Source organism: Mauremys mutica, unplaced genomic scaffold (assembly GCF_020497125.1).
Source record: "Mauremys mutica isolate MM-2020 ecotype Southern unplaced genomic scaffold, ASM2049712v1 000383F_np12_subseq_1:169594_obj, whole genome shotgun sequence".
NCBI lineage: Eukaryota > Metazoa > Chordata > Testudines > Geoemydidae > Mauremys > Mauremys mutica.
The window spans coordinates 32853-102996 of NW_025422932.1; the positions used below are offsets into that span (position 1 = coordinate 32853).

General features: G+C 53.5%; 1 protein-coding gene, 2 non-coding genes and 1 pseudogene across 8 annotated transcripts; 1 reads left to right on the forward strand and 3 right to left on the reverse strand.

The window, feature by feature from the left end:
* Window positions 1-10048: 10048 nt before the first annotated feature.
* On the reverse strand, window positions 10049-17526 carry LOC123357206 (collagenase 3-like). 6 transcript variants are annotated; one of them, XR_006575519.1, is made up of 6 exons: window positions 17068-17526; window positions 16814-16951; window positions 16505-16616; window positions 13838-14096; window positions 10723-10996; window positions 10049-10228 (listed from the first exon to the last, which is right to left on the reverse strand). XR_006575519.1 is itself a non-coding variant. In XM_045000550.1 (3 exons), the coding sequence occupies exons 1-3, from the start codon at window positions 15377-15379 to the stop codon at window positions 10203-10205; spliced, it is 444 nt and encodes a 147-aa protein (XP_044856485.1). In that variant the 5' UTR covers window positions 15380-15607; the 3' UTR covers window positions 10049-10202. The 6 variants fall into 6 exon arrangements, 1 of the variants encoding a protein (XP_044856485.1); XR_006575518.1 differs by lacking the exon at window positions 10049-10228 and having other exon boundaries at window positions 10273-10996; window positions 17068-17517; XR_006575521.1 differs by lacking the exons at window positions 10049-10228; window positions 13838-14096 and having other exon boundaries at window positions 10265-10996; window positions 17068-17525.
* Window positions 17527-30712: 13186 nt separating this feature from the next.
* Window positions 30713-35123, reverse strand: LOC123357205 (annotated as a pseudogene).
* A 29512-nt stretch (window positions 35124-64635) lies between these two features.
* On the reverse strand, window positions 64636-64707 carry TRNAC-GCA. Its single transcript has one exon. It is a non-coding gene; the product is annotated as a tRNA-Cys (tRNA).
* Window positions 64708-66718: 2011 nt separating this feature from the next.
* On the forward strand, window positions 66719-66800 carry TRNAA-AGC. Its single transcript has one exon. It is a non-coding gene; the product is annotated as a tRNA-Ala (tRNA).
* Window positions 66801-70144: the final 3344 nt, after the last annotated feature.

Consider the following 70144-nt stretch of genomic DNA (forward strand, 5'->3'; position numbering starts at 1 on the left):
CCCTCATCCCCCAGATCCAGGACAAGGACTGGACAATCTAGGACAATGGAACTGGAAGTTCCTGCAGTTTTCAAGAGGGGAGAAGAGCAAAAATCTGTGATTTCACCTCACAGTGTCTGATAAGTGGCTAGAAAGTTATCACAGTGTCTGGGCCTGGCCGGGGAATGTCGGGCAGTGCTTGGAGCCAGGATTCTGGCATAAGCTAATCAGGGAGAAGAAGCGAGGTCAGGAGCATCCCGCAGAGCCCCAGCCCCCCCCCCCAGATATTCCCTGGGACCCAGCCCCCAGAGTCTCTGGCCAGGGACCTCAGATACCCCTCAGAGCCCCACCGGTCAGAGAACCCGCACCAGATCTTCATTGCCAGGTTGGGAATCCCAAAGGGTTTTCCCCCTCCCCACAAGAGACCCCAACAGCCAGAGACCCTCCAAAAGGGACCCCCACTGGGAACGCAGTCCCTCACTGCCTGCCTAGGACCCCCCCCCACCCTCCAGCAGGATCTGCCCTGCCCTTTGCCTGGCACCCCCTCCTCCCCCCTGCGGGACCCCCTGATGCTTTACAGGGGCACCCCCTGGCCTAGCGCCGGGGATTCTCCCACAGACACTCTGTGCACTGGGCACGGCAGCGATCCCAGGAGTCTGCGGGGGAAGCCCAGACAGAGCCCCTGGCACAGCACCAGGCTCCCTCTAACCCCCTGCCCCACCTCCCCAAGAGACGCCCACCCCGGCTGTTCTGCAGCCAACAGGCCCCCAGCGATACCCACCTCCAGGACCCACAGCCTCAGGGCTGGGCACATCACACCCACCCCCTGAAACCCCAAATCTCCCTGCTCCCTTGGCACCCAGGGGACACTCAGCGAGCCACACGTGGTCACAAACCCCACGAGGTGGGAGGGAGGCTCCAGGCCTGTGAGCTGTGCTGTGCTAAGGACCAAACCCACCTTACCCAGGTCCTGGGAGGTTTTGGTGATACACAGAGTCACTGAGTGGCTCTTGTTGCCTGTGCCAGGCCAGCGCGTGCAGGTAGCTGGGGAGGGTGGGGGCTGGAGGGCACTGACTTGGCCATGCAGCCATGGATTGGGGCCTGGGCTCAGCCAGGTTTGGCGCAGGGATGGGCTGGCTGGGCGCGCCCTGTTTGTGATCATCTGGGCCAGGTCTAGGCCACGTTAGGCTGGCAGCCCTTCAAGCCCAGTGCCCCTGGCTGGTTCACGGGAGGGAGGGCAGGCGGCTGCTTCCAAGCCCAGCTGGGGGCTGCCCTGGCTGGGAGAGAGGCAGAGGGAGAAAAATGACATAGAATCATAGAATCTCAGGGTTGGAAGGGACCTCAGGAGGTATCTAGTCCCACCCCCTGCTCAAAGCAGGACCCAACCCAACTAAATCATCCCAGTCAGGGCTTTGTCAAGCCTGACCTTAAAAACCTCTAAGGAAGGAGATTCCACCACCTCCCTAGGTAACCCATTCCAGTGCTTCACCACCCTACTAGTGAATCTCAATAACAGGCACCCAGAGTGGGAGTGACTCACATGGATTTGGGGACAGAACTGGGCATGGAACCCAGGGGTCCTGCCTCCCAGCCCCTGATCTAGCCCCTAGACCCTACTCCCCTCGCAGAGCTCAACACAGAACCTAGGAGTCCTGCCTCCCAGCCTGCTCTGCTCTGCCCATCCTTCTCTCCCCTCATACTCCTGCTAATAATTGCACACGCAGCCTGCTGGGGAATGTGCCCCGGACAGGTCAGTCCCTTCAAGCCCAGCAGGCCCTGTTTCCCCTGCCCCCTGGGCCAGCTCCTCTCTCCCTGCTGGGCAAATGAGCACTGCCAGCGCTGTGTGCCTGCTGTGGATGGGGTGAGAGACCCAGGCACCTCCGATCTGCTGCTTGGGCCCAGCCCAATCTGCTCAGCTGCGGAGCTTTCCGTCCCTGATCCCCATGGGGAATTATCAGCCACAGTTAACAGCCATTTGGATAATTGCTGTGCGGCTGCCAGGCAGGTGGGCAGCGGATTGGGGGTGCAGAATTAAAATGCTCCAGCAGAGACACCTGCCCAACTGTGGGCTTGCCAGCTTCCACCATTGCTGCCCTTACAACTGGGCTGCCACTGGGACTCAGTGTGCACCCCCAGCCTGCACCTTGAGCCAGGGGGACCCCAGCCACACATGTTGTACCCCTCAGCCTGCCCCCAGAAGCATGAGGGGGTTGCAGGCCTGAGACAGCCAGGCATGGGCTTGGTCAATGCCAGTCGGAAGGGTGGGTCCGGCAGACAGGCCCAGCCTCCAGTCCCTCCCTGGGCAGAGGGCAGGATGCTGCCCTGGCTCTGCCATGCTCTGCTCCAGGTGCTGGTGAGGACAGCAGGAGAGGGTTGCACATGTCAGCCCAAGCTGTGGGCCTGGGGGAGCCGATCACTATGCTGGCCCCAGCCGTGGGGGCTGGTGGGAATGGGGTGCTGTGATGGTGCACTCTATATGATTTTATTAAAATATGCTAATGAGTGAATATAATGTAACTGGAATATGCTTCATGCAAACATTAGCACATTCCTGCTTTTTGAGCCAAGGTCATAAATAAAAATATTGAATAAGAATGGTACCAAGACTGATCCTTGAGGAATTCCACTAGTAACCTCTCGCCAGTCTAGTAATTTACCTTTCAGCACAACCTGTGGCCTTCCTCTCTCTACTGCACTTCCCTTATCTAAAAAATCAGGTATTTTCTCAAAGAAGCAGGGCCGCCCAGAGGGGGGGGCAAAGGGGGCAATTTGCCCCGGGCCCCGGGCTCTGCAGGGGCCCCCAAGAGAAGAGCGGAGGCTCCTGCCTCCGCCCCTCTCTTGGAGCCTCGGCGCATCAAGCGCCGAGTCTCCGGCCGAGCCCCTGAGCCCCGCCCCGATCCGAGTGGTGAGGGGGCGGGGCTGGGAGCTCCAACGGGGCCTGAGCCCCGCCCCGCTCAGAGCGGCGTGGGGAGGGGGCGGGGCAGCTGCCTCCGCTGGGCGTGGAGCTCACAGCCCCGCCCCCTCACCGCGCGGCTCTGAGCGGGACAGAGCTCGGTAAGGGGCCGGGGCGGGAGGGGGAGGGGGAGGTAAGAGGCTGAGGCCGGGGCGGGGCGGGGGGGAAGCGGGACCTGCCGCCGCCGCCGCCCCTGAAGCGCAGCCCGGTCTTCGGCGGCGGGGGGCCCCTTCTGTTCCGGGACCCGCCGCTGAAGTGCCCCGAAGGCCCGCGGCGGGGCCCCCCCCCCACCGAATTACCGCCGAAGACCGGGCTGCGCTTTGGCAGTAATTCGGCGGCGGGGGGCTCCCGCCGCGGGTCTTCGGGGCACTTTGGCGGTGGGTCCCGGAACGGAAGGGCCCCCCGCCGCCGAAGACCCCGGGCCCCCGGAATCCTCTGGGCGGCCCTGCAAAGAAGGAAATCAGATTAGGGTATGTGGCATGATCTACCTTTGATAAACCCATGTTGAATTACATCCCCTTCACCATGTACCTCTATCAGTTATTCTTTCCTTCACAATTGGTTCTAAAACCTTGCATGCTACTGAGGTCACACTAAAAGGTCTGTAACTGCTCAAATCACATTTCCCCCTTTTCTTAAATATAGCTGTGTCCCATTCTATATTCTGGGAGAGCATCCTGGAACCCCCATATTCCTCATTTGTATATGATCGTGGTCTTACATATAAAGCACACCTTGTAAGGTAACGGGGGAGAGGTTACGATCTGCTGAAAGTCATTTCTCTATCCATATATGTGTATCATTAATGCATATGAAGTTATGAGAATTGTGTAGTATAGTTTTCACTAAAACATGCTGTAAGTTGAGGAATCAGCCAGATATTAGCTCCCCAGAGGCAACAGCAAGGAAAGTAACCAACACCTGGGCGGGGTGTCAGCTCATCAACAACCATTGTCCAGCAAGGGAGCTACGATGCAATGACTCACCAACATAAGGCCACATCAAGGAAATTGCCCAACCTTGCCTGGAGACTCAGCAATGCTCCCTGACATGCCTGGACTTGTGTTTTCCAAACACATGGACTGAGGGTATAAAACCGAACACATGGGGCCCATGCTTGCCCTTTCTCCTTCACCCACCTATGCTGCAAGCAACAAGGACACTCTGAAGACTCCAACTGAGGGGACAAACCTGTATATTAAGGACTGCAGTATCCAGTGGGGTGAGAAAAACTGCTTAATCTAGATGTTGCCCCGTCTAATAGGATTGAGAGTTTAGACTCTGTGCTTATATTTTGTTTTATTTTGGTAACTAACTCTGACTTTTTGCTTATCACTTAAAATCTATCTTTTGTGGTCAACACATTTGTTTTACTGTTTATCTTTACCAGTGTGTTTGTATGAAGTGTGTGGCAAATCTGCTCAGGTTTTGCAAAGGCTGGTGTATGTCCACTTTCCATTGATGAAGTGATGAACCAATTAATAAATCTGCATTGCTCATCTGGAGCAGTGCAAGACGGTATATTCCTGAGGTACAGTGCTGGGAGCTGGGGTGATTTGGCTCTGGTGCCTTTCTCTGTGTGATTCAGGAGTGGCTTTGGGAGCATTCATGCAATCTAGCTAGGTGTGGGGCTCCACATACGGTTGTGCTGAATGATAACAGCACCTGGAGGGGTTTGCTGCTGGTCACTAGCAAGACATTGTGAGAGACAGTCCATGTTAGAGAGAGTTAAGGGGGCACCGTGGTCCCACAGTCCCAGGCTGCACCCTGGGGATCCTGTCACAATTTGATGTTAGCTATTCTCCAGGCATATAGTACTACTGCCAAAAAGACAGATTTATTAAAAAATCTTCGCTCATGGACTAGCAATTTTATGCTCCAGTTCTTTCAACATTCTGAGGTAAAAGTTAATCTGGTACCCCCAATTTTGAGCACATTAGACTCTTTAAGTTTTTTCCATGTGGTAATTTCCATTCCATCAGCCATACTGCCAACATGCACATGTTTCATAGTATCATTGTCACTGAAAACCAAGGCAAACTATTCATTTAGTTTTAGGGACATATCTACATTAGGTTTAACCTCCTTCCCATCCACACTGTATACTGGCCCAACCTTATCCTTCTGTGTTCTTTTTTTTGTTTATATAACTAAAAAACCCTCATTATTATTTCATGTTCGTTGAACAAGAGTTCAGCTTGACTTTTAATTTTTCTCACTTTATTCCAACATTTTCTAACCTCCACAATGTAGCTGTCTTTGCTGATCAACTCCTAATAACCTTTTTGAGGTGGTTATTCATCCACATGGGTCTGAAGCCTTTCCCTGCTTGTTTGTTCCCTTTTCTTAGTATGCACATTTCAGATCATTTTTGTATAGCTGATCTGAAAAAACTCCAAGCCTCGTCTGCATTGAAGTTCTTGAGCTTGTCAAGACACATGCTTCACTGCATCAGCTGGTCACCCCTGGAAAGAGTATTTCATGGTGCTAGTGTCAACTCACCTGGAGCTGATATTACTTAGTGCAACTAGTTTAACTGGATCCATTCAGGCTAGTTAGCCGGAGCCATGTTCATAGTACTATTATGTAACCCACACACTTTCTGGGTGTGGTGCCCTATCCCATGTAGTGGCACTGAAACCACTTACAGTAGTGATTCTCAAACTTTTGTATTGGTGACCCCTTTCACATAGCAAGCCTCTAAGTGTGACCCCTCTAATAAATTAAAAAAACACTTTAATATATTTTATACCATTATAAATCCTGGAGGTAAAGGGGGTTTGGGGTAGAGGCTGACAGCTCATGACCCCCCACATAATAACCTTATGACCCTCTGAGGGGTCTCCACCCCCAGTTTGAGAACCCCTGACTTAGAGATTAATGAGTGTGGTACAGCCTCAGCCAAGTGCCATGTCACTTTTTGTTCATGCAGTAGAGGCTCATGCATTTAGCTCCAGAGGTCCCAGGTTAAATCCCATCCACTGATGACTGGAGTCTGTCGGTGTCACAGTTAGATGCTGAGTCTGGCCAGTGAATTGGTTGTCACAGTCATGTCTATAACTTCCTGCCTACTGAGCTACACATTAATTTTAAAGAGAAAGACTGAGAACAGTCTGGTTCATTTTTCTTTTTATTAGATACAAATTCAGTTAGTGAGTGAGAGCAAAGGCTTTCTTGGTTCAAGCTGTGGTTTCAGCAGCTGATAGCACTCAGCATTCCAGCATCAGGTGGGCAGTTCTTGAGAGACCACCCAGGGCTGCTGAGGTGATGAAGAGACAAGGGAGAGAGCTAAGATCAAGGTATTAATCTGTGAAGAAAGGAGCTTCCAACCAAGGTGCAGCCTGCGTGGTGAGCTTGTGGCTAAAGTGCTCACCCCACCTTGCCTAGCCTGTGAAAGCAGCAAACTCAGCCTTATATTGCTAGTTCTGCACCTGCTTGGTTTTGTCTCTGAAGAACAAGATTACTTTTCAGATGAACCATTCTTTTGTGTAGTGAAACTCAGACAACAAAATGGGATGAATACAAAAAGCCAACATTAGCCAAAATTTAAGGGTTAGATATGTCTTGCCAAAAGGATCCCCAGGAAGACCAATTATGCCCAGGAATGATGTATACATGGAACAGTGAGACACCACAACCACAGCATCATAGGAGCCGGAAAAAACTCTGTTGTCCTATCTAATCCATCCCCAGGTGCATGGTTGTCACACTTTCAGGGTAACTGCACCTGTTTCTGTCTGCCCCCTTTATGGTACACTCCAGCAATGCTCAGTCAGGTTTCAGCTCTCCTGCAGTCACTTGCCTCTTGGCAGGGACCCTTGTCCAACTTCCCTTTCACCAGGGAATTTAGGGCTGCACAGCTTCCTACCCTACACTGTGATACTCCCAGCAAGCCAGTCTGCCTAACGGCCCGTGCTTTGCTTTCTCTCCAAGGGCTAGGAACTGTGTACTGCCAGCAGTTACACATAATCACAAAGCTCCTTCTAAACAAGCACATTTATTTTTAAGATAAAAGTATTACAGAGAAACCATCATAAAAACAACAAACAGATTTAAACACTCGAAACACACCAGAAATCACCAATTAGTCTTATGGAGCCCTAATAGGCCAAAGTCTTTCCAAACTTTCCACAAGGGCTGAGGCCCGTCTTGGGCAGAAGACAGCCCTGAGTCAGTTTAAACCCAGCTTTTTTTTATATAAAAACCTTTTTCTTTGTCTGTTGGTTTCTGGGAAACTCAGTTCAAGCCAGTATATACAACCGCCCCAGGGATGGCACCTCTTTGGAGATGTTGACAACCTGAGTGATTCACCTTAAATACCCCCACTATTTTTGCTTCTTGGAGGAGCTGTGATAATCTTCCCCTTGGAGTTGCATGCAGTTTCTGGCCCAGAGTGAAAGATACGCTTAATACAAGGAAAAGTAAAATATCTCTAGGTTTTTCCAGAAAGAAGCACCTGGGCTAAATTGGACAAACAATGAACTGTCTGAAGGCAAAAAACAAGAGAAGGACTGAATCCATCCCCTGTATCAGCCCAGTGAGGTGTGAGCTCTCCCCTCACAGGGTCTCGGTTTGCCTCCCTGAGGTTGTAAATATGACAAAGAGGGAATTTTGGTAATATGTTTATGATTCTTACGCATCCCTCATTTTCCCTCTGTGCTTTGAATTGCTATGCATGGAACATAAAGGGTTAAAAATGTGCTCCTGAGGCAGGAGGGGACATGAGACATTGTGTCACACATCTGTCTGGGGTGGTAGAGGTAGTTAAGCATTGGCTGAGACTGCCCCCTATCGATGGAGCATCTGGAAAGACAATGGGAACCACAGTGGGTGGGACGTTGCCATCTAGCAACCAACAACAAGGAGATTTCCCCCACCTTCCTACAGGTACTCAGAACAAAGGCTCCAGCTAGAGAACAAGAGGAAAGGTGGGGGGGTTAAGAGCTGGCCTTTGGAGAGACACTCACACACTTAGGACTAGGGAGCCGAGGCCTAGGGTTGACCAGGCTGAACTCTATCTTAACCTTGGCTTTTCTTTGTTAACCTAAAGACTTTCAGATTCTTTAGGCCAATAAACTAATAAATTGTTACCTTGTTTTGGAAAGACTGCCTGTGTCACTGCAAATACTCTCTGAGAGCATTGCGCCCTCCCTGAAGGGCTGTAGAACAAACCTGCCACAGGAGTCTGACTGGCTGTGTTCACTGCAGGGAGCAATGGAAAGAGACAGGGTTTACTGGGGCCTGAAGGCCCAGTTTCAGAGTCTTGGAGGCTGTGGACCTGCCTTTGTGGAACTGTGAGGGTCTTTGGGGACTGTCACACTGAAGGGATCACTCCCAAGGGACTGCTGGGGCATAGACCAAACCCTGTGGATCCGTGACAGTACTCGGAGGATAAAAACAAACGGTATACTTCTATGCATATTCTGAACCTGCTGGTCTGCCTAGGGTATTTACAAGCTTTTACCAGGCTCTGTTGCTATCACCACAATACCCCGTGACATACACTTATCGGAATCTGCCAACTCCACCTGTTCTAGTTTTAGGTTTGTCTAGATTGGGAAACAAGGTTAGTATTAGCATGGGACCTCAATTTCTTTCTTAATCTAGGCAAACATTAGACAACCTTAGGTTGAAAGGATGCTGATAACTGAGGAACACACTCTGCAAGGGCAAAGAATGAGTGGTTGGCAGCGTGTGAGCCACAATTTCTGTTTATTTAATCTGCCTGTCTGGGGTTTACACTGCATGTATCATCATGGTGTCTGAGCACCTGTCTGGACAATGGCAGTGGTCCTTGTTATCCATAATCCCTTCCAGCCAGCACAGACTCTAGGAGATGGTATCACTGGCCCCAGAAAGAGCTCTCCCCAGCCAGGGCTATCACTGGAATCCATGTATTTCCCAGGTAGATCCCTTCACTCCTTTGCATTTCTATTTATAGCTCTGCGTTCATGCTGGCTAAGCAGGAAAGAGATTAACTGAATACTCACTCTCCCAGGAAAAAACCTCCAATCACACTGTTTATCAACATGGGTCTGATTTCCCAGACAGGACTGATTCACTTTCTGGACTGTACCAGCTCCTTCCCACCTGACTAGCTGACCTGACACAGCTCACAATTCCTCCTTTGTTGGCGAGGAAAATGATCCTAAGGAAACTTCATGTGGATTCCCACTGCACTGCAGCAAGTGGGGGCTCTCTTCACCAAATGCAGCCCTAGATGCACATTCTACCCAGTGAGTTGGCCAGTTCCAACCTGACATCTCTGACCCAGGGATACTATTTTCAGGGTCAAGACGGACACATGACTAGAAGTAAAGGGTGTCATGTGACCCCTCTAAGAACTCCTCCGACCACCCTCTACCAATCAGGATCTCACACCCCCCTGAGAGGAGACTTGACCAATCTGGGGGTGTTCTGGGGTGGAGTGATCAGGCAGGAAGAGGGTCATATGACTCCTCTAAGAACGCCTCCATAGCCCCCTGCCAATCAGGATGGGTTTCAGCGACAGAGGACTTTCCCAAGAGTGGATTTGACCAATCGGGGGGAAGGGAGCTCTGGGCAAGATGACCCATACAGAAGAGGGTCATGTGACCCCTCTAAGAGCTCCCCCATCACCCTCTACACATCGAAATGCAGCATCACCCCCCAGAAGTCCCAGCACCACATGGAAGAGGCCATTTTGTTCCAAGAATGCATGTTTTAGAAATCATGGAAACAGAGGAAAAATGGAGTCCTTCACCACCTCTGTGAGAATTTAGGATTGAAAAAGTTCTAATGGAGACAGGGCCGGCTCCAGACCCCAGAGCGGCAAGCACGCGCGTGGGGCGGCCCTTTCCCGGGGGGGCGGCAGGCTGGGCCGGCGGACCTGCCGCAGTCATGCCTGCAGGAGGTCTACCGGAGCCCCGGGACGACCGGACCTGCCGCAGGCATGACTGCGGAGGGGGTGCTCGTCCCGCGGCTCCAGTGGACCTCCCGCAGGCACGCCTGCGGCAGCTCAAGCGGAGCCGCCGGACCTGCGAACCGTCCGCAGCTGCGGGAGGTCCAGCCGAGCCGCCCGACCAGCGGACCCTCCGTAGTCATGCCCGCGGGAGGTCCGCTGCTCCCGGGGCTCCAGGGCGTCTCCCACGCATGACTGCTTGGGGCGGCCGAATATGTAGAGCCGCCCCTGAACGGAGAAAGGAAAAGGGAGAAAAAAGCAGCTACTGGTGAAATGGTCGGGGTAGGCCAATAAGTTTAAACAGGTCAAAGCTTCTCAACTCTGTGACATTTAGAGGCAAACGAAAATGATTCCTCCTGCAAAGAGAGAGAGGAAGAGAGAGAGAAATGAGCGACAGCAGGTTTTACATTACTTTGCCCAACAACGCCAGCTCTGGGTTTCCCCCCTCCAAAACCTCAGCTCAAACTTTACAATACAGATAATTAGCCCCTTGCATCTCCCGGGTGCCTGGGAGATGGGGTTAGTGAAAATACAATACCCGCACAGCTGCAACATAGAAAAGTTAGACTTAGACTAAAGTCATTCTCCAAAAATGGGTATAGTGCAAGGATAATTGAAAGCAGCCTGTTTGCTGGAGCTTGCTACTCTTTCTATATAGCAAAACTGCGTCATACTCCCAGTGGACTTTGCCCAATATTGTTTTTAAAAATGAGTACCTATTGGGAATTTCTTAGCACTCAGTGCTAGTACAAGTCAAGCCATTTATTTGGGGACCTAGATATGAACACAACCGCCTAACCCGAGGCAATTTTTTTTTTTAAATCAAACTTGGCTTGTATTCATGTGTTACCTATTGCCATGGTGGCATCAGCAAGCGGGACATATGCAATGAAATTCACTGTACATAAAGTTGCCGCAAGAGTCTGAAGCTAATGCTTGTTGCTTCACTGCACTTTCGGGGGAGAGCTGATCAGTGAAACAGAACACCTGCCTTTCCAGACATAATCCATTGTCCAAAATTCCTCTTCATCCAAATGAATGCCACCTCCTCTTTCTTCTCCAGGTCCATATACATGACCCAGCTCACCACAAGACCCATCAAATGGGGAAAAAGTCTCCAGGCTCTGGCAAAGTACACAAAGGTTTTAGCTGACAGTTGAGGGACCCAAATAATCAACTCAACTTCAAACGACCATAATTTGAGCAAAGATAAAAACATGGTCCTCAAACTTTCCATCTCATTTAACTTCTCTTTGTTGCTAATGTTTCAAACCACACAGGCATGTGTTAGGTCAACAACTCAGAGCCAAACCCCCAGATTTTCCAGAGCTCTGCTTCATGTTCTGGGGAAACAGAGGCTCACAGGTAGGTTCAAGCCACCTTTCTATTGACCCAGCCAATCTCTTAAACTGTCTGGGGCCAAGTTTTAACTTTCTGTGCCAGGTAGCTACTCCCAAGATGCTGCTGGCCAAGATTGCAAGAGCACATCATGCTCCAGTCCCACCTCTCATACCTTTGCCATGCCCCCGTCCTGGTCCTTAGCCTGCCCCAGGATACCTCCTAGTACTTACAGGGGAATCTTCAGCTGCCACTTTAAAGCAACATTTAGTTCCCTTTTTGCCCTCTGAGCCAATGCAGTGGCTCAAAGGGGACATACAAGGAAGTAAGGATCTGGGCCATCCAATTTCAACATTGTGAATATTTCTTTCACATCTGTCCTGCACACATGTATTTCTAAATATTAAACACTGTTTCTGTGTGAGTTCCCAGATTTTTCTTAACAAATTTAAATGATTCCTATTAAAGTAATCAATTTTATAAAGAGACTGGTATCTTCCTTACAGGGTAGATTTACACTATGGCCCCAATCCTGAAATCTTTTGAGTAGTAATTCCTTTTAAAGCCTAAATTCTGCCCTCAGTTACAACCATGGTATTCCCATTGCATTCAATGGAAGTTTAATGTGTATCTGATACTCAGTCTCCAATCTGTGTTTTCTGCTCAGCTGCACTCTGTGCAGGACGTGACAGGAAAGGAGAAAAGTATCTGTACACCACCTTTATATTCTCCCCATCCCCTGGGCTGCCATAAAGTAGAGCAACCTTAAGGCAGCTCAGCTTACACTGGCTTGTAATAGTCACCAGATAGGAAGGATGGGGGCCAGATACTGCACATCAATAGGAGGAGTAGCCTGACTTGATATGAGAAGATCGGCAGCACTGAAATTCATGTTGTTTACTTTCCTCAAAAGGAAACCTTAGCACTTCAAAATGTCTTTTGGAAATACTCTTTAAGGAAGCACCAAAGAAACCAGGCAGCTTTTAGAAGCAAATGTAATCATGGTATTAGCATTGCCATTGTCTACTGTCACAAAATTTAGTGGTGTGATATCACTTAAGACATTTACAGTCATCTACTGCTTGGTCCACTTCCTCATGCCTCAGTTTGTTGGTATAATTCACCATCCTACATGCAAGAAAAGTGCAGGACATACATGTTAATATGCAGTGTTGTCATAGCCAAGTTGGTCCCAGGAGATTAGAAAGATAAGGTGTGTAAGGAAATTTTTTTTATTTGACTAATTTTCAAGTTGCTTCCAACTTCCCACTTCCAAGTTGGTCCAATAAAAGCGATGATCTCACCCACCTTGTCTTTTTAATAAATGTTAATAGACAGCTACTCAGAGGGCTGTATTCTCTGGCTCACCAAGTTCATTTTGCACAATGTAACTAGCACTCAGTGAACTTAAACCAGCTTCAGCTTGATGTTAGAGAATTCCTCCTATCTAAGGGAATCAGTGCAGGTATATGGCTGCCGATGGCAGTATAGCTGCCTCCCATGCCAGTGTAGCTCCTGGAGCACTGCTGTAATCTACATTGTTTTATATGTAAATTGCAGCTAGTTACACCCACGTTCAAACAAACTGTCTCTCTCTTTGGATTAATTGCTCACTCTCATTATTGTTGTGTTGTAAATCAGCCGTTCTCAACTGCGGGCCCACGGCCCACTGGACCCCAATCTCCCTGCTCTGCGGGGCAAGTCTTGAGTCCCCCCCCACATCCTGTGGAGCTCCTGAGCCCCCCAGTCCCAGCCCCATAGGGCAGAATCCTGCCCGTGGCTGAAGCCCAGAGGGCCCCCCACACACACATCTGAATCCTGGAGGGCCCTCCCTCGCTGGGTCATGTAGTTTCTATAGCACGTTGGGGGCGGGAGGCTTCAAAAGAAAAAGATTGAGACCCCTCATTGTAAACACTCTAAAACGTCCATCTGGGCACCACAAAATAGTTATTAGCCCTTCTGTGATGTGCAGCAGCCAATCTCTATCTGTAACATCAGTCAACATCTTGCCCCAGTGAGGTTAGATTTGGGATTTAAATTAATAGCTTCTCTGACGAAATATGGCATTTCATGATCACGTCAGTAGACATTGTCCAGTGCATGCCACCCCCAACACAAGACCAGCCCTCAGAGATTTATTACTACTGTGACTCACTCGCCTTTTTCTTCACAAAGCCACATACTGCAGCTCTCTCTCTGGGCTCAGGCTGTGTTCTGACAACAAAATGCCAACTGCAGCCAGAGCAAGTTTTGAGGATACCAAGGGGTGCATGGAATGCAGGACAGACCCTTCAATCCTCATTCAGGTAAATTCCTCCTGACTTCTATTCTGCTTAACTAAGGGCTGCAGACATTAGTTCATAGGACTGGGTCCCTCTGCCCTTACACTGAACAGTTCTCCTGGAAGTTTTAAACAAGTTCCAGTCAGAACCAGTTTTCCTAAGGGGTTTCCGAAGCAGGGGCGCTTCCCGCCTTTTCTAAGGGGTTTCCTGGGCAAGCGTATAAAAAGGTGCCCTGGACACAGCCTCAGGGCTGTCCATCTGAGTGGCAGCCAGGGATGGTCATGGGTCACAGATCTTACTTGCAGCATGATCTGTAAAGAGAGAAGGAGAAGAAACACCACTTACCTTTGTCACCATCCATCACGGTTCTCCTGTGCATTCAGACAGCGTGTACTGAGCAGAAAGAACACTCAGTGCAGGAGATGAAGGGACTGAGTTAAACTGCAGATGTCAAGTTCACATACTTCCATTTTCAGTGACTAATCTCTTAAGCCAGTGGAGAGGCCAGGGTACAAAAGTATTTCTGTAGATCAGCATGTGATTATTTCTATTGCGTACTGCCTCATAGTCCCAGTCACAGACCAGATTCCCATTGTGCTAGGACCTGTACAAACACAGAACAAGATGGTCCTTAACTGTCATTAATTAACACATTAACAGCACAACAAACAGACAAGAGAATAATAAAGCAAGCAAAAAAGCCCCCTTTGACCAGGTACCAGCATATAACTAATATAAGGCTACATATTTAAGGAACTTTCTCCCTGATTCAGGGTCTGATGTAACTAAGCCCCTGTTCCATACCATTGTGTAAACTGGGGACTTGTATACTTTCCATCTTGCGCAATTATACAGCAGCACACAGTTACTTAGTTTTTAGTACATTAACAGGAGGCCACTCTACAAGAAGCCTAGGGCTTGGTCAGCACAGAGAGTTTGCCTGTCTCTGTGCTGGTGTTATGCACCCCTCAGTGTCTACACCTGGCTCCATAAAATTGGCCTTTCAAAAATGCAGCATTGTGTAGGAGCACAGGTAATTGTAATAACACTTGCTCATTGCAGCTGTTAACATCAGGGCAAGGCATCCACATATAGGTCCACTACGGATGGACCAGTGATAGGAAGAGTGTTTGTGCATGTGACAAGTAACACCACAAACTATGTAATGCCACAGAACAAATTAAGATCAACAACAGAACAACATTATGTGTGGCAAAGCCATGACAAACACTGTGCAGGCATCAAGCAGCTCATAAATTAGCACATCATCACGCAAACACTGCCTCAGCTTGACTTAGATCTTGGGCAATAGCAGACCCTCAAAAAGAGGCCACAGCTTTACACCCATGGTCACTGTGGTGTTAATTGGCTGCATTTTACAAGAGCTGCATCATAGGTTGACTTTGAGTGTATTTACAAGGGGCAAGGTTTTCACCACACAGGCACAGACACACAGAGTGTTCTGCAGCAGTGTTAGCTGAGCTACAGCAATGAGAAGTGGGATCCTAGAGCCAACCCTGAACTTTATTATTCCACACAAATGAGAAATGTCTTAAAAACATGGAGCTTTCCTTTTGGGCACTATAATAGGGATCCACTCACCTTTTGAGAGCCTCTTAGTGGCTGGATATGGTACCACAGTCCTTTTCTCACCCCTGGGGAACCCTGCCAGCTGTGAGTCTTCTGTGGCTCAGGCCTCTGGCTAAGTCCCGAAGTCCAAATGAACCCCTCTGGGAAAGTCAAGAACAGTCCCATTGCCCTCACTAGGGTCTCCAGCCCCAACTCTGGGTCCTTGAAATTCTGCCCTTTGTTCAAGCTCTCCATAAGCATTTTCCCCTTCCTGGGGCTTATGCCACTGTAGATGGTAGGGGAACTGGGCCTGCCCATAACTCTGGCTTCCAAACCATGGACCCTGTGAACAGTAGCTAAGCACTGCTTTTTTTCAGTTCATTGTTGCTTCTTCCTACCGGCCACTTTCAGCTTCACTCTCACCTCAGGGTTAAAGTTCTTAGGGACTCTCTTCCTGCAAACACAGCTTAAACAAATGCTTCCAGAATCAAACTCTAGCTATCCCCTGAAGTTCTGTGGCCAGAGAACAGCACCCTTTCTTGCTCTTCCAGTTCCTGCCAGGAACTGACCTGCTAAGGCCCTGCAGCTCCTTTCAGCTGAGCCTGATGGGCTCTGATTGGCTGCTTTCCTGAGGCCTCTCTAGACAGATCCAGATTTGTGGCTCTTTTCCTGGGGCAGGGTGTAGTAGGACCACAGGGCCTCTTCTAAAAAGCCTCAAAGCCCAGGTACAGCCCGTCACAGGCACAGATCCATTGGTTTTCTTAGAACCAGATGAGCCCCTAAGATAGTTACTTAGCGTAAGTGGGAAATATGATGCAGATGTTAGAGGAAGGAGGTGGAAAGGGCGGGTGGTCCAGCAGTTATCGCACTAGCCTAGGATTTCATGTGTGACCTTGGGCAAAGCACTTAGCTCTTCTGTGCATCAGTTCTCTGCCTGTAAAATAGAAATAATAGTGCTTCCCTACCTCCCAGGAGTGTTGTGGGGATACATACATACATTACAGAGTTTTGAGGTACTCAGATACTACAGTAATGAGAACCTATGATAGATGTGAATGTATTTGTATGTTGCTTGTTTTATAGTATTAGGACACTAGGTTCATTCTGAAGATCTGCTGAGCTAAATCCAGATCAGGAGCTGTTGGTTAGTATCCGCACTAGGACTTGGCAGAAGAGGTCCAGGAATTCAAACTCTGTCTGTATCTCTCTCAGCCAGCGCCTGTGGTTGTGTAGCTAGTATAGGCAATGGCAGCAATAAAAATATCAGAGAGAGAATGACTCCGAAAGGTAGAATGAAGTTCCTGGCTAGCTTTCCATATAAAGGAGGATCCATTCTACTATCTAAAATGACAATTACTCCTATGAACTGAACTGTACAACTCCCGAAAGAAAGGCAGACAACAGTCTAATGATTAAACTGCTCTTCAGAGCCCTGTGTTTCACCTGGGCAAGGAAAGCTGTGCCGGTGACTCAGCAGTTCTCCATTGGGGAATTCACCCAGGGGAGGAGGCGCTGTATGATCTCAGGTGTTATTAGTCCAGATCTTAGCGGAACACTGGAAGACAAAAGAAACCGCTTATGGGGTCGATTGCACACTTCAAAAACTCAGCTGCTCTGAGCAGACAGCTCTGATATCTATGGGTGGGAGCTGTGTGTTTCCACCCAGGGCACCCCCCACAAAGCTATAAACTCTCAGCCACTCTATTTGCTACTGATTCCCAAGGATAAAATGATGCCTCCTAGATCTCTTACCTCACCAGCAGACACACTCCCTCATGGTGAGTCTAGGGGTTTTCAAGCAGACTCCATGTTCTCTGCTCCCTGAGTGCTCTCACCAGTCTCTCATTCCCAACTTTGAAAAGCACGGACTCTAATGCTTGGATAGAAAGCCTGGGGAAAGAGAGGCAGAGAACTGCAGCAATCAGTCCGGTTGAGAACTGCTGGTGTAGAAGACCCTACAGACCTTCCAACAATCCCACCAGGCAGAAAAAACAGCCTTTGCTTACCTGATAGGTTTAACAGCAAAAGAGCCTTCAGGAATTTATATGGGAGCAAGCCCAGGTCTGGCAACAACTCCCCCAAAGTTTGCCAAGTCCTGTGACAGGAAATGGAAACCAGGCATGGGAGATCAGACTCTGTAAAATGGGACATGCAAACAACCCTGATGTGTTTTTGGTTACTCTTAAAGGAGCAGCAGTGAGACCTCATAGGGACAGAACAATGTGGGCCCTTCGACTGACACCCTATTTAACCGGGGAAGCACATATATGGCTCTTAGTGATTAGCGGGCAAGAGATTATGACATAATTAAGGCAGCCATGCTGGATGAGGTGGGGCCTCTCCACAGAAAAGTACTGCCAGAAATGGAGAGTTGAAAAATGGATTGAGGGATTAGGCCTCTGTGCATTTGGACAGAAATTAAAAGATTGCGCCACTCATTGGTAAAGCCAGATAGTGAAACTGGGGGAGATCATGGACTGCATGATTCTGGAAGTTTCTTCAGAGTCTCCCTGAGCATACCCAAGTATGGGTTACGTGGCGTCAGCCAGTTAATCTGGACCCCGCAGTTAAAGTTACAAAGGAATTGCAGAGGCGGACATTCCCAGAGTAAGTCAGTGGTTTAAGGGACTAGATTTGAGAAGGACCAGAGTGCCTCCAGCTGGGAAGGGCAGCAAGAAGCAGAGGAAGGCGCCTCAAGGAACTGTAGTGGGAGCTTGACCTACAGTGTGCTTCCGACATGGACGTGAAGGACAGCTAAAAAAAGACTGTTCTAAAATGGGCTGTGGGTTTGCACAGTTTTGTGGCTGGGACAAGACTCCCAGGCAGGGAAGAAAAAAGAAAGTAGCTACCATATTGGTCTGGGTAGGGAGGAGCCACCAAAGGGACTAATGGACACAGTTTCATCCTGTTTGCTAATCAGGCAGGAGTTAGTGAAACCCCACTGGATACTTCCCAGAGGTAGGATCAAAACTGAATATGTACATGGGGACAATACATTCTGCCCAATGGTAGAGGCGACTCTGGAAATCAAGGGGAAGTTTAGGCAGAAACATGTAGGGGTAGTGGATGGATTGCCCCACTGCCTTCTCCTGGGCATGGACTGGGATCCCTTTCTAACAGAGACACCAAGGCATGTATGGAGGCCCAGGAGGGTGGAAGTAAAACCTGCAGGGCCAGGTAAAGAGGAAATATATGTAAAGGGGCTGGAGGAAACTAGACATGAAAGTACAAGCCACAGAGAAGGTGAGGATGGAGAAGTCCCCTGAGAGACAAGAGGGAGGAGAAAGAAAACAAAGGTCAAGAGTAAAGGTGACTTAAGATCATCCATTGGGGTCAAACAGTCATCAGAGTCCTTACCACCAGGATCTCGGGAGCAGGCATCCCTAGAACACTTTGGAGGGACTCAGAGCTGTCTGTGTTCATGGAAGAGGCCGGGGCACAGCATACCACCCCATCACATAGAGGTACCTAAAATGGGCCTGCACATAGGCCAACAGCATGAGCAGAATATACACTTGTGTCTGCAGAGCCAGCAATCACATAGCTAGGTACCCATCCATGGGAACAAATTCAAGTTTTGTGGACAAAACTTAGGCACCCATCTTGAAAACCTGACTCTCTGTGGCCACTACATAAGATCAGCCAGTCCAATGGTCCATCTAGTCCAGTATACTCTCAATGCCAGCTTCTTCAGAAGAAATGAACAGAACAGGGCAACCATGAAGTGATCCAATCCCTGTTGTCCAGTCTCAGCTTCTGGCAGTCAGAGGCCTAGGGACACTCAGAGCGTGGGGTTGCATCTCTGATCATCTTGCCTAATAGCCATTGATGGACCTGTCCTCCATGAACTTATCTAATTCTTTTTTTAACCCAGTTATACTTTTGGCCTTCACAACATCCCTTGGCAATGAGTTCCACAGGTTGACCATGTGTTGTATGAAGTCTTACTTCCTTATGTTTATTTGATACCTGCTGCCCATCCGTGAACAAAGTTTAGATCCTGGTTTCCTAGGAAAACTCAGAGACATTATAAAACCATGAAGTCTGTAATTTGAGCACCTTGTTGGCACAGAATAAAGAAACACAACAATAATAGAAACTAATAAGGTTGTGAGATTGATGGGAAATGTACATTAATGGGCTACCAGAGCTGAAGTCAACTGATGAAACTCAGGAATCACTCAGTGTTAACTGGTGAGGGTCACAGAGTGGGTGCCGAGGGGTCTGGTATGTACATTCTAGTTCACTGAAAGATTGCCATATGAGTCTCAAAGAAAAGCCCATGTCACCAAGATCATTGTGAAATGTACATATGCTGTGTAAAGAATCATGTCTATGCATTGAAAATTACATTCTTATGATCTGTGTCTAGGGACTAGTCACCAGGAAAGATGAAAAAATGGTTTTCTTTCAGGCAAGAAATGTTTATCCATCTGTTTGTTTACATGTAAATTAAGCATGTAGGGTTCACATTCAGTTCAGAAGGCGTGTGAGAACTTCAAAGAAAGAAAAGGAACAGAAAGTAGACAGGGGGTGGGGACCCAAATTTGGGGTAGATGAACAGTGAGTTTGCTTCATGAAACAGGAGGTTAACCTGTTGGTTAAGTTTAGTCTCTAGGAGCATGTTATGATTTCATTTTACACGTCACCATTTTTGGCTTGCATTCTTACTCACTATCACTGGAATCTCTGTTCTTTGATCATCTCTGTTCTTGTTGTCAGTATAAATATATCTAAGTGCTGTGTGTTTTGCAGTATAGAGTCTAAGTAATAAAGTAGAAAATCTAAGTAATAAACTGGTGTGTACTGCTGCATTGGGAACAGCAGGCCTGGTAATTCTGTGGGTGTTCAGTGGTTAAAGGTCTGGACACTATACAGAACGGTCAGAAGACTCGGGGGTTGGTGTGTGCCTATCACTAACCTGTACAAAGAGACTGGGGTCTGAGGAGGCCTGGATGGCAGTGTTTGTTTGGCCAGAGCCTGGTAGTTTCAGGGAATTGACCCACAGCACCACAGACAAGACTGCCTCGCTCTAAGGGCACGTGATGATAAGGTGCCTCGTAACCCTGGGAACTCCTGGAGCGTGACGGTGTCACACAACTCTATTGGAATACTCTTTGATTCTCTCTCTTCCTTCTAATTACCGGCAAGGGTTGCCCTCAGTAAGTTGTAGTTCTTTTCGGAATAGCATCCAGCTGCTTATCCTTGGCAAAGGCATCGTTTGTCCTAGGGTTCGGCTGACCTGCTGCAGGAGAACAGGAAACAACTCTGGGAGCAGCTCCTGCACAGCTTTACTCGACTGCAGTGCTGACACCACCTGTAGCGGGCCGGTGTGGCTCCCCTCCTCCCCGGAGAGGGTTGAGCCCTGGACACAGGAAGGGGCGGGGCTACAGCATGGTGAGCCCGCCCCTCAGAGGGTCAGGCGGCGACCCGGAAGAATAAAAGCCGGGCCTCCCAGCTCAGTCAGCTCTCAGCCACCGGGGAGAGCAGACCTGCCTGAGGGAGCTCCTACCGGAGGAACCACTGGAGCCCCGAGCGACTGCCTGGACTGGACGGAGAGCACCCTACCTCGCTCCTGGGAAGACCAGCCGGAACTCCCCCGCGCCACCTACGACGAGGAGCCCGGGGGAACGCCCCTGCTGCCATGCTGTTACCCCGAGGAGCCCCCGGGGCAGGATTGGCTGGACTTCCCTAAGGACCTACCAGACCTACCCCCCAGCCCGGGTTGGGACGAGCCCATGCAGTGGGACTTCCCGGGGCGAGTAGGACAAGAGGGGGATAGTGGAAGTGGCCCGGGGGCAGCTGACCTCAGTCAGGCTGCTGACCAGACTGAACCCATGTCAGTGTGTTGCGGTCAGGATCCCCACTGACCGGCAGCGGTGAGGACCGCTGCCTAGGGCCCCGGGACGGGACACAGTGGAGTGGGTGGGCCTGTGTCCCCCCCTGCCACCCCACTCACGGGTGGCAGTCGTCCCCCTCTACCTACTGGCTCAGCCTGCCGCAAAAGGCCTGAGCCCCTGTACTGTTTGCTACTGGCTCAGCCTGCCGCAAGAGGCCTGAGCCCCTGTACTGTTTGCTACTGGCTCAGCCTGCCACAAGAGGCCTGAGCCCCTGTACTGTTTGTTACTGGCTCAGCCTGCCACAAGAGGCCTGAGCCCCTGTACTGTTTGTTACTGGCTCAGCCTGCCACAAGAGGCCTGAGCCCCTGTACTGCTTGCTACTGGCTCAGCCTGCCACAAGAGGCCTGAGCCCCTGTACTGCTTGCTACTGGCTCAGCCTGCCACAAGAGGCCTGAGCCCCTGTACTGTTTGTTACTGGCTCAGCCTGCCACAAGAGGCCTGAGCCCCTGTACTGTTGTTACTGGCTCAGCCTGCTACCAAAGGCCTGAGCCCCTGTACTGTTTGTTACTGGCTCAGCCTGCTACCAAAGGCCTGAGACCTATCTAGACTGTTTGTCGCCCAGCCCCTGCACCAGGGGGCCTGGGCCTGTCCTAGCCTTAAAGAGACAGGACAGAACCCCCGTGAGACAAGCAGGCCGGTCTGGCTCCCCTCCTCCCCTCAGAGGGTTGAGCCCCGGACCCGCCTGTTACACCACCTCAAAGATGGCACATGTTTTGAAAGGAGAGCATGGTAAAAAAGGAGATCTCTTCCCAACACCATCACACCCTCTCTCCCCTTCTGATATCTGCTGTACTGTACTAAATCTCATTTCTGCCAGTAACTTGAATGACTGCAAGCAACTCGCTTAACTCGTGGCTCAGTTTCCCACATCTGTAAAAATGTGTATGACCTACCAAGGCATGTTGTGAGTCCTAAGGAATATTTGCAAAGCACTGTGAGAAACCTGGTTCAAAGACTTTCTAATTGTCAGATGTTATTAAGTAAATCAGCCACGTACTCTAAACCTGCCGTATTTGTTCCACAGACAGCAGAGCTGGATTCAGGGAAACAGTACATCAGAGGAGAAGTGCCCACACAGCAATCTTCTACCACACTTCTAGCTTTCCATCAGCAGGATTGTCACAGGGCAGAGGAAGCCTGAAAGGCGTGTCTGTCATCTAACTTACTGAGACAGGTTCAGCAGCTGCCAAATGCCTGTCAATTTCTGTCTCTGAGGTGATGCTGCCTTCTTGGCTTGTTGGAGTCTTTATTTTGTCCATTAGGACCTGTAGGACTTGAGTGGCAAGCAAGGGGTCTCTCCCCAGAGATCTCCACAGCTCAGTGGTGTCACTGCAGTTTAACAGAAGTTACATGTGACCCCTGGACTCTTTTGTGGCTCAGACTGAATACGTCCTATTTAAGTAAAGACCAAATGTTCTCCTTGCCTATGATGAGAAAGTTAGGAGTACTGTCCTCCTCTAACGCTCCTCGTGTATAAATATTGAGTTTCCAGTTACAGAACTAGGTTAAGTGACCTAGTCTTACTGCAGCCTAACCATTAATACTAGACTTCAGAACGACAGGACACAGAGTGCCAACCTCAGTTCCTGTTTTCCCACTTCCCAGTAAATATGGAATCATGAGCAAGTGGCTCCCAAAGATCCAGGGTTTGAAAGGCAAGTTGATGAAAGAAAAGCCACATTCCCACTAACTAGACATACAACTATGAGAACGAATATTCATGACCATCCTAGGTCCCCTTTGCAAAGGGTGTCCCTACCCTCTGTTTGCCAGAAGCTGGGACTGGGCAACAGGGGATGGATCATTTGACAGTTACCTGTTCTGTTCATTCTCTCTGGGACATGTGACACTGGCCACTGTCAGAAGACAGAATACTGGGCTAGATCGACCTTTGGTCTGACCCACTATGGCCGTTCTTATAGTCTTAATTCCAGCACTGATAACTCAGTTAGGGATCTTTAAATGAAATAATGGATCTACTTCCAGTCCAGTTTTAAGTCCCAAGGACAGCAACTCTATTCTAGCAGCCACACCCTCACTGATACCAAGCGGCGGCCTGATGATAATATTGGGCCTATTCTTTGTAATCAGCCAGGGATTTGGACTTGAAGCTGTCATGCTACCAGGAAACCAACAGCCACTGCTAATTTCCACAGTGAGGTCAATTCAGGTGTCTAGGGAGGTAGATGTTTCCAACAGTACACTCCAGTTATACCAGTAAAGATAGGTCTTTAGGATGTCAAAGCAGCTATTAATTAACGGAAACAGAATGACACTTAATTTCTCTCTGTACCCCACCTTAACATGTTCTTGGACCTTCGTGCAGAAAGACCCAGGTTATTAACCTTTAGGAATTATCCCCAACTGTCTTCTGCTTAAATGAAGTCCTGCAGGTCCCAGTGAAGCTGTGGGATCCATGTTTTACCAAGATGAATGCAATAGGTAGCGGTATATACCTGTCCATGGGCAGATGTTTGCTGAGGAGGCTGGAGATCACTGCCTCTAGGTGATGGTGAGCTAGAATGGACACTGCCTCCAGCAGGGACTGCCTCAAGCTGCCCTCCAGGATAGTAGGCATGTGGCTATATATTATATCCAGGATATCTGGCACCTGGAAGGAACAAAACCAGAAAGAAATGTCCCTTTTTCTTTCTCTCCATTCATTCTACAGAATCAAAACCTTTATTTAGCCATTTGCTGCTTTTTTAGCAATTCCTCACTTCAAGAAACAAATGTTCAAATATGTCTGCGTAAATTTATCCCACAAAAATGCCCCCCACTTGGCTGTAAAAATTAACACTGACACACATATATAACCAGGTAAATTAATGTGGCGGTGACCAACTATGCATTAAATAAATCACTTTGCATGCACAAAAGAAGGCTTTGCTTGCCCAGATTTTGCAGGTGTGATTTATTTAAGCAGCCAAATCTGACAGTTTGCCTCAAAGAATACAGAGTTCATAAACAACCACAAGTACAAAATATGCAAGTGCTTTAAATACAGTGTGCAAGTGCCTAGCCCTTCACATCTTCAAAACTCTGTGCAAACATGGCAGTTCTGCTGCAAGGGTTTCCTGTCTTGAGGCCTTTCACCAGACTTGTTAGAAGATTTGTGGAGTGCTCTTTTCATCTAGCCCTAACGCACTGGGCTCCAGAATAAGGCATATAAATAGTGGATCCCAAAGACACTATAGATTTCTCCCTCCCTCCTCCTAGTCTTAAAGGGTACATCTACACAGAAAAAAAACCCACAGCAGTGAGGTCAACCTGGGCCTGAGGGGCTTGCACTAGGAGGCTAAAAGTGTAGCTGTTCCTGCTCGGGCTGCAGCCCAGGCTCTGAAACCTGGCAAGAGGGTGGGTCTCAGAGCCCAGGCTCCAGACTCACTGGGAATGACTACAGGGCTATTTTTATCCAGGTAGCCCTTAGCCATAGGCCTCCTAAGAACTGGATGCCTCCAAGTGTCAGTCATTCTGTCTTCTTGTCTTTTCCTCAGAGTCTGTTTTTTCAAGCCTTTCTTGGCTGAATACTGTGGCAACAAGCTAGACAAATAAATAACCAACCATCTTCCTTTTCCCTTGGATTCTCTCTGTCTACTGCTATTGATTCTGCCATTGCCTAGTTTAGGGTGGGAACAGAGATGGAATCGACTCTATGTCCGAGGGGGAGAAACAAGATTTTTGTTCATTACACATGAGGGCAAAGATCTAAAAGCCTAGAGTTTAGGCAAAAAACCTCTCCAGCAGGGGTGGCCCCAGACCCCAGCACACCAAGCGCGTGCTTGGGGCGGCATGCCACGGGGGGCGCTCTGCCGGTCGCAAGGAGGGTGGCAGGCGGCTCCGGTGGACCTCCCGCAGGCACGGTGGAGATGCGGGACCAGCGGACCCTCTGCAGGCATGGCTGCGGGAGGTCCACCGGAGCCGCGGGACTGGCGACCGGCAGAGCGCCTCCCACGGCGTGCCGCCGTGCTTGGGGCAGCGAAATGTCTAGAGCCGCCCCTGCACTTACCCAAACCTCCCCCCTACCCCCTCCCTGGAGATCCAGCCAGGATAAGTCCTCCCCTGCCCCGCCCCCAGTCAACTCAGAGTCACCTGCCTGGGGGGATGACACCATATGCATCCTCCCCTCCTCCCTCCGCAGGCACAGCAGTCACCTCAGCCTGCCCCTAGTGCTGCTCCCTTGTAGCCAGCAGTGCCGGCGGACGGTGAGGGAGCACAGCATGGAGTGGAGCACAGGCAGGGATGCTCCGGAGGAGGTACACGGGGGCGGCAGGCAGGGCTGGGAGACAGAAACCAGGGCCCTGAATATTGGTGGAGCCCAGGCACCATGAGCCCATATAACTCGCCACCCCTGCCTATAGGGGATAGCTGGGTACCCCTCCCCCCCAGGCACACTCACTTCCGGTAGCAGATGGCTGGATACTCCTCCAGGGTTTCACACAACGTGGCAATCTGCTCTGCCAGCATCTCCAGCTCCTTGTTCTTTTCCAAGGAGTGGTAGGGGCTGAACCAGATGTGGAAGGTCTGTGGCCTGTCCAGGGAGTACACCTGGGGGGCGAGGGGAGCAGAGATCAGACCCTGGTGCCAACCGCTCGCAGCCAGGCCAGCGTGCCCCATACCACGCCCCTAAGATGTGCTGTTGGACCAGACCAGCCTGGCAGAGCCATAGCGAGCCCCTAGTGAGGGAGATCCCTTTGCCAGAGCCACTCCTGTTGTGGCAGAGGGACAGCGGCCCAGCGATTCATGCACCAGCCTGGGATGAAGACTCCCCGGCTTCAGGTCCTTACTGAGCTGCAGACTCCCAGGTGCCCTCGGGGTGTGTCTCTGCCCTGGAGAAGTCAATGTTGGGGGAGGGGGCTTGGCCACGCTTCTAGTCTGGTGAAAGCCCCAGCGTAGCCACGGGCAAACCTGGCATCAACACGCGCCTGCCGCTGTTGCTTATTTCACTGGCCAAACAACGAGCCATTGGGGCAAACATGCTTGGACACCAATAAAACAGTATCGGCCACGAAGGGTTTGCTGGCGCAACGGGACGGGTGAACCAGCAAAGCCTCCTGACGGACACTCAGCTTATACCTGCCAGAGCTTCTCTTGCCACAGCTGGCACCGGTACCCCAGATGAAATAAGCTATAGTGGTGAAAGGACTGCTTTGCCTACCCAGCATCTACCCAGGGGCTCTGCCACCACCAGGGCCGGCTCCAGACCCCAGCGCACCAAACGCGCGCTTGGGGCGGCGTCCCAGTGGGAGGGCGGCAGACGGGTCTGGTGGACCTCCCGCAGACGTGCCTGCGGAGGGTCCGCTGGTCCCGCGGCTTCGGTGTAGCATCTGCAGGCATGCCTGCGGGAGGTCCACCGGAGCCGCGGGACCGGTGACCGGCAGAGCGCCCCCTGCGGCGTGCCGCCGTGCTTGGGGCAGCGCAAATAGTAGAGCCGCCCCTGGCCACCACATCTACCCAGGGGCTCTGCCACCACAGCTGCATCAGTTACGGGGGGGATTTTTTCTCTCATGTCCCCGTGACAAACCCATATCAACAAAGGTTTTGTGTGCAGACCAGGCTCATGTCTCTCTGTGCCTCAGTTTCCCCATCAATGCAATGGGGCTGACAACACAGCCCTCCCCTCAGGGGCGTGAGGGGGGAAATCCACTGACGACACAAGGAGGGGATGGGGCGGTTGGGCAAAGGGCAGGCGTGTGGAGTATCGGGCTGTCTTGCAGGCCTGGTATAAACCATCAGCTGCGCCTCCCACGCATTCCCCTCTCCTGCATCCCGTGGCAGGATTAAGCTCCAATTCCCTCCCCTGCACTGGGTTTTCCATGGCCCCAGGCCAGATCTCCGCGGAAGCCCCCAGCGTCTCACCTTCCGTTTCTCCAGGATCTTCATGGCATAGTGATTCCCAGTTGTGACAAACTGGGATTGTTCTTAATGTGGTCTTTGAATGCTGAGTGGGGAGTGTTGGCCTGGGAGGACGATCTGCATTGGGGGATGGGAGACTGGCCTTGAGGGAGGATACCTGAGCATGTAACGTGAGAACCCAGGAAGGGGTTAGAGGCCAGGTGACACCTTTGGCCTGGAAGCTGAACAAAGGCTGGGAGGGGGAGAGGAGGAGGAGACGCTGAGGAGTGAGAGAGTTTCAGGAGCTGGCTGGGGAAGGAGGGGAGCCCAGACAGAGCTCTGACCCCCCAATGGGGCTGTCGTGCCCCTGGGGCCCCAAGATGGACCTAACTGGGAGGGATCCTATTGTCTGTGCCTTCAAGACCTGTTTTGGACTGTGTTCCTGTCCTCTAAATAAACCTGCTTTACTGGCTGGCTGAGAGTCATGGTGAATCGCAGGAAGCCAGGGGTGTAGGGCCTTGTTTTCCGCACACTCCGTGACACCAGTCTCTTTGTGTTTCACCAGCATCACCCTCCCAAATGAGCCCATGCCCAGGGTCTTGATTCGATCAAACTGATCCAAACTGGCCGTGTTCTGGAAGGGGGGGGGGAAACAAACCTGATGTTGGGCCAGACTGGTCCTAGGAGCATCAGGAAGGAACCTGCCCGCAGGGCCGGCTCCAAGATTTCTGCCGCCCCAAGCAAAAAAGAAGAGCGCCGCCCTGCCCCCCCCCGAGCAGCACGGCGCCCAAGTCCCCGCCCCCCCCCGAGCGGCGCGGCGCACCGCCAAAGTCCCCGCCCCCCCGAGCGGCGCGGCGCACCGCCAAAGTCCCCGCGCCCCCCGAGCTGCGCGGTGCGCCGCCCAAACCAAAAACAACTAAACCAAACCCAGATCGCAGCCCCCTCCCAAGGATCCGCCCCAAGCACGTGCTTGATAGGCTGGTGCCTGGAGCCGGCCCTGGCCATAAAAGACAGAAATGGTTTCAAGAAAAGCAAGATAAAACATTTACTAACGCCTAACTTAATGAACTATATTAGATTGAAGTAAAGCTTCTCATCACATGCTCCAGCTGATTACTGACCAAACTCTCTGTCCAGGACCCCTCCTCCAGAGTCCAGTGCCTGCTTCTTTTGTCTTGTCAGGTGCAGTGAATGCAACAGGGGGGAGAGGGGGGGCGGTGTGCCTTGGGATGCTTGTCCCTCCTTTTTATAGTTTCAGCCAGGGCCGGCTCCAAGATTTCTGCCGCCCCAAGCAAAAAAGAAGAGCGCCGCACTGCCCACCGCCCCCCGCGAGCGGCGCGGTGCGGCGCCCAAGACCCCAACCCGCCCAAGTCCCCGCCCCCGAGCGGCGCAGCGCGGTGCCCCGCCCAAGTCCCCCCCCGAGCGGCGTGGCGTGCCGCCCAAGTCCCCACCCCCCCGAGCGGCGCCCCCCCTCGCCCGCACTTTGGAGCCTTCAAAGAGATCAAACTCTCCGACTACAAAGGTGAGAGAGACCTGGAAATGTATGGCTTCGCTGCGGGATGAGGCCAGCTAAGTCAGAGGGGAAGAGATACGGGCTGGCAAGAATTTTACTGGGTTTTCCTTCTGTGGCCGTACAGCACCAAGCCCCAGAAGGAAAACCCAGTGTCTTCTCACTACCATGACAGAACAGACACCACAAACAAGAGCACAGAGCCATCGCAGGACCCATAGCTCTGCTTGGGGGTCTTTTCGGACAAGAGCCGCCCTACTGGGGGTGGACAGAACTCCCCCAAAGGGCTCCAAGCAATAGGGAGTTTTGCCCTAGTGTCACTGGGGGAAAAGCGCTTTCTCCCTCCATTGTTAGCCTCCACCCCAGAGGCAGCTGCACCCCAAAGCAGTTTGTCCAGCACCCAGAATTCACCACCATGGTGCAAGCCAACGGTTGGCAAGCGAGTCTTCAGAGCTGAAAGCAGGTTGGGGTCTAAGGACCTGGGTTCTGTCCCTGGCTGGCCTCGTGAGGTACCTTCGGTGAGTCACTTTCGGCTTCATGCCTCAGTTCCGGCTCCTGCCCCTTGTCCTGTAACCATGGCAGGGCAGGGCCCACGTCTCACTAGGTGTCTGTGAAGCACCTGACACGACAGGGTCTCTGCTTCCAGCACGGGGATCTTACACTCCGCTCAGCTGGGATGAGGCCACCTTGGCAGGAGCGGGGCCACCTCTCAGCAAAGACGCTCTGCCTCCAGGTGCAATTTTTACCAGCCACCTGAAGTCGCTTGGCTCCCCACCCCCTTAGAAGTTGCGCTAAACTGGCTTCGCCCCACAGCGCCGAAGCGGGACACGGAGGAAACTCACTGGACAAACCCCAAGCGCGAATTAAGACCCACAAGCCAAATCGCCTCTATGCCACTGTCTGCAATGTCCTGAGCAGCACAAAGCAAAGGGGAAACACTCCCAGCAGGGGAAGGCAGCTGTTCACAGCAGGGCACGTGCCAGGACAGTAAGGAATTAGCCAGCAGCCTAAAATTCACCTTGCTAAGGCCCCGCTGATGGCTCAGCCTCTCTTCCAGCCCCACAATTGTTTGCAGAGGTGCAAGATGGAGAGACTCCCCCCATAACAGTTTTTTCCCTATCCGGCCACTTGGGAACGTTACACATCCCCCAGGGCTCAAAGTTAACCCACTAGCACCACCCAGGAAAACCCAGAGGCACCATTACAGTGGTTGGCACCTGCTGGAGCTGGCCCGTAAGCAGGGCCGGCTCCAAGAACACTCAGTCCTGCCCCCCAGGAACAAAAATAACCCCAGACCCTCACTGGAGGCTGTTTGGCAAGGGGGCTCAGTGATGGGGAAAGAGATCCAGGGGGCGACTGCAGAGTAATCAGCCTGGGGCCTTGCTTCGGGGGTGGGGGTGGGGGACAGATCTGGGTTGGGACACAGTACCTGAGAGGGGTTCTCCCATTTCTTCAGGAAGTTTTCTTTGCTTTTGTCTGGGAAGTCTTTTTTGCCTTTGCCTAGGAACTTCCTCACTGTCAGGGAAACAGGGAGCAGTGTAAGGAGTCAGGAGGAGTGGGACACCCGGCCTGGTGCACAAAGCTCCGCTTTCAGCCCCCCCGCCGCTCAGCAAAGAGGCAAGCAGTCACAAAACAGGCAGATAGGGTGCGGAGGCTGGACATGCCTGTAGAGTCTCTCCCCCGGCCCCTCCAGCATCAGGGGGCTGGGTTTAAGGGCGGGGGGGGGGTAGATGAGCTGTGCCCAGCTCCTGCTATGAGCTGCGCTTAATTCCCTGCCCCCACCCCATCCAAGCCCAACACTCAATGCCCCACCCAGCTGCCCCCACCATGCTGGATCCCAGCCCCCCCCACCCGAGAACCTGGCAACACTGAGCCAGGATCCTCTGGGACCAGCAAGCCCGGCTCCTTCCAGCCTGGGGGCAGCTGTGCTGTGATGGGGGGAGGGAGGGAAGCCAAGAGCCTTCAGGGGGTCTCCCCCGAGCAGAGAATCCCAGACCCTGCAACCGGCTCCCCCCCCCAGAGCAGGCTGACCCCGCTGTTCTGGGAGACTGGGATTTGACTCCCCAGAGCTGGCCGCACACCAGGGAGCTAGCGAGATGCAGCTGACAGCACCACCTAGTGGTGTGAGGTGCTATAGCCTGGGGCCCGTCAGAGGTTGGATGATCCACAGGGCATAGCACCAGGCTCCGGAGCTGGATGGGGACCAGCCCCCCGCCCGGCAGGGTCACCCAGTCTCTGCCCAACCCCCACCAAATGAAGGATCAGACACAAACCAGCTCCTTTTCAAACAAACCCTTTTATTTTAGTCACAAGCTTCCCACCAAATATCCCCTTCCAATGGGGGGGAGCACGGGGCGGCGGGGGCACCTTCACAGTAGACCAGGTTCTCCACCAGCTGCCCCGAGCTCAGTGCTGCTTGGCGAAGTATTCCTTGCTTCCTTCACCGTGGGCTTGATGGTGTCACTGCTGGGTTGCCAGCCTGCCGGGCACACTGGAGAAAGCAGGGGAGGGGGGTTAGGAGACCAGAGGAGGGAGCAGGACATCCCTGCTCTGCATTCCCCGCCCCAACCCCACTTACTTTGCAGATGGGGAAACTGAGGCAGAGCAAGGAAAACCTCGCTTTGATGCCAAGTCCTAGGCTAGTGTTCTAACCGCTAGGCAACACTTCCTCTCCAGCTTGGAGGTCTGCCCAGGGCGGCATGGAGGTGCAAGCACCGTAGGTCCATGCATGGGGCCCTTGCCCACCCCTCCTGCCCAGCGTGGGGTGGGGGGAGGCATCTCTATCCCTTGGAGAGAAACTCCCCAGTATAAGCAGAGTCTGCAGCCAGCTCGAAACAGCTGGCGTGGAGAGCCCCTCACTTCCCCCCGTCCCTGGGGAACAAACTCAGACCTGTTGCCCCACCCCCCCAGCTGTGGGGCACTCACCCAATCTAGACACGCTGCTGCAGCTGGTCCCTGCATTCCCCTAACCCGGCCACAGCCTTCACCCCAGGGCCCAGAGAGCTCCCCCCAGATCCCAGCCTCACCTTCCCCATGCGTGTCCGTGTACTGGAACGCCTGCACCAGACGCAGCACCTCCTCCACCGAGCGCCCCACCGGCAGGTCATTGACCGTGATCTGCCTCACGATGCCCTTGTCGTCAATGATAAACAGGCCCCTGTGGGGGAAGAGGGATCACACCTCAATGGAAGCCATGGATGGGGGAGCACAAGCCCCCCCCCCCCCAGATAACATCTCAGATCTGTCATGGTAGGGATCCAGTGGGATCTGGGAGCCTGCAGCCTCCCCCTAATGGATGTGAGGCACCCCCACCTGACACCTGCATGCTCAGTACTAAGCAACAGCCCCCCACCGAATCTCTGGGTGCACGTCAGCGCCAGAGATGGGAGATCTCTAGCCTCACTCAGAGCGAGACCGACTCCAGGGTGGTGATACCTGAGTGACCCCCCCACAGCCTGGCATCCCATGGGGCTCCTTCCATCTCTCCCTGACCCCCCCACATACCCACCCTGGTGTTCACTGTTCTCACACTCCCCTGGCTCCCCGATCAGCATCCTGCTGGCCAGATGCACCCACCCTTCGCTGGCTGGGGGGAGGGGGAGGCTCATTCGACGGTAGCTGGCGCTGCTGTGAAGTTGGGGAGCAGGACTCCAGTGGGGCCCTAAACCCGCCATAGGGAGACCAGAGCGGGGCCTCAGCACAAGTGCTGCCCCCCACCCCACCCCGAGCAGACCCCAGAAGCTCCCCCCACAAGGGCTACCAGTCACCCCCACACACCTGTAGACGAGTCCCTCATCCTCCTTCAGCACCCCATAATCGGCGGCCAGGCCGTGGGTCAGATCCGACAGCAGGGGGATGTTTATGGTGCCCAGCCCCCCCCTCCTCCCGCGGGGTGTTGACCCTACCAGGAGACAAGGGGATTAGTCCCACACTGGGGTACACCCCCAATCCCAGCCATGGGGACCCCCAAATCCAGATCTGCCCCCAGCGCTGGCTCCCCACTAGAGGCAGCCACAGGACTGGCCCCAGAGCGTCGGGCACCATTTCCCACTCAGGGGGCACATGGGGCAGAGCCCAGGCTGCAGCAGGTCGGTGGGCTCCAGCACCACCCCACCCTGTGCCAGACATCTGCTGGCTCGCAGCATCAGGGGCTGAGGAGCAGCTGGTCCTGCCAGACTCCCCCCCGCTCCAACTACCAGACAACAGACATCCAGGTTAGATACTAAATCAAAGGATCTGAGCCAGGTGCTCAGACTGAGGGGGGGCAGGAGCGGCGCCAGGGTTTCTGGCACCCTAGGCAGAATTCGGGGGGCAGCATTTTGTGTGCTCCCCACGGGGCGCGCGGGAGCTTCCGGTTCCGCTCCCGTCGCGCCGCCGAAGAAGGACCCTCCGCCAAAATGCCGCAGGCTGCTCAATTGCCTGCTGCTGTTTTCCGCGGCACGTCGGCAGAAGGTCCTTCAGCGGCGCGACGGGAGCGAAACCAGAAGCTCCCGTGCGCCCTGTGGGGAGCACACAAAATGCCACCCCAGGCCCTGGGGGGAGGGGTGTGTGTGCTGATGAGAGCCCTACTGCCCCATGCTGGGGGGGGGAGAGCACCCCCACCCCTGCAAACAAGTGCCAGATTAGCCGGCCACTCCCCACCCCCGTTACAGGCCTGTCTCTGGCTGGCCCCAGTGGCTGAGGGTGATAAGGCTGCTCTCACAGAGGGTGCCCCAGATAAAGCCAGCAGGGGCCCGCCCCACACCTCTGGGCCGGCTGGTAACGTCTGCTGGATTCTAGTCACAGCCAGGAGGGATGGACCCCACCACGGCCCCCCATCTGACCAGGGCGCATGGGGCTTTTTGATAGCTCGGGAGGCATCTGAACTGGTCTGGGGGCGGTTTCAACCCCTGGTGCCCAGGGGCTCTGACCCCTCTGGCCCTTCCCCATCCCTAGGGGCCCGGTACCAACTCCAGCTGGGTTCAGGGACTGGACAGGCAGTTTCCCCCCAACACCCCAACCAGTGGGGCCAGGCGCCTGTTGTGCAGGGCTGGCAAGATCCTGACCTCACGCCCATCACGGGCCGAGAGGAGAGGGGGTGTCTAGGGGGCATTTCGGTCACCGGCCTGGGACGCTTCGGAAGGCGACAGACCCACAGCACGTGACAGATGGAAACCAGGTTTCCTGATGCATTAGCTGGGGTTGCGATCATAGCCAGACCCTCCCCCCCCCCGCACCATGTCTCATTCCCTGCCCCCCCGAGCCAGCTATTCCCCCCCCGGGCCAGATCAGAGATGGGCCCCCTGACCCTGCCAGTCCCCCAGCCTAGGGGGCAGGGAGACCTTGCCCCACGCACCAGGCCAGGTGGGTGAAGTGCGAGTCCACGGAGGCCCCCAGGACCTCGCAGCGCAGCCTGCGGAAATCCTCAGCGCGCTCGCTGAAGGCGATGATCTCGGTGGGGCTGACGAAGGTGAAATCCAGCGGGTAGAAGAACAGCACCACGTACTTGCCTGGGGGGGGCAGGGGGATAACAGGTCAGCAGGGGGCGCTGTGACGGGAGGGGCTGTCAGGCAGTGGAGCCATTGGCAGAGACCCTGTGCGTGGCCCCGCCCTCCACCCCCAGGACCTAATCGCATCGCTGGAGGCCTTGTTTGCAAGCCAGCTGATCTGGTTTCTCACCCAGGAGGTGCTGGGATTGGTCCCTCTCAAGCCCAGGCTCAGCCAATCACAAGCCAGCTGACTGGATTATACACAGGGTCCCCCTCCCCAATTTATCTTTTAAAGAGACAGTGCTGCACACTTGCCCGCCCAGAGGCAGGAGGGCAAAACTGCAAGGTCCCCCCTCCCCACAGGAGGTTAATTCTGCCCCAGGGCAGGGGTGGGCAAACTTTTTGGCCTGAGGACCACATCTGGGTATGGAAATTGTATGGTGGGCCACGAAGGCTGACAAAATTGGGGGTTGGGGTGTGGGAGAGGGTGAGGGCTCTGGGGTGGGGCCAGAAATGAGGAGTTCAGGGTGTGGGAGGGGGCTCCAGACTGGGGCGGGGGGGATGAGGGCTCCAGCTGGGGGTGCATGCTGTGGGGCTGGGGATAAGGGGTTGGGGTGCAGGACTGTGCTCTGGGCTTGGACTGAGGGGCTCAGAGAACAGGATAGGGGATCAGGGCTAGGGCAGGGTGCAGGATCTGGGTGGTGCTTATCTGAAGCAGCTCCCGGAAGCTGTGGCGTGCTGCCTGGCCCACAGGTGGTGCCTCTAAAGCTCCTATTGGCTGCAGTTCCTGGCCAATGGGTGCTGCAGAGCTGGCGCTTGGGGCGGGGGCAGCATACAGAACCCCCGGCTGCCCCTACGCATAGGAGCTGGAGGGGGACATGCCACTGCTTCTGGGAGTCACGGAGCACCACAGCATGTGCTGAGCGGGACAAGTCTGGTGGGAGCTCGAGGGCTAGATTAAAACATCTGAAGGGCCAGATGTGGCCCCCGGGCTGTAGTTTGCCCACCCCTGCCCTAGAGGCGGTGACCCCGTTCCCCATCGCCATGCAGGCAGACAGATTCTGGCAGAATCCCCTGTAGAGGGCCCCAGTATTCCCAGGATTCCTCGATGCACAGAATGTCCTGCTAATACAGTACCAGCAGGGGGCGCTGCGGGGAGCAGGGCAGGAACGCTGGCTGTGGGGGGAGCTCCCAGCAGCTCCACTCCCAGTGCCTCAGGGCAGAGCCTTCAGCACATCTCTCTCACCTTTGTAGTCAGAGAGTTTGATCTCTTTGAAGGCTCCATCCACCACGGCCGTGGCGTGGAAGCCTGGGGCTGGCTTGCCAATGTGAGCCTTACCGGAAGCCATGTCCTGCAAGAGAAGCCAGGTCTCAGGACGGGTGGCACTGGTTAGTGGGCCTCGCCAGCAACCGTGAGGAGCTTCTCCCATTTTCTGCAGCAATGGGGGTAGCCTGGAGATGGACCAGAGAGGCCCTGACTTCCAGGAGGTCTCACAGCACCGGCCCCTGGATTTCTGAGCTGATACCAGCTCCCAGACCAGTCCCAATATCATCTCCCTCCCAGCTCCGATCTGGGTGATCGGACACTCTCAGCTCCAAGCCCCCAGTCACATGAGAGTCACATACATCCCATGGCTCAGACCACACCAGCTGTTCTGGGTTGGCACTGAGAATGGTAGACCCAGCAGGCATCCCCCCACCCCAGCACAGGTATAACCCAGGTACTGCTGAGATCATGGAAGGCAAAGATCTTTTGGGGGCGAGCAGAAGGATGGCGGCATCGCCTCTCCAGGTGCAGACAGGCACAGCTGTGCCCGTGTGAACCCACGCAGACCACCACCACCACCACAATTAACCAGCTCACCCCTCTTAGCCTCCTGTATGTGAGCAGCACTTTATACATACAAAGCACTTTTCAACCTCCAAAGTCATGCAAATCAATGACACTAATCGGTGATTTGTCAAACCGGGTCAGTGCAAAGCTAGGGATAGAGAACCTAGGAGTTCTGATTCCTAGCCCACCAAGCACTAGACCCCTCCCTTCCCCTCCCGCAGCTGGGGATCGAACCCAGGAATCCTGCCTCCCAGCACTCCGCACTGACAGCATCGAAAGCGACAGTCCTGCTCTCAGTCCATTCTGTTTGAGCAGACAGAGAACAGGATGCCCCCAAGCTCCCATTATTTTAAACAGGACCTTGGTTAATTTCAGCTCAGAGACCTGGAAATTTATGGCTTCGCTGCGGGATGAGGCCAGCTAAGTCAGAGGGGAAGAGATACGGGCTGGCAAGAATTTTACTGGGTTTTCCTTCTGTGGCCGTACAGCACTAAGCCCCGGGCGGGCGGGGGGGTGTCTTCTCACTACCATGACAGAACAGACACCACAAACAAGAGCACAGAGCCATCGCAGGACCCATAGCTCTGCTTGGGGGTCTTTTCGGACAAGAGCCGCTCTACTGGGGGTGGACAGAACTCCCCCAAAGGGCTCCAAGCAATAGGGAGTTTTGCCCTAGTGTCACTGGGGGAAAAGCACTTTCTCCCTCCATTGTTAGCCTCCACCCCAGAGGCAGCTGCACCCCAAGGCAGTTTGTCCAGCACCCAGGATTTGCCACCATGGTGCAAGCCAACGGTTGGCAAGCGAGTCTTCAGAGCTGAAAGCAGGTTGGGGTCTAAGGACCTGGGTTCTGTCCCCAGCTGGCCTCGTGAGGTACCTTCGGTGAGTCACTTTCGGCTTCATGCCTCAGTTCCGGCTCCTGCCCCTTGTCCTGTAACCACGCCAGGGCAGGGCCCACGTCTCACTAGGTGTCTGTGAAGCACCTGACACGATAGGGTCTCTGCTTCCAGCACGGGGATCTTACACTCCGCTCAGCTGGGATGAGGTCACCTTGGCAGGACCGGGGCCACCTCTCAGCAAAGACGCTCTGGCTCCAGGTGCAATTTTTACCAGCCACCTGAAGTCGCTTGGCTCCCCACCCCCTTAGAAGTTGCGCTAAACTGGCTTCGCTCCACAGCGCCGAAGCGGGACACGGAGGAAACTCACTGGACAAACCCCAAGCGCGAATTAAGACCCACAAGCCAAATTGCCTCTATGCCACTGTCTGCAATGTCCTGAGCAGCACAAAGCAAAGGGGAAACGCTCCCAGCAGGGGAAGGCAGCTGTTCACAGCAGGGCACGTGCCAGGACAGTAAGGAATTAGCCAGCAGCCTAAAATTCACCTTGCTAAGGCCCCGCTGATGGCTCAGCCTCTCTTCCAGCCCCACAATTGTTTGCAGAGGTGCAAGATGGAGAGACTCCCCCCATAACAGTTTTTTCCCTATCCGGCCACTTGGGAACGTTACACATCCCCCAGGGCTCAAAGTTAACCCACTAGCACCACCCAGGAAAACCCGGAGGCACCATTACAGTGGTTGGCACCTGCTGGAGCTGGCCCGTAAGCAGGGCCAGCTCCAAGATTTCTGCCGCCCCAAGGAAAAAAGTAGAGCACCGCCCTGCCCCCCCGAGCGGCGCGGTGCCCCACCCAAGTCCCCGTCCCCCTGAGCGGCGCGCGCAGCGCCCAAGTCCCCGCCCCCTCCCAAGCGGCTCAGCGCGGCCGCCACCCTGCACCGCCCAAGTCCCTGCCCCCCCCCGAGCGGCACAGCGCGCCGCCCAAACCAAAAACAATAAAACCAAACCCAGATCGCCGCCCCCTCCCAAGGTGCCGCCCCAAGCACGTGCTTGGTAGGCTGGTGCCTGGAGCCGGCCCTGCACCCAGCCCCCCAGCCAGGCCCCTGGCTGTACCAGGAGCTGGAGCAGGTTCGATGGAATCTCCTTCCCTTGCTCGTCACTTCGAGCAGAACGTGCTGGTCAGGCCTGAGCCGCGCTGTTGCGTCGCAGTGCCTCTCAGGCGGGCACGGACAGAACCCAGCAATCAATGTGATTGGTAGCAAAGTCATTTATTTCTCTCCAGCATGCTCTTATATACAATTAAGGCAGGCAATCAAGCAGTTGCTAATTGGTTAATAAAATACACACAGGCACAGCTATAACTTCATAGGGTAATTATCATCCTGTACAACTTTCTGATTTATTATCCTGTTTACTGCCTGCTGGCAGATAAGAACCAGCCCAAGGCCAGTATCTCTTAGCCTGTCCTTGAAGCCTAAACATTTCAGCTTCACACATAGCCATCTGCCAGGTTCCCACACCGCGCACACAGTCACTGGGATGGACTGCGCCACTCAGCAGGGAGCCTGAGCTTTAGTGGCGGGAAAATATGGTACAGTCCCAGCAAGGGTGGAAAACAGCCTGAGGTGACATTGTCCTTGGAGTGGCCAATGGGGGGAAAAAACGGTTGGATCCAGTTAGGACTGGGCCATGATAACAGTAAACAACAAGATGGCGGTCACAATATGGCAGTTCAGACTCCATCTTGGATTGCTGCTCTAGCTTTACAAACTACACATTGAATTTAATAGACACATATTTTAACAGACTATAATCCTATAACAAAACACACCCAGCAGTATAAACAAGTCATTGTCTGTAGAAAACGTTAGTTTGCACTGACTTCGCTAATGCTTTTTATGTAGCCTGCTGCTATACCCCCAGCCCCCTGTCTGCACCCCCTGGCCGGCACCCACTTGCCTTGCCACGCTGAGCAGCACGTGTCCCCATCAGCTCCTGGGCAGGAGGATTTGGGATTGGAGCAGGCAGGGCCCCGGTGCCCCACCCCTCCACCCCACTTGATGCAACATGCTCTGCTGCTGCCATGTACCTTCGCTCGTGACCCCCCAGGAGCAGCATGTGATGAGACCCCCCCAGGCCCTGCCCCTTCTCCCCAGCCCCCGCCCCTTCTGTGCTGCCCCTTGCCCCCAGCCCCCACTCCCTCAGCACTGCCCCTTCTCCGCAAGATACTGCCCTCGCGCTGCTGCTCTCCCCCCCTCAGCATTGCCTCTTCCCTGCAAGAGCCCTTCCCCCCACCCCCTTCGCTAGCCCTTGTGAGGGCTTGCTGCTGCAGGTGAGGATGCAGATACAGGTAAAAGACAGCTAGTGGATCGCGGGCTGATGCACATCCACATTTTTGTATCTGCGCAAATTTCTAGCCATGTGAGGGGCTCATCAGAAAGTCTTCTCCTGCTTCCATCCTTAGGGGCCTTAAATCATAGAGACGAGTGCAGGGGTGTTGTCTTACCCGGTGCTGAGATGGGGTGGGGCACGGGCGGTTTATACAGGGGTCCCTCACCGGGCATGAATTCTTCCTGAGGAGTGGCAGGCAGCTGTTAACAGCCGCACAGCAACACTGCCTGAGTCTAGGGCAGCAGGTGATCAGTGTGTGAGGCTGGAAGTGCAGGGGATCCAGGCAGCACACTGTCATGACTGGCACTGGAATCTGAATGGCTGGCAGGGTCCTTGGCCTAACCTCCAGTGAGGAGCAGCTGTTTGACATTCATCTGAAGGACGAACTCCTGTAGCACAGTACTGGTCACTGACTGACTGGGGAGAGCGCCCCCTGCAGGCCCCCCGCTCCCTGCAGTACAACACTCCCTAGCGCCGCACTGGGGCCAGCACTGACTGACCGGGGCGTGTACTTGGCGCGGTTTACCCCTGTCCCCGACACCTGCCCCTTTTGCGGCGTGAAGGAGACCCTGGCGCATGTTTATTTAGAGTGCGCCAGGTTGCAGCCCCTGTTCCGGCTCCTCTTGGATCTCCTATTGCGTTTTTGGTTGCACTTTTCCCCTCACCTGTTTATCTATGCACTCCCCATCCGTGGCCCCACGAAGTCGCGGGATCTCCTTGTCAACCTCCTCTTAGCCCTGGCCAAACTGGCCATCTATAAAACCAGGGAGAGGAGGTTGGCCAATGGGATTTCCTGCGACTGTGGGGCCTATTTCCGCTCCTCCGTCCGTTCACGTATCCGGGCGGAGTTCCTCTGGGCGGCGTCCACTGGCTCCCTTGACGCCTTCGAGGAGCAGTGGGCGTTGTCCGGGGTTCTCTGCGCGGTGTCCCCATCTGGTTCCCTTCGTTTAGCCCTATGACCTCACTCCCGCTCCTGTTTTTTTCATTGGTTGTCCCACGTAATTAGTTAGTGTCCCGGACCTGTGGATCCTCCCCTTAGGCTGGGGGGAGGTCCTTTAGCAGTGGGCGGGCTTTGCCCGCCCACTTCCTGGATACTAATAGGACCACCTCAGTTACTACTGTTACTCCACCCACAGCCCCTTGGGGGGGGGGCTGCTGGCCTGCTCCCCGGAGGAGGGGAGTGAGGGACCCCAGCTCCAGCCCTTGTTGCTGAGGGCTCCACCACCACCATCTTCTGAGCGGGGTCCCTCCTGCCTGGCCACCAGACCACCGCCTGGAGCTGCTGGAGCTGCTGTGTTTGCTGCTGGGGAGCTGCTGGAGCCCCGAGGAGGAGGAGGAGGAGGAGGAGGAGGAGGAGGAGAGGACCGTCTGCTGCTGGCGGACCTCATGGTGACTCTGAAGACCACCGTGGAGGGGGCACTAAAGGACTGAGTATTTTTTGAACTGTGCTCTTGTGGTGGGGGTTTGGACTGTGTCTGTTGGGACACCGGGGGTGTGGCGCGGAGCCTGCCCCCGGTCCATCCGTGTCCCCCTTCGCCCCCACCACCATCGTTGCCCCCTCCACCACCCCCGCTGGCTGTTTTTCCTTCTGCTTCGGCCTCCTGCCTCTGGGACTGAGCTGCTCACCTGCCTCGCCACGCCCACTTCCACCATTTGGGCCTGCAGCAGCAGCAGCCACCATTGACTTTTTGCACAAGTGCCTGTGGGCGCACCCCCACCACCCCACCCCTTTGGCCTGGCCCCCTCTCCTTTGCCACTTTTGTCTGCCCCACTCATTTCCCCTGTGGCCCTGATTGTCCTGCCCCAGCCCTGCAGCTAGCCCCGTGGTCCCTCTGCCCCACTCCTAGCTCAACTTTCCCCCCCTCCCTGTGCTTCCCCAGCCCTGTTTAGCCCCTCCCCTCGTGCGCCCATGCCCCCTTCCATGCGCTTGTGCTCTTACCCCATTTGAGTTTGCCCTTGTTCACTGCACCCCCCTATGCTGTTAGCCCCCCTGATCTCCTAGTGCAACTAGAGGAGCCGGAATTCCCCTCTGGGTCGATGACCTGCCACCCTCCCGCCCCTGGGTCCTCGATTGTTCTCCACGCCCCTTTAGCCTTCCCTTTCTGGCACCCTCCTCCCCTGCCTGCAGCCTAGCGGGGAGGGGTGGTCGTCTCCTTTCCCTCCCCTCCCCTCGCTGTTTGTCCCCCTCCCCGCTCTCGTTATGGCGGGGGACGTGGCGGGAGAGACCCCTCGCGATGCTCCCTCCGCCCCTCCTCCAGACACCCCCATGTCCATTCCCCACGCCTCTGCCTTGAACGCCGCTGCCGGTCTATCTGCTACCGCCCCCGCTGGGGCACCTGCAGCGGCGAGTACCGGGGAGACGTCCGCTGCTGCCACGTCCCTCGCCCCTTCTGATTCGGGGGGAGCCCCCCCAGCCGGTGGGAAAGGTCGGGGTGGGAAGAAGGGTAAGGGCCCCGCTAAAAAGACCAAGCCCTGCATGGCGGGGCCTCCCCCCGCTGCCGTGGCCCCACTACCGGCCGCAGCATCCCTCCCCGCTGTTCCCTCTACCAGCTCCGTGGGTGTCCCTCCCCCAGCCCCCAGGGCGTATGCCCAGGTGACGGCGGCCCCCCCACCTGCCGCTGCTCCTCTGACCGCCGCTTCCGCTTCCATCTATAGCGGCCGGGGCCCCTTCCCCACCTTGACCAGGAAGCACGGTGTCCGTTGCCTCCTGGTGTCCGCCTCGCCCCACGTGGAGATCTACGTGCGGGCGTTGGCGAGGGTGGTGGGGCCCATGGCCATCGTGGCGGCCTCCAAGATGTACGGGAAGGTAGTCTTATTCCTGGTGTCGGAGGCCGCCGCCCAGGAGGCGGTAGAGACGGGTCTGGCGGTGGGGGGCGTGTTCGTGCCCCTTGAGCCCTTGGAAGACCTGGGGGTCCGCTTGATCCTGACCTCCGTCCCTCCCTTCCTGCCCAATGCCGCCCTGCTGCCCGCCCTTTCTGCCCTGGGGCGCCCTATTTCTGTCATCAGCCCTCTCCCGTTGGGCTGCAAGGACCCCGCCCTCCGTCACGTCCTCTCGTTCCGCCGGCAAGTGCAGCTTCAACTGCCGCCGGCGGTGCGTGACGGAGAGGTGCTCGAGGGGTCCTTTGTGGTCCCCTACCAGGGAGCCCGCTACCGGGTGCATTACTCAACGGGGGAGGCCCGGTGCTACCTCTGCCGGGCGATGGGGCACGTCCGGAGGGACTGCCCCTTGGCCCGGCACGGAGGAGCGTCCGGGACCCCCGAGCCCCGGCAAGGCGCCGGCCCTGTCATCGCCAGTGCCTCTGGCTGCCCGGCATCTGAAGCTGCCCCTCCTCCTTCTCAGTCCACCGCTGTGGAAGAGGGTGCGGCGGAGATAACGCCGGGCGTGGGAGAGGGCCCGCCCCAGGGAGACTCCTCCCTCGTTCCTGTTGCTCCTCCGTTGCTTCCCCGACTCTCTGAGCCATTGCCCTTGCCCCCAGACCCGACCCCTGTTAGCCAGCCCCCGGATGATGCCATGGAGGGCTGGTCCTTAGTACAGGGGAAGCGGGGCAAGCGGAAGGCTCAGGCCCCATTACGTCTTTCGGATTCGGAGACCCCCCGGAAGAGCAGGAAGGGGGTCTCTGATGACGAGCCTTCCGCCTTGCCCCCTGACGACGCCCGTTTTGTGGTGCCGGCTGGGGACGACGTGGCAGCACCGGACGGTGACGCCGCCCCTCCTCCGGGGTCCCTTCCCGAGGGAGCCCCCAAGGGAGCCCCTCTTACTCCCTTGCCATCCGAAGCCCCCGCGAGCGCTGAGGTGGGCGTCGCTTCGGGTGTTGGCGGGGTGGGCCCCGGGGTGGCGGACGGCGATCTCCCCTCCATCTATGAGGGGATCGAGGCCCTGGGTCTGACCCCAGTTACGCGGGGGGGAGGACGACCCTTTGCTAGCGGGCCTCGATCTGAACAACCTCACCTCGGTCCCCCTGTCCCCGGGTTCCCTACCCATGACTGATGCTTCTGCTCCCGCCTCTGGGGGTCCCCTGGGATCTTCCATCAGCCCAGCTGCAGGTGGCACCTCACTGACGGCCGCCGGGCCCATTGAGGCGACGGCCGGTGCCCCGCTACCCGGACCCGATTCCCAGGGGGTGTCCCTCTTGGGTGTGGGCCAACCGACCCCTGGCCCCACCCTTGTCCCCTCCACCTCCCGTGATGCCATTGCCGCCCCTGGGGATACTCCCCAGGGCGCGGCCTTAGTTGGTTTTCCCTGCCCTGACCCATCAGGGGCTGCTGTTCTCCTTCCGCCGCCCCCTGTTGAACTGGGGAGCGGGGCGGACCGCGTGACGTCGGCCCATCAGACGCCACGTCGAGGGTCTGCCCCCTGCCTGCCCGCCTCGGTGGGCCACGGGGCTGTGATGGGGGCCCCGCTGGGGGACGGTCATCGATCCGTTACCCCGCCCCCCCATGTGCTGCGGGAGGAGCTGCGGGAGTTCCTTGAGGACGTCCGTGGCTCCCGTAACAAAGTCCATCTTGCGCTCCAGCGATGGGGGGATTTCCACCTGATCCTCCGGGCCGCAAAGGCCCTCATGGGGGAGGGTAAGGGGACCGGGAAGCAGGCCGCCGCGGCCTACCGGCGGGTCTGCTTCTTCCGTGACTCTCTGCACACCTACGGGTTTGGTCACGGATTGCTGCGCGGCCCGACGGAGGCCATGGGCGTGTCTGCCAGCGAGGATCCCCCCCAGCACTCCTTATGGCGCCGATCATCTTTGCCACTTTGAACGGCCGGGGCTGTAGGATGGGTCTCCGCAGGAGCCAGGTGCTCTCCTTCCTTCGGGACGGGGGGTACTCTGTGGTTTTCCTGCAGGAGACCCATACGGATCCGGCCGCTGAAGCTAGCTGGCGGCTGGAGTGGGGGGACAGGGTCTACTTTAGCCACCTCTCAGTTCGCTCAGCAGGAGTGGCGACCCTGTTCTCCCCCGACCTACAGCCCGAGGTGCTGGGGGTCGCCGAGGCTATGCTGGGCCGCCTGCTGCACCTCCGGGTCCGCATGGAGGGGCTTGTGGTTAATCTCATCAACGTCTACGCCCCGACATCGGGCCTGGAGAGATTGCGTTTTTATCACCAGGCGTCCGCCTTCCTCGGCTCCCTGGATCCTCGTGAGTGCCTGGTCCTGGGCGGGGACTTTAACACCACCCTCGAGGAACGGGACCGCTCGGGGACTGAGCAGTGCCCGGCCGCCGCGGACGTCCTCCGGGAGATCGTCGAACGGCACTTCCTGGTGGACGTCTGGTGCGACCACCACCCGGACGACGTCTCGACGTTCACCTTCGTCCGGGTGGAGGCCCATCGGTCGCGCCACTCCCGGCTGGACCGCATTTACCTGTCACGTTTCCACCTTTCCCGAGCCCACTCCTCCAGCGTTCGGCCGGCCCCCTTTTCGGATCACCACCTTGCCACCGTGACGGCCTCTCTCTGTGCGGAGAGGCCGGGGCCGGCCTATTGGCATTTTAATAATAGTTTGCTGGAGGATGCGGGCTTCGTGGCGTCCTTCCGGGAGTTCTGGCTGGCCTGGCGAGGGCAGAGGCGCGCCTTTCCTTCGGCGCGGCGATGGTGGGACCTGGGGAAGGTGCGCGCCCGGCTCTTCTGCCGCAACTACACCCGGGGCGCCAGCCAACGGAGGGATGTGGCGATAGAGCGGTTGGAACGGGAGATTTTGAAGCTGGAGAGGCGTCTGGCCGCCAGCCCCGAGGATCCATCCCTCTGCGGAGCGTGCCGGGAGAAGCGGGAGGAGCTCCGGGCCCTCGAGGATCATCGAGCCCGGGGTGCCTTTGTTCGATCCTGCATCCGCCTCCTTCGGGAGATGGATCGCGGCTCCCGCTTCTTCTACGCCCTGGAGAAAAGGAGGGGGGCCAAAAAGCACGTCACCTGCCTCCTGGCGGAGGACGGCACCCCCCTCACGGATCCGGCGGAGATATGCGGGAGGGCCAGGGCCTTCTACGCGGCTCTTTTCTCCCCGGATCTGACCAATCCTGACGCTTGCAGAGTGCTCTGGGACATAAGAACATAAGAACATAAGAAAGGCCGTACCGGGTCAGACCAAAGGTCCATCTAGCCCAGTATCTGTCTACCGACAGTGGCCAATGCCAGGTGCCCCTGAGGGAGTGAACCTAAAAGGCAACGATCAAGTGATCTCTCTCCTGCCATCCATCTCCATCCTCTGACGAACAGAGGCTAGGGACACCATTCTTACCCATCCTGGCTAATAGCCATTTATGGACTTAGCCACCATGAATTTATCCAGTCCCCTTTTAAACATTGTTATAGTCCTAGCCTTCACAACCTCCTCAGGTAAGGAGTTCCACAAGTTGACTGTGCGCTGCGTGAAGAAGAACTTCCTTTTATTTGTTTTAAACCTGCTGCCTATTAATTTCATTTGGTGACCCCTAGTTCTTGTATTATGGGAATAAGTAAATAACTTTTCCTTATCCACTTTCTCAACATCACTCATGATTTTATATACCTCTATCATGTCCCCCCTTAGTCTTCTCTTTTCCAAACTGAAGAGTCCTAGCCTCTTTAATCTTTCCTCATATGGGACCCTCTCTAAACCCCTAATCATTTTAGTTGCTCTTTTCTGAACCTTTTCTAGTGCTAGAATATCTTTTTTGAGGTGAGGAGACCACATCTGTACACAGTATTCGAGATGTGGGCGTACCATGGATTTATATAAGGGCAATAATATATTCTCAGTCTTATTCTCTATCCCCTTTTTAATGATTCCTAACATCCTGTTTGCTTTTTTGACCGCCTCTGCACACTGCGTGGACATCTTCAGAGAACTATCCACGATAACTCCAAGATCTTTTTCCTGACTCGTTGTAGCTAAATTAGCCCCCATCATGTTGTATGTATAGTTGGGGTTATTTTTTCCAATGTGCATTACTTTACATTTATCCACATTAAATTTCATTTGCCATTTTGTTGCCCAGTCACTTAGTTTTGTGAGATCTTTTTGAAGTTCTTCACAATCTGCTTTGGTCTTAACTATCTTGAGTAGTTTAGCATCATCTGCAAACTTTGCCACCTCACTGTTTACCCCTTTCTCCAGATCATTTATGAATAAATTGAATAGGATTGGTCCTAGGACTGACCCTTGGGGAACACCACTAGTTACCCCTCTCCATTCTGAGAATTTACCATTAATTCCTACCCTTTGTTCCCTGTCCATTAACCAGTTCTCAATCCATGAAAGGACCTTTCCTTTTATCCCATGACAGCTTAATTTACGTAAGAGCCTTTGGTGAGGGACCTTGTCAAAGGCTTTCTGGAAATCTAAGTACACTATGTCCACCGGATCCCCCTTGTCCACATGTTTGTTGACCCCTTCAAAGAACTCTAATAGATTAGTAAGACACGATTTCCCTTTACAGAAACCATGTTGACTATTGCTCAAGAGTTTATGTTTTTCTATGTGTCTGACAATTTTATTCTTTACTATTGTTTCAACTAATTTGCCCGGTACCGACGTTAGACTTACCGGTCTGTAATTGCCGGGATCACCCCTAGAGCCCTTTTTAAATATTGGCGTTACATTAGCTAACTTCCAGTCATTGGGTACCGAAGCCGATTTAAAGGACAGGTTACAAACCTTAGTTAATAGTTCCGCAACTTCACATTTGAGTTCTTTCAGAACTCTTGGGTGAATGCCATCTGGTCCCGGTGACTTGTTAATGTTGAGTTTATCAATTAATTCCAAAACCTCCTCTAGTGACACTTCAATCTGTGACAGTTCCTCAGATTTGTCACCTACAAAAGCCAGCTCAGGTTTGGGAATCTCCCTAACATCCTCAGCCGTGAAGTCTGAAGCAAAGAATCCATTTAGTTTCTCCGCAATGACTTTATCATCTTTAAGCGCTCCTTTTGAATTTTGATCATCAAGAGGCCCCACTGGTTGTTTAGCAGGCTTCCTGCTTCTGATGTACTTAAAAAACATTTTGTTATTACCTTTGGAGTTTTTGGCTAGCCGTTCTTCAAACTCCTCTTTGGCTTTTCTTATTACACTCTTGCACTTAAGTTGGCAGTGTTTGTGCTCCTTTCTATTTGCCTCACTAGGATTTGACTTCCACTTTTTAAAGGAAGTCTTTTTATCTCTCATTGCTTCTTTTACATGGTTGTTAAGCCACGGTGGCTCTTTTTTAGTTCTCTTACTGTTTTTCTTAATTTGGGGTATACATTGAAGTTGGGCCTCTATTATGGTGTCTTTAAAAAGGGCCCACGCAACTTGCAGGGATTTCACTTTAGTCACTGTACCTTTTAACTTTTGTCTAACTAACCCCCTCATTTTTGTATAGTTCCCCCTTTTGAAATTAAAGGCCACAGTGTTGGGCAGTTGAGATGTTCTTCCCCTCACAGGGATGTTGAATGCTATTGTATTATGGTCACTATTTCCAAGCGGTCCTGCTATAGTTACCTCTTGGACCAGCTCCTGTGCTCCACTCAAGATTAAATCTAGAGTCGCCTCTCCCCGTGTGGGTTCCCGTACCAGCTGCTCCATGAAGCAGTCATTTAAAGTATCGAGAAATTTTATCTCGGCATTTCGTCCTGAAGTGAAATGTTCCCAGTCAATATGGGGATAATTGAAATCCCCCACTATTATTGGGTTCTTAATTTTGATAGCCTCTCTAATTTCCCTTAGCATTTCATCATCACTATTACTGTCCTGGTCAGGTGGTCGATAATAGATCCCTATTGTTATATTTTTACTAGAGCATGAAATTTCTATCCATAGAGACTCTATGGAACCTGTAAAAGCAACAAAGAATCCTGTGGCACCTTATAGACTAACAGACGTTTTGCAGCATGAGCTTTCGTGGGTGAATACCCACTTCTTCAGATGCAAGTGGGTATTCACCCACGAAAGCTCATGCTGCAAAACGTCTGTTAGTCTATAAGGTGCCACAGGATTCTTTGTTGCTTTTACAGATCCAGACTAACACGGCTACCCCTCTGATACTTGACTCTATGGAACCTGTGGATTCGCTTAAGATTTTTACTTCATTTGAATCTACACTTTCTTTAACATATAGTGCCACTCCTCCCCCTGCACGGCCTGTTCTGTCCTTCCGATATATTTTGTACCCCGGAATGATTGTGTCCCATTGGTTGCTCTCAGTCCACCAGGTTTCTGTGATGCCTATTATATCTATATCCTCCTTTATCACAAGACACTCTAGTTCACCCATCTTATTATTTAGACTTCTGGCATTTGTGTACAAGCACTTTAAAAACTTGTCCCTGTTTATTAGCCTACCTTTTTCTGATGTGCCAGATTCTTTTTTATGTGACTGTTTATCATCTGATCCAGCCCTTACATTATACTTCTCATTCCTCTGCTCCTGACTATAACCTGGAGATTCTCTATCATCAGACTCTCCCCTAAGAGAAGTCTGTGTCCGATCCACACGCTCCTCTGCAGCAGTCGGCTTTCCCCCATCTCCTAGTTTAAAAACTGCTCTACAACCTTTTCAATGTTTAGTGCCAGCAGTCTGGTTCCACTTTGGTTTAGGTGGAGCCCATCTCTCCTGTATAGGCTCCTCCCATCCCAGAAGTTTCCCCAGTTCCTAATGAACGTGAACCCCTCCTCTCTACACCATCGTCTCATCCACGCATTGAGACTCTGAAGCTCTGCCTGCCTACCTGGCCCTGCGCGTGGAACTGGGAGCATTTCTGAAAATGCCACCATAGAGGTCCTGGATTTCAGTCTCTTCCCTAGCAGCCTAAATTTGGCTTCCAGGACATCTCTCCTACCCTTCCCTATGTCATTGGTACCTACATGTACCACGACCACCGGCTCCTCCCCAGCACTACACATAAGTCTATCTAGATGCCTCGAGAGATCCGCAACCTTCGCACCAGGCAGGCAAGTCACCATACGGTTCTCCCGGTCATCACAGACCCAGCTATCTACATTTCTAATAATCGAATCTCCCATTACTAACACCTGCCTTTTCCTAGAAACTCGAGTTCCCTCCCCCGGAGAGGCAACCTCAGTGCGAGAGGTAACCCCAGCACCATCTGGAAGGAGGGTCCCAAGTACGGGAAGGTTTCCCTCTGCTCCCATTGACTGCTCTACTTCCCTGAGCCCTTCTTCCTCCTCAACAGCACAGGAGCTGTCTAAGCGGAGGTGGGACAATTCTACAGTGTCCCGGAAAGCCTCATCAACATACCTCTCTGCCTCTCTCAGCTCCTCCAGTTCCGCCACCCTGGCCTCCAAAGTCCATACATGGTCTCTGAGGGCCAGGAGCTCCTTGCACCGACTGCACACATACGCCACCCGCCCACAGGGCAGGTAATCATACATGCGACAGTCAGTGCAATAAACTGGATAGCCCCCACTCTGCTGCTGGGCTTCTGCCTGCATTGTCTCCTAGTTAGTGAAAGGGTGGTTTACGGAAAGTAGTTTTAGAATGTAGTTTGGTATATAGGTTTTAGGGTTTTAGGGGGGGCTACAGGGAAGGGGTTAGGGCCGGCAAGGGACTCCCACTCCCTTCCCACTCCCCCTCCAAACTCCCTTGCGAAACTCCCTGTTAGCAGCCCCTGGTCGCTTGTGCGCGGCTTTATAAAGCCCTGGCCTGAGTGAATGCCCCGCCCACTGATTAAGGCTCAGCCAATTACCAGAGGCTTCGAGCTTTCAAACCTGCCTCCAACTGCCAGCCAGAGCACACGGTCCCTCAAACAACCAAACAAACAAACAGACTGACAAACACAAGCTCAGCACACAGCAAGTAACCCCCAAACACAAACAAACACACACTACAGACAGTCACTTACCCCACAGATGCTGTATTAGCTCCTCCTTCACCTGGAGAACTCCCTTGCGAAACTCCCTGTTAGCAGCCCCTGTTCGCAAAGCTCCCTGGTCGCTTGTGCGCGGCTTTATAAAGCCCTGGCCTGAGTGAATGCCCCGCCCACTGATTAAGGCTCAGCCAATTACCAGAGGCTTCGAGCTTTCAAACCTGCCTCCAACTGCCAGCCAGAGCACACGGTCCCTCAAACAACCAAACAAACAAACAGACTGACAAACACAAGCTCAGCACACAGCAAGTAACCCCCAAACACAAACAAACACACACTACAGACAGTCACTTACCCCACAGATGCTGTATTAGCTCCTCCTTCACCTGGAGAACTCCCTTGTGAAACTCCCTGTTAGCAGCCCCTGTTCACAAAACTCCCTGGTCGCTTGTGCGCGGCTTTATAAAGCCCTGGCCTGAGTGAATGCCCCGCCCACTGATTAAGGCTCAGCCAATTACCAGAGGCTTCGAGCTTTCAAACCTGCCTCCAACTGCCAGCCAGAGCACACGGTCCCTCAAACAACCAAACAAACAAACAGACTGACAAACACAAGCTCAGCACTCAGCAAGTAACCCCCAAACACAAACAAACACACACTACAGACAGTCACTTACCCCACAGATGCTGTATTAGCTCCTCCTTCACCTGGAGAACTCCCTTGCGAAACTCCCTGTTAGCAGCCCCTGTTCGCAAAGCTCCCTGGTCACTTGTGCGCGGCTTTATAAAGCCCTGGCCTGAGTGAATGCCCCGCCCACTGATTAAGGCTCAGCCAATTACCAGAGGCTTCGAGCTTTCAAACCTGCCTCCAACTCCCAGCCAGAGCACACGGTCCCTCAAACAAACAAACAAACAAACAGACTGACAAACACAAGCTCAATGACGGACTCCCGACATTCAGCGCGGGCGACCGGGACCGGCTAGAGCTGCCTCTCACTCTGGCCGAGTTCTCGGAAGCCCTCCCTCGCATGCCCACCAATAAATCTCCGGGCATGGACGGGCTGACCGTGGAGTTCTACCGCGTGTTCTGGGACGTCCTCGGCCCAGACCTAGTCACCGTCTGGGCCGAGTCTTTGCGGGGCGGGGTCCTCCCTCTCTCGTGCAGGTGAGCCGTGCTCGCCTTATTGCCGAAGAGGGGGGACCTCCACGATTTACGGAATTGGCGTCCCATCTCGCTCCTCAGCACGGACTACAAAATCGTTGCGAAGGCCATCTCGCTGCGGCTAGGGTCCGTGCTGGTGGACGTGGTCCACCCAGACCAGACCTACACCGTCCCGGGCCGCACGATCTTTGATAATCTGTATCTGGTCCGGGACCTTCTGGAATTAGAGTGCAGGGATGGTCTGTCGTTCTCCCTCTTGTCCCTGGATCAGGAGAAGGCGTTCGACAGGGTGGACCACGGGTATCTCCTGGGCACTCTGCAAGCGTTTGGCTTCGGACCCCAGTTTGTGGGTTTTCTCCAGGTGCTGTACGCTTCCGCGAAGTGTCTGGTCAGGCTCAACTGGACCCTGACCGAGCCGGTCAGCTTCGGGTGAGGAGTGCGGCAGGGGTGTCCCCTCTCGGGTCAGCTGTACGCTCTGGCGATCGAGCCCTTCCTCTGTCTCCTCTGTCGGAGGATGACGGGGTTGGTGCTCCGGGAGCCAGAGCTGCAGCTGGTCCTGTCGGCATACGCCGACGATGTGCTCCTCGTGGTCCAGGACCCGGGCGACTTGGCGCGGGTGGAGGCTTGCCAGGCCATTTATTCGGCGGCCTCTTCCGCCCGGGTCAACTGGGTCAAGAGCTCTGGCCTGGTGGTAGGGGACGGGTGGCAGGCGAGCTCCCTCCCACCCGCGCTTCAGGCCATCCGGTGGAGCGCGGGTCCGCTGCTCTATCTCGGCGTTTACCTTTCTGCCACACATCCGTCTCCGCCGGAGAATTGGCATGGTTTAGAGGGCGGGGTGAGGGCGCGGCTCCGGAAATGGACAGGACTACTCCGGTGCCTCTCTCTTCGAGGGAGGGCGCTGGTGCTGAATCAATTCGTCCTGTCCATGCTCTGGTACCGGCTCAACACCCTGGTCCCGGCCCCGGATTTCCTGGCCAACCTCCGGACGGCGGTTCTGGAGTTCTTCTGGCCAGGAACGCACTGGGTCTCTGCAGGGGTCCTCCACCTGCCCCTGGAGGAGGGGGGGCAGGGCCTGAAGCGCCTGCGCACTCAGGTCCACGTCTTCCGCCTCCAGGCCCTGCAGAGGCTCTTGTATGGTGTGGGTAGTCTGGCGTGGAGCGTATTGGCGCACACCTTCCTCCGCCGCTTCCGAGGGCTCCGATACGACCGGCAGCTCTTTTATCTCCATCCGAGAGGTCTTCCGCGAGACCTCTCTGGGCTGCCGGTCTTCTACCAAGACCTCCTCCGGACCTGGAAGCTCTTTTCAACGACCAGGTCCGTGGCGACCACCGTGGGGGTTGATCTCCTTGCGGAGCCCCTGCTACATAACCCCCAGCTCCGTGTGCAGGTGGCGGAGTCCCCCGCGGTGCGCCAGAGGCTGGTCTTGGCAGGGGTCACCAGGGTCGGAGACCTCCTGGACTACGACCGGGGAGACTGGCTGGATCCCCTGACGCTCGCTCAGCGCATGGGGCTCTCCAGCCCTCGTACCCCCCCGGCGCGTACTTCAGGAGGTGAAGGCCGCTTTACTGCCCGCTGCTCAGGTTTACCTCGACCGGGTCCTGTGAGAGGGCACGCCCCGCCCACCTTCCACCCCGGGCCCTGTGGATCTTTTTATCGAGAGACCCTATGAATGCTGCGAGTGTGGGAAAAGCTTCACTCATAGCTCAGGCCTTTCTAAACATCAGAGAATCCATAAAGGAGATAAACTTCATAAAAACCTTCTCCTGAGTTGTCAGAAGATTTTTTCTTTAATTCTTTTGACAGTTCCCAGGCAGTGAGTGTTAAGGCAGTTTGCATCTTTTGCACACTGTAGTTCCTCAGCTCCCACATATGAGTTGCCCAGTTTTGGAGCTCGCCCGTCTTTGAGGTGGATCCTGTGGTCCTTTGTATCAACTCTATTGTCCTGTGAGTCATGGGAGTGTGTCTCTTTTCTACCAGGAATGTCAGTCACCCCAGGTGGGGGAAGATGGGGGGTGTCTTCAACCAGCTACATTGAGATAAAATCTACGTGGGCCTCATCACTGTGGTTGCCGTGGAGTTAGCTAGCTTGAGTTCACTTTCCTGATGTAATAAGACAGCTATTCTTGCAGTAAAGACATGGGCTATGGATAGTCAGTGGGGTTATCTAGCACATTTCCTCCTGATCTGACCTAATCACCGTCACATTTCCTTGTCTAAACAAACCTGGAGATTCACATTTGTACTCCTCCTCCCAGTGCAAAGTTACTGTTAGAGACGTCAAGTTCCTCTTTGAGGACAGATTGTCTCATTCCCAGTTGTTCTCACATTACCCTGGATTGTGCAGAACAGCAGTTATTTTGTTGACTTTTTTTCTCATTTAAAATATATTTAAATATGATGAAGAGCTGGAGCAGTGTTAGGGAAATAAGGGTCATTTTAGGCTCTGTGACACTGGAAGGAGATGGGGAAAGATGGAATGTCTGAGTCGCCCCATCACCCCAGAACTGTTACCTTGTGCCTGAGCCATGCACAGTTCACCCCTTAGTATTCCTTCGCTTCCCAACGTGTCTGGTGGGGTCATGTTCTTGGCTGTCCATGCTTGGGAATGGTGCTTGTACGTCTTTGATCCTAAATCAGAGTCAGTCTGGCAGGCGATGAAAGTGTCAGACTTGGAAGGGGATTTCAAATGGATCCCAAGCTCCGTTCAAATCCCCTTTTCCCTCAATGGCAAAGCCGCTTCTGGGAAGGTCGGCTGTTTTTTTCTCCCGTTATGAAGGTGCTAAAACTCCTGTAAATAACACTAATGAGAAAGGTATCAGAGGGGTAGCCGTGTTAGTCTGGATCTGTAAAAGCAGCAAAGAATCCTGTGACACCTTATAGACTATCAGACTTTTGGAGCATGAGCTTTCGTGGGTGAATACCCACTTCGTCGGATGCATGAGAAAGCGCTGGGAGAAGCAGGTTTCAGTGGATCATGGGAGAATCTCTCATCCTGATTCTGAGACATCAGATGTAACCTAGTCTGGAATTTCCCTTTAAATTAAAATGAAAGTGTCTTCTACCTCTCTGTGATATGGGTTTTCTATCTTTCATAAAGGCTCCTTGGTCATATAACTGCATGTTAGTTTTGTTTGACAGAATGTAGCTCAGATGTTTTGGGAAATTTCAGACCAATTACCATTTTTTTACTTCAGGTTAGTTTTTCCCCCTATCCCTGCATGATATGGAGAAAATTCAAATGAAGTTGAGTCAACAGGAGAGAATACTCCAAGCTGTTGGACATATCAAAGAAACAGTCGTATGTTTAAATCTCCACTCTGAAAAGGTGAACAGCAGCAGACCCCAAATGGTGCAGCAGACCAAAGTAAGTGCACATGGTCACAGGGTAGTTCAATTGTTTAAGTCAATATTGTCTCAGACGATCCAGGGATAGAATTCCACAGCAAGTGATTCGGAACTAGGAAAACGCCCAGGTATTTGGTTCCCAAGGTGTTTGTGACCCAGTCCCTACAGGAGGTTACTCCTGAAGAGATCTCCTAGCTAATCCCCAAATTTGGGAAATGCTGTCTGTGATGAGGTGTATGAACCCTGACCTGGCACTGCTAGGGTTAACTGCACCGTGTGGGCTGAAGAGGCCACACCCCCTCACCCCTCATCCTGTGGCGAGGATGATTCACCACAGGAACAAGCTACCAGGGAAAGTGGTGGATTCACCATCTCCTGATGTCATTTCATGAAGACTAGATGCCTTTCTGGAATATATTTGCCCCCAAAGTAGCTCTTGTGTCCTACAGGAGGCCTGTGATACGCAGGGGGTCAGATTAGATGCTCTAATGGTCTCTTCTGGCCATAAAGTCAACTAATTTCTGAAAAACTGAGTGTAGCACTGGGAGCAGCGTCTGATGTTTCCCTGTCTAGCCGGCTTGCTGCCTAGAACGAACACTCCTTGAGTGGGGTGATCCACAGGGAGTAGCTCAAACCTCCAAAGTGCCTGGCCAGGGGCAGGACATTGGCACAGCAAGGGAGGGGTGTGGCAGTGACATCACAAAGGCCTTTTGCAGGCCCTCAGACTATTGGTCCGAGGTGGTGGGGAGGTGGTGACCTCACAGAGAGATGCTGACATCAGCCAGGCAGGACAGGGGTGAGGGGCCAGGGAAACCTCAGAGACCCCTGTGACTTTGCTGCAGCAAGTCTCCTTCTCCAGGTCTCTCTTTGAGGACTGAGAGAGTATTCGGGTTCACGGACGTGAGCGCCAGGAGGAACATCTCAAATTTTCTCCTTCCCTTTTAGTGATTTTACTAGAAAACAGCCGTCCCTGTTTAGAAGGTAAGAGCCTCCTGGAGGTTTGAAACCTGTTCAGTCTGATCCATGTGGTGACAGTTGAATTCTAGGCATGGAAAACACAAGCTGAAGGAGGCAGAATTTTATTGCACACCTGGGATTTTGTCCCTTAGAATCACTGGGGACATTAGGGTTTGTCCTTTTTGTTTCACCTTTTCCTCCATCCCTCCCTCCCTCCTTTCTCTTTGTCTCTTGCTTCTTTTTTTCTTTCTCCTGTTCCCCTCCCAACACCAGGAGGTGTGTGTGTGTGTGTGTGTTGTGGGGAGTGCTCGGCAGCTCCCACTGTGGGAGGTCCACCCAAAAATGTGGGGCTGAAATAGTGCTCGGGCAGTGATCCCCACCAGTGACCTGGGCCATCCTTTGGGTTCTCTGGTGAGAACCCTCAGCCTCCCGTCCTCAGTCTCTACCCTGATTGGCTGAGCAGGGGTTATTGACAGGGAGGAGACTCAGGTCCTTGTTGTTCTCTTTTAAGACCAAGGAAATAAGTCAGAACCAGTTCTATGTTTGATTAATTTTGCTGCTTCTCTACATTAATGGTCTCTGAGCAGTTCATGATTCTCTCTAACATTGCAGTTCTCCTCAGATACTTGCAGAATACTTACTGTGCACTGTTGTTGGTCTGGAGGTCATCTAAGAGCATTTTATTCAGGTCATTCAATGTCTGAAATTCAAGATCCGATGGTTAGTTTGAAAATCAGGGCTCTTGGGTCCTATTCCCAACTCTGCCACTGACTGGCTGTGTGACCTAAGACAAGTCAATTCTTCTTTCTCAGCCTTAGCTTCTCCCTCTTTCAAGTAGGGATAATAATGATCTGCTCCTACCTAGCTCAACACACTCACTCTTCCCCAGCACATTCACTGTCTCTCCCCCCACACAAACAGTCTCTACCCCGCCACACACACCGCAGTTGAAAAGCAGATGGTAATCTAGTAAGATGCCCGTGGAACGGTGGGATAGAGAAACCTGCATCATGTGATGCTGTACCAGTCCGTGAGGCATTGCAAACCCTTCCCAAAACACCCTGCAGCCAGTTGCACAGTGGGATAGTTGCCCACAGTGCACTGCTCTCTGTTGCCATCCAAGAACTGCTAGCGTGGATGTGCTCTGGGGACACAAGGGGCATAGGGAGGACATTCAATAGCTGTTTAGTTAAAACACTTTAACGAAAGCAGCAATGCCAGGGGGTTGGTGGCTCCTTTCTTTCCTCACCCTGAAGTAAACTCAGCTTTTTATTCCATTCTTGATATTTCATGGAATAGCAACAGATGACCGAAGAAAGACGTGGACAGGGTGGGTCTCAGGGGAGGGGCAGAGAGGTTCGAGCAGTGGGCAGGGCAGGTCTCGGAGGTGGGGGCAGTGGGCAGGGCAGGTCTCAGGGGAGGGACAGAGAGGTGGGGGCAGTGGGCAGGGTGGGTCTCCAGGGAGGGGCACAGAGGTGCAAGTGGTGGGCAGGGCAGGTCTCAAGGGAGAGGCAGAGAGGTCTGGGTGGTGGGCAGGGTGGGTTGCAGGGATGGGTCTGTGAGGTGGCGGTGGTGGCTGGTGGGCAGACCTTGTGGTAGCGGGTGGAGAGGCATGAGCAGGAGGCAGGAAGGCCTTGGGGGAGGAGAGGAGCGAGCGAAAGGTGGCTCAGCCGTCCTCAGCCAAAGAGGAAGAGCGGGGGTGGGAAGTGGCCAAACAGGAGCAAGGGGGGAGCACAGGTGGGGCCTCAGAGAGAGGAGAAGGGTAGGGGGGGCAGTGCCATGGTCGGCACCAATGGGCCCCCCAGTTCTAGGGAGCTTCCAGCGCTCACACCCAGCCTCCCCAAATGCAAGAGCCATGGGCCACCTATTCTCTTCATCTTCACTAACCAAGCCCCTCCCCAAGCTATGTTGATGGGAGAAGCCCTCCTGTTGGCACAGTGCTATCTGCACCGGGGTTAGGCTGATATAACTGCATTGCTTAGGGAGGTAAATTTTTTACACCCCTGAGTAATGTAGTTACACCGATCTAATTTTGTAGTGTAGACCTGTCCAAAGAACCTTGGGAGTAAAACTTCACCTGCTCCTCTGCTTTACTGAATCCAAACACCAGCAAAGCTTGTCAGGCCTAGATGGAGGTTGGAAGAGAGTCAGGTGTGTGCAGACATGATCCCTTCAGCAGCTGTAGGCACCATGGCTTAGCTGGCTAAAACCACTGTTTTGTATGCAGGAGATCCTGGGTTCAAGTTCCAGTGGTACCTTACTGAGTTGCTTTTGGGGCACCTGGTACTGGCTACTGTCAGAAGACAAGATTCAGAGCTAGATGGACCTTCGGTCTAGCCTAGTGCGGTTTTTCTTATGGTTTAAATTACACTCACAGGCACTGAGGATAGAGTTACTGAAAGTTTGGGAGTTAGGAGCTGATAGGTCAGTGGTCCAGTCCCCTCTCAGATGACCCCGTCCCTCTGGGACAGGGGCAGGTCTGAGCTCTCACACCAGATGCTCATTGTGGCTGTCAGAATCTGTGGGCAGCTCGTTTAGTTTATGCCGAGGGTGGAGTCCTGTTTTGTGCACCGTGTCTGAGAATGAAAATCCTAAACCGCCCTTTGAAATAACAAAAGCAGCAGGACATGTTTCTGTCCCTCCCCGAAAGCAGACAGACCAATGGAGAAATGCCATGAGTCCAGGGTAATACTCCCCTGCGGTTTTACCATTTCCACTTGCTAAACTCCCTCCCAACCTTCTGGGCTCCTGGAGCAGGGGACTGAGCCTGAGCCGAGACACGGACACTGCAACTTTACAGCCCAAGCCGCATGACCCTGATTAATGTGACACGGGCCAGTCATGGGTGTTTCATTGCACTGGAGACGTAACCTAATGTTATGTCTACACTGTGATTAACACACCCAGGGCACCTGTCACAAAGCCTGGGTCAGCTGACTCAGGGTTATGGGGCTTGGGCTGCAAGACTATAAAATTACAGTGCAGACATATGGGCTTGAGCCCAACCTCTGAGACCCCACGAGGGGTGAGGGTTTCCGAACCCAGGCTTCAGTGTGAACACAAATATCTGCACCACAGTTTTTAGCCTCTCAGCTTTATCTTCATGAGCCCACGTCAGATGGTCCAGGCCAGCCACGCTGCCATCTTTACCCCAGGAGAGATGGACTCTAAGGGTACGTCTCTACTGCAATGTCAGCCCAGGTGTGGCTCACTGTGCTCAAAGCAGCACCCTGGAAGCCCCATATTCACTGCTCTCATATAATGATGATACGGTTTGTACAAAGTCTGCCTGGTGAGGTATCATTTCAAAAGTCTTGGTCTGTTGAACATTACTATTGTGTTGGATTGTGTGTGTAGCATTGGCTGGGAAGTTTTGCTTTGTGTGTGTGACTGAGATGAGGTTGGGAAATGCCCACCACCAGCCTTTCAGGTGTGACAATGGAGGAGCCAGAGTCGCTGCTGGCCCATTAAAGGGATCCACACTCCCAAGGACTATCCCAGGCAGGAACCGTGTACAATGCAGACTTCTCCGAGATAGCACAGCGACAGTGGACACTGCTTGCTCACATCCTAGCAAAGGTACTTCCTAGCAAGTTGGAAGAAACTATGACAGGGGGGGTAGAGACATCATGAGTTGGCCTCTCTCCCCCACAACTCAACAGCTGGAAACACACCTGGATGACAAAACTGATTCAGAAATCAGAAGAGAATAATAATAGTACATTCAAACCAAAGTCCCCAAACAGACTAGTAGTGGTTTTTCAGCAGAAAATTTTCAGTTTGGGGAATTTTGTTTTCTGTCAGACTTTGCCAAGGGAAGCAGAGAGAAAATGGTTGAGTTGCCGCCTTCAGAACAGCTTGGCCTAGCCACTAGCTCTGGTACACTGTTGTGGCCTTGCTCAGGTTGGGGGTATTTTAATTATTTGGGGAGGTCCCAGGGTGTTCGGGGCAGATTATGAGGCTGTTCCCTTTTGAGATAAAAACTAAGAAATGCAGGACTAGAGAATTTTTTTAGAAATCTGGGATTTAGATATTTTATTTGAAGCAAGGGGGGAGGGGCAGCTGAGATTCTGAGAAGGTTTTTGTTTGCAAGAAGCAACATTGTTTGATCTGTCATTGTACCAAGGGGGGAGATGGTTGTCTATAAAGGAGAATGAAGACTAAATGCAGCCCATGTGGATGGGATTTGAACCCTGCGTGCAGAGCACAATGGATTAACAGTCCATCACCTTAACCACTCAGCCACCTCATCTGAGCTGCTAAGACAGGGACAGGAGGAGAAATCTAAGGCCGGCAGAGATAGGGCCACTAAGGAGTTTTTAAATACTAAGCATAAGCAGGGGCTGAATGAGCTCCCCCGTCACATCTAGTGAGGAGCTGGGGGAAGACTTCAGGAACAGGCCGTGTTTGCATAGACACCCCTACTCTGCCTAGCTATGCAGCATGGTGGGGCCGCTTCCCCAAAATGACCAGTTTGGGATGGTGGTGGGTTACACATCACTTTAGCATTGAGTGGAATGAAATGTTATTCTCCTTCCTGTACGAGTGAAGGGCAGCAGAACGTACCTAGGCTGTCCTGACGGAGGGGTGGGTGGGGGAGGAATCGCTTTCATTGGACTGCAGAGAAGTGATGAGGACGTCACCCTAACCCAGTGGTCCCCAAACATTTCACACTGCGCCCTCGTATCCATGGCTGTGGCCCCTCGGAAGCCGCCGTCGAGAACCAGGGCTGGGAGTGGGGCCGTTGCTTGCTGGGGAGGGGGGTGCAGACAGGGGTAAGGGGGTCGAGGCTGGGCTGGGAGCCAGGGGCCCAGGCTGAGGGTGGGGTTGGGGAAGAGCTGGGACAGAGTGGGGCTGAGTGGGGCTCCCTCCCTGCCCTCCATGGGGGCTGGCTCAGGCCTTGAGGTGCCCCCGTCAATCTTCCTCTGTGTCCCCCTAGGAGTCATGCCCCACATTTTGGGGACCACTGAACCCTACTCGCTAAGCAGAGGCTAGTGATGCCAAAGCCCAGGGAAAGGGAGAACAAGTGTGGGGGCCCCAGTACCAGAACCCTGCCCCCCCCACTTCTGTGTGTGACTCCGCCCCCTTCCACACCTTCCACCCACGGCCCCACCCACTGTCACCTCTGTTCCACCCCTTCCCCCACTGGCCCCACCCTGTCACTCCTTTACCCCGGCCCCGCTGCAGCCCCGAGACCAGAGACGCTCTGTGCCCCTGCTGCAGCCCCCGGGCCGTAGCAGGCAGTGGGAGCTCCTCCAGCCCTGGGGCCAACATGGGGGAGACTTTTCCAGGGGGGCCCAATTTGGCCAGGGCCCCTAGTCATGGGCCCCACTGCCCCCTTGGCGACGCAAGGTTTGGGGAGGCTGAGCCCCCCCGAGCCTCCATTACGAGCCGCCCAGGCTACCTCTGCTCAGTGGGTGGCCAGTCTCCCTGTGTCTCTGCTGTTCGTGCTGGGGAGCCCGGCCGGCCTTAGGGGTGGGGACCCAGCAGCTGCCCAGGGCTCCAGGGGGTCAAAGGGCACCGTGTGGCCGTGCAAAGGTGCTCACTGCTCTCCCCTGCCCCAATACTCCTCCGTGGCCCCACAGAGGCTGGGGGGAGCGAGGAGCAACACTATGTGCTCCCTACGTCCTGGTCACTTTCCCCACCTGGGCTGGGCTGTGAGGGGAGCATCAGAAGCTGCTGCTCTCTGCCCTCCCCTGACGCAGCCCGGCTGAGGAAAGTGACCTGGATGCAGGGAGCTCGGATGATGTCCCTTCTCGCCCCCCCTGCCCCTGCTAGGGAAGGCTGCTGTGTGGTGTCTCCATGGCTGCACTTTCAGCGATGCAGGTTTCTCTCTCCCGTTGTTCCATGGGCATCCTACTAGATTGCCAGCTGCTTTTCAACTTCAGTGTGGAGACTGTGTGTGTGTGTGTGTGTGTGTGTGTGTGTGTGTGTGTGTGTGTGTGTGTGTGTGTGTGTGTTGGGGAAGAGTGAGTGTGTTGAGCTAGGTAGGAGCAGATCATTATTATCCCTACTTGAAAGAGGGAGAAGCTACATGTGAGAAAGAAGAATTGACTTGTCTGAGGTCACACGGCCAGTCAGTGGCAGAGTTGGGAATAGGACCCAAGAGCCCTGATTTTCAAACTAACCATCGGATCTTGAATTTCAGACATTGAATTACCTGAGTAAAGTGCTCTCACATGAGCTCCAGACCAACAACAGTGCACAGGAATTATTCAGCAAGTATTTGAGGAGAACTGCAATGTTAGAGAGAATCATGAACTGCTCAGAGACCATTAATGCAGAGAAGCAGCAAAATCCATCAAACACAGAACTGGTTCTGACTTATTTCCTTGGTCTTAAAAGGGACCAACAAGGACCTGTGTCTCCTCCCTGTCAATAACCCCCTGCTCAGCCAATCAGGGTAGAGACTGAGGACGGGAGGCTGAGGGTTCTCACCAGAGAGCCCAAAGGATGGCCCAGGTCACTGATGGGGATCACTGCCCGAGCACTATTTCAGCCCCACATTTTTGTGTGGACCTCCCACAGTGGGAGCTGCAGAGCACTCCCCACAACACACACACACACACAAACACACACACACACACACACACCTCCTGGTGTTGGGAGGGGAACAGGAGAAAGGACAAAAGAAGCAAGAGATAAAGAGAAAGGAGGGAGGGAGGGATGGAGGAAAAGGTAAAACAAAAAGGACAAACCCTAATGTCCCCAGTGATTCTAAGGGACAAAATCCCAGGTGCGGAATAAAATTCTGCCTCATTAAGCTCATGTTTTCCATGCCTAGAATTCAACTGTCACCAGATGGATCAGACTGAACCGGTTTCAAACCTCCAGGAGGCTCTTACCTTCTAAACAGGGACGGCTGTTTTCTAGTAAAATCACTATGAGGGAAGGAGAAAACTCGAAAGAGGTTCCTCCTGGCGCTCATGTCCGTGAACCCGAATAGTCTCTCAGTCCTCAAAGAGAGACCTGGAGAAGGAGACTTGCTGAAGCAAAGCCACAGGGGTCTCTGAGGTTTCCCTGGCCCCTCGCCCCTGTCCTGCCTGGCTGATGTCAGCATCTCTCTGTGAGGTCACCACCTTGGACCAATAGTCTGAGGTCCTGCAAAAGGCCTTTGGGATGTCACTGCCACACCCCTCCCTTGCTGGGCTAATGTCCTGCCCCTGGCCAGGCACTTTGGAGGTTTGAGCTACTCCCTGTGGATCACCCCACTCAAGGAGCGTTCGTTCTAGGCAGCAAGCCGGCTAGACAGGGAAACATCAGACGCTGCTCCCAATGCTACACTCAGTTTTTCAGAAATTATGGCCAGAAGAGACCATTAGAGCATCTAATCATAGAATCATAGACTATCAGGGTTGGAAGGGACTTCAGGAGGTCATCTACTCCAATCTACTGCTCAAAGCAGGACCAATTCCCAACTAAATCATCCCAGCCAGGGCTTTGTCAAGCCTGACCTTAAAAACCTCTAAGGAAGGAGATTCCACCACCTCCCTAGGTAACCCATTGCAGTACTTCACCACTCTCTGAATGAAAAAGTTTTTCCTAATATCCAACCTAAACCTCCCCCACTGCAACTTGAGATCATTACTCCTTGTTCTGTCATCAGGTACCACTGAGAACAGTCTAGCTCCATCCTCTTTGGAACCCTCCTTCAGGCAGTTGAAAGCAGCTATCAAATCCCCCCTCAGTCTTCTCTTCTGCAGACTAAACAAGCCCAGTTCCCTCAGCCTCTCCTCATAAGTCATGTGCTTCAACCCCCTAATCATTTTTTGTTGCCCTCTGCTGGACTCTTTCCAATTTTTCCACATCCTTCTTGTAGTGTGGGGCCCAAAACTGGACACAGTATCCAGATGAGGCTTCACCAATGTCTAATAGAGGGGAATGATCACATCCCTCGATCTGCCGGCAATGCCCCTAATTATACAGCCCAAAATGCCGTTAGCCTTCTTGGCAACAAGGGCACACTGTTGACTCATAGCCAGCTTCTCGTCTACTGTAACCTCTTGGTCCTTTTCTGCAGAACTGCTTCCTAGCCATTCGGTCCCTAGTCTGTAGCAGTGAATGGGATTCTTCCGTCCTAAGTGCAGGACTCTGCATTTGTCCTTGTTGAACCTCATCAGGTTTCTTTTGGCCCAGTCCTCTAATTTGTCTAGGTCCCTCTGTATCCTATCCCTACCCTCCAGCGTATCTATCACTCCTCCCAGTTTAGTGTCATCTGCAAACTTGCTGAGGGTGCAGTCCACACCATCCTCCAGATCGTTAATGAAGATATTGAACAAAACCGGCCCCAGGACCGACCCTTGGGGCACTCCACTTGAAATTGGCTGCCAGCTAGACATGGAGGCGTTGATCACTACCCATTGAGCCCGACGATCTACCCAGGTTTCTATCCACCTTATAGTCCCAGTCATCCCAGACCCAGTCCATTCATCCAGCCCATACTCCTTTAACTTGCTGGCAAGAATACTGTGGGAGACTGTATCAAAAGCTTTACTAAAGTCAAGGGATAACACATCCACTGCTTTCCCCTCATCCACAGAGCCAGTTATCTCCTCATAGAAGGCAATTAGGTTAGTCAGGCATGACTTGTCCTTGGTGAATCCATGCTGACTGTTCCTGATCACTTTCCTCTCCTCTAAGTGCTTCAGAATTGATTCCTTGAGGACATGCTCCATGATTTTTCCAGGGACTGAGGTGAGGTTGACTGACCTGTAGTTCCCCGGATCCTCCTTCTTCCCTTTTTTAAAGATGGGCACTACAGTAGCCTTTTTCCAGTCATCCAGGACCTCCCCCGATCGCCATGAGTTTTCAAAGATAATGGCCAACGGCTCTGCAATCACATCTGCCAACTCCTTTAGCACCCTCGGATGCAGCGCATCCTGCCCCATGGACTTGTGCTCGTCCAGTTTTTCTAAACAGTCCTGAACCACTTCTTTCTCCACAGAGGGCTGGTCACCTTCTCCCCATGCTGTGCTGCCCAGTGCAGCAGTCTGGGAGCTGACCTTGTTTTTGAAGACAGAGGCAAAAAAAAGCATTGAGTACATTAGCTTTTTCCACATCCTCTGTCCACTAAGTTACCTCCCTCATTCAGTAAGGGGCCCACACTTTCCTTGACTTTCTTCATGTTGCCAACATACCTGAAGAAACCCTTCTTGTTACTCTTAACATCTCTTGCTAGATGCAACTCCAAGTGTGATTTGGCCTTCCTGATTTCACTCCTGCATGCCTGAGCAATATTTTTATACTCCTCCCTGGTCATTTGTCCAATCTTCCACTTCTTGTAAGCTTCTTTTTTGTGTTTAAGATCAGCAAGGATTTCACTGTTAAGCCTAGTTTGTCGCCTGCCATATTTACTATTCTTTCTACACATTGGGATGTTTTTTTCCTGCAACCTCAATAAGGATTCTTTAATCCTTTAGAGGATTGGAACTGATTTCAGTGAAGGGACATGTTTGCTAGGTTTTTATGCATTTGCACAGGAAAACATTGAGTGTTTTTATTCATTTCGGGGATCCCTATTCATTGGAACTCCTGAACATAATGGAAATGCCATTATTTTTGTTGAAGGAAGAGGTTTGTAAGGGGGCACTTGGATTTGAACCAAGGACCACTTGAAGTGCAGTCAAACACTCTACCAGTGAGCTATACCCCCATGACTGCTGTGTAGGTAAGTCAGAGATCTTAAAGATATTGAAGGACAGGCCCTGCCTCAGCGATCTCCTGTTCTGTTCCCAGACCACAGTGCTTTTAAAAATGGGGTTTGATTAAACTTATAGATCCATGTAAACACCACAGCTTGCACACCCACCCACATAGCTTCCCCCAGCGACATAGCTACCACCTCTCGGGGGGATGGATTAACTACACAGATGGGACAGCTCTCTCCCCTCCGATTATAGCATCTTCATTATTTATGAATAGGTGGGAAATAACCTCCTGAATGGACAGTAACCAATTTATCAAATATTGCTGGGTCTGCATTCAATATGGGTACCTGGTCGTCTTGGCTGGATTAGTAGGAGCATTGCCGGCAGATCGAGGGAAGTGATTATTCCCCTCTATTCGGCACTGGGGAGGCCACGTCTGGAGCATTGCGTCCAGCTTTCCCCCCCCCCCCCACCTACAGAAACAAATTGGAGAGAGTCTAGGGGAGGGCAACAAAAATGATGAGGGGGCAGGGGATTTACGAGGAGAGGCTGAGGGCAGGGCTGCCCGGGGGGGGGGCAGGTGGGGCAATTTTCCCCAGGCCCTGCAGGGCCCCCATGAGAATACAGGATTCTAGAGTATTGCAACTATTTTTTATGGAAGGGGCCCCCAAAATTGTTTTGCCCCAGGCCCCCTGAATCCTCTGAGCGGCCCTGCCCACTCCAGCCCCTTCCCTCGTTCTCCTCTCTCCGAGGCCCCACCTGTGCTCCGCCCTCACTCCCATTTGACCACTTCCCACCCCCGCTCTTCCACTGTGGCTGAGGCCTGCTGGTCCACCTTCCGCTCGCTCCTCTCCTCCCTGAAGGCCTCCTGGTGCCTCTCCACCCCCTACCCCAAGGCCTGCCTGCTGCCCCCACCTCTCTGCCCCCACCTCCCTGCCCCTCCCCTGAGACCCGCCCTGCCCCCCGCCCCCACCTCTCTGCCCCCATCTCTCTGCCCCTCCCCTGAGACCAGCCCTGCCCACCACCCCCACCTCTCTGCCCCTCCCCTGAGACCCGCCCTGCCCACCGCCCCCACCTCTCTGCCCCTCCCCTGAGACCCGCCCTGCCCACCGCCCCCACCTCTCTGCCCCTCCCCTGAGACCCGCCCTGCCCACCGCCCCCACCTCTGCCCCTCCCCTGAGACCCGCCCTGCCCACCGCCCCCACCTCTCTGCCCCTCCCCTGAGACCCTCCCTGCCCACCCCCCCACCTCTCTGCCCCCTCCCCTGACACCCGCCCTGCCCACCGCCCCCACCTCTCTGCCCCTCCCCTGAGACCCACCCTGGCCACCCCCCCACCTCTCTGCCCCTCCCCTGAGACCCGCCCTGCCCACCGCCCCCACCTCTCTGCCCCTCCCCTGAGACCCGCCCCGCCCACCGCCCCCACCTCTCTGCCCCTCCCCTGAGACCCGCCCTGCCCACCGCCCCACCTCTCTGCCCCTCCCCCGAGACCCTCCCTGCCCACCGCCCCCACCTCTCTGCCCCTCCCCTGAGACCCGCCCTGCCCACCGCCCCCACCTCTCTACCCCTCCCCTGAGACCCGCCCTGTCCACCTCTTTCCTCGGTTGTCTGTTGTTATTCCTTGAAACATCAAGGATGGAATTAAAAGCTGAGTTTGCTCCAGGGTGAGGAAAGAAAGGAGCCACCAACTCCCTGACAAATATCAGTGCCCCAGAGAAAACCTGCCCCCTGCTATTGCAATCACTGATGTGCTGGGGATATGGCAGGAAAGGGACTGTCTGAATGATCAAGGCAGGAAATGGACAACAATCTACAGCAACGTCATTGACCACAAACACACTCTCCTCATGCTCCAGCCAGAAGGGAAATGAGCAGGAATTCTTGCTGTTCAGCCATGGACACACTTACACAAGGGCACAGCAGTGTGTGTGCTGAGGGAGCTGGTTTGAGGAAACAACTGGAATTGATCACTCAGTGAGAACAGAACTAGAGTGCAGTGAGAGACACATCTCAACCAAGTAGTTGTGGCTGAGTGGTTAAGGGGGTGGACTAGCAATCCAGTGGGGTCTCTCTGCGCAGGTTTGAATCCTGCCAACTACGGAGGGAGTTGTGGCTCTTTAGTTTCAAGGGAGCTGGGTCTTGTCTCACTCTCAAGCTGTGTCTACACTATTGGGTAATGCGGCTTTAAAGTGTTTTAATTAAACAGCTGCTGCATGTCCCCACTATGCCCCTTGTGTCACCAGAGCACATCCACGCTAGAATCTTGGATGGCCACAGAGAGCAGTGCACTGTGGGTAGCTGTGCAACTGGCTGCAGGGTGTTTTGGGAAGGGTTTGCAATGCCTCACGGGCCGGTACAGCATCACATGATGCAGGTTTCTCTATCCCACCGTTCCATGGGCATCTTACTGGATTGCCAGCTGCTTTTCAACTGCAGTGTGCGTGGCGGGGTAGAGACTGTGTGTGTGTGGGGAGAGGGAGTGTGTCGGCACACTGTATGTTCAGACAGCTGCTGCAAGCAACCAGTCCTGAGGCAGGGGGAGGGGGCAGCCCCAACATCAGCCCCCGCTTCCCTCACTGGCTCAGCTCAGCACAGCAACCTCTGTCACACGCACACACACACCGCTGCTGCTGAGCTCTGTGTCAGGGGTGCTGGAACAGGGGGTTTAGAGGGCCGTGGCCCCACCACTCCTAACTGGCTGTTAGGACAAATGATGGAGGGGGGAAAGGGGGAGTCTTGGGGGGGAGAGGCATTCTGTGGGTGTGGCCTCGGGGGGAGAGGTGGTGTGAGTGTGGGTCCTTGGGGAAGGGGTGTCATGGGAGTGCCACAGTTCAGACAATAGTGACCCCCCCACTGTAAGGAAGCTCCCGCCGCCCCTGCTCTGTGTTGGTAGCGCGGGAGAGAGCAGCGTTCCAGGGCAGTGATTTGCTCCCCGGGGTTCCGCCAGGGGGGCTTGGGAGGCTGCAGGGAGCTCTGGGCCCTTTAAATCACCAGCCTGGGGAAGCCGGGCCGGGCTGGCACAGCGTACCCGCTCTTGCCAGTACCCCATACCGGAATGTACCAGCTTACGTTCACTTCTGGAAGGTCCTCACGTGGATCAATAACTGGTTAAAAGCCAGGAAACAAAGGGTAGGAATAAATGGACAGTTTTCAGGATGCAAATAGGTAACTAGTGGTGCCTGTACTGGGACCAGTCAACATCTTCATAAACGATCTGCTAAACAGCGAGGTGACAAAATTTGCGGATGATCCAAAACTACAGAGGATAGTTAAGTCCAAAGCAGCCTGGGAGGATCTAAAAAGAGATTTCACAAAACTGGGTGAAAGGGCAACAAAACGGCGGATGAAATTCAATGTTGATCAATGCAAAGTGATGCACATTGGCAAACATAATCCCAACTCTACATAGAAAACGATGGGATGTAAAATAGCTGTTCCAACTCAAGTGAGAGATCTCGGAGTCACTGTGGATAGTTCTCTGCAAACATCCACTCAATGGGCAGTGGCAGGCAAAAAGTGAACAGAATGTTGGGAATCATTAAGAAAGGGATAGAGAATAAGAGAGAAAATCTTATTGCCACTGTATAAATCCATGGTACGCCCATATCTTGAATACTGCATGCAGATATGGTCGCTCCATCTTAAAAAAGATGTATTGGAATAGGAAAATGTTCAGAAATGGGTATGGAGTGTCTGCCATATGAGGAGAGAATAATAAGACTGGGACTTTTCAGCTTGGAGAAAAGCTGACTAAGGGGAAATATGCTAGAGGTCTATAAAATCATGACTGGTGTGGGGAAAGTAAATAAGGAGTGTTACTTATTCCTTCTCATAACACAAGAACTAGGGGTCACCAAATGAAATGAATAGGCAGCCCGTTTAAAACAAACAAAAGGAAGTATTTTTTCACACAACGCACAGTCAACCTGCGGAACTCCTTGCCAGAGGAGGTTGTGAAGGCCAAGACTATAACAGGGTTCAAAAAAAGAGCTAAATCGATTCATGGAGGACATGCTCTGAGCCAGGATGGGCAGGGATGGTGGCCCTAGTCTCTGTTTGCCAGGAGCTGGGAATAGGTGACAGGGGATGGGTCACTTGGTGATTCCCTGTTCTGTTCATTCCCTCTGGGGCACCTGGCTTTGGCCGCTATGGGAAGACAGGATACTGGGCTAGATGGACCCAGTCTGACCCAGTCTGGCCGTTCGTACGTCCTTATGCTCCTTTCATACAGATGCCTGGGATTCTGCCTCACAATATGTCCCTGAGGTCTCAGCCAAAATGCCCAGACAGGCAAACACTCTGGGCTCCTGAAGCCTCGGCCACCCACCTAGTGCCTATGGCTCATCCCTGACCCTTGCTGCTGCTCCTTGCTATAGACTGTGAGAGGAGCGGAGGCAGCGCAGGAGCCTTCTGGGAACGCAGATCTGAGGCTTTGGGGAGACAAATTGTCTGAGACATCAGAGCGCTGCAAACCCTGCAGCCACCCCCTCAATCCGGGGCCTGTTCCAGCCCTGAGTCTGGGCTGCCGCGATCCCTCCCCCAGAGCAGGGTGCCCGCAAATTACAGCCTGGAAATAGGCATCTGACACTAACTCCTGTTCTCCCTGACAGGGCCTCTCCTAGACCAAGTGCCTCTCCCAGGCAAGACGTGTCTTCGGTGCCCCCCTCCCCATGTTAAAATTTTGAATATCTTATTTTTATTGCATTTGTAGCTCAGGCTCATGATTTTGACACACAATTTCGATGCATGATTTTCTCTGTCATATAAGATGATAAATTTGCAGGCTAGGATCTGTAAACCTGTATTTATTCATGTCATATATAAGCAAATAAAACAAATGCATTTTCTTTAAGCATATAGAAACTTTTTAATTTTGACAGTAACTGAAATGTACTAACATCTAGAAATGGAACTGTCACCAGCACAGGGTGGGCCGGTATTAAATAGTGTTACAGTTGGAGACAGACAGCGTTAGGATGTTAACCCCAGGCCCTTTGTTCAAAGGTTGCTTCTCTCGCCTTTCCCCCATGAACTGAAGCGCAGCATTAAAGAGATCCAATGACTGACCAATGGCATTTCCAAGTGCTAAAATAGCAAGCGATGTCAGTCTCTCATTGGCCAGCGTCGATTGAAGATGTGGTTTAATGAGCCGGAGCTTCAAGGCGAGGGTGGCTCTGTCCACTGCCTTCCGTTGCGCTGCTGGGCCCCAAGTCCCTGGTGGCCAATATGTGACGCTGGGAGAAGAGAGTGGGGTGGCAAGTGGCGGCAGGACTTTTGCCACCAGGGTCTAGCTGCCCAACTTCCTCCTGGTACTGCTGGCCCCCCGTCGCCTTCAGGTAACCCAGGAACTAAGGCAGGAATAGGGAGAGGAAGCGAGTAAAGCTGGGCAAGGAAGGCAAAAGTGAATCTTGTCTTCATGGGCCGCTCGCAATGACGTCCTTTTT

Excerpts from the sequence above, each read along its gene's own strand:
- LOC123357206 (XM_045000550.1), bottom strand. The coding sequence starts at position 15,379 with ATGGGCAGGCCCAGTTCCCCTACCATCTACAGTGGCATAAGCCCCAGG. Across the intron at positions 10,997-15,094 it reads CACTAAGAGGCTCTCAAAAG|AGCCTGGAGACTTTTTCCCC; the intron begins GTGAGTGGATCC and ends GTACTTTGCCAG. Across the intron at positions 10,229-10,863 it reads AATGGATTATGTCTGGAAAG|GAGGAATCATTTTCGTTTGC; the intron begins GCAGGTGTTCTG and ends CTCTCTTTGCAG.